This window comes from Primulina huaijiensis, chromosome 4 (assembly GCF_012295235.1).
Source record: "Primulina huaijiensis isolate GDHJ02 chromosome 4, ASM1229523v2, whole genome shotgun sequence".
In the NCBI taxonomy this organism is placed as follows: Eukaryota; Viridiplantae; Streptophyta; class Magnoliopsida; order Lamiales; family Gesneriaceae; genus Primulina; species Primulina huaijiensis.
In genome coordinates, this window is record NC_133309.1 from 2,241,559 (window position 1) to 2,302,602 (window position 61,044).

At 31.9% G+C, this 61,044-nt stretch overlaps 4 protein-coding genes and 1 pseudogene across 5 annotated transcripts; 3 read left to right on the plus strand and 2 right to left on the minus strand.

Annotated features, from left to right (window-relative positions):
* Positions 1-5,982: 5,982 nt before the first annotated feature.
* Positions 5,983-9,388, plus strand: LOC140975188 (probable prolyl 4-hydroxylase 3). Its single transcript, XM_073438762.1, has 8 exons — positions 5,983-6,385; positions 6,458-6,554; positions 7,249-7,346; positions 7,489-7,586; positions 8,446-8,575; positions 8,706-8,893; positions 9,020-9,105; positions 9,238-9,388. Exons 1-7 carry the CDS (start codon positions 6,183-6,185, stop codon positions 9,091-9,093), a joined length of 888 nt encoding a protein of 295 aa, XP_073294863.1. The 5' UTR covers positions 5,983-6,182; the 3' UTR covers positions 9,094-9,105; positions 9,238-9,388.
* A 1,264-nt stretch (positions 9,389-10,652) lies between these two features.
* Positions 10,653-15,107, minus strand: LOC140975190 (uncharacterized). Of its 2 annotated transcripts, XM_073438764.1 has the most exons (10): positions 15,032-15,107; positions 14,955-15,000; positions 14,576-14,702; positions 13,730-13,810; positions 13,546-13,634; positions 13,012-13,086; positions 12,630-12,691; positions 12,486-12,554; positions 11,475-11,654; positions 10,653-11,004 (listed from the first exon to the last, which is right to left on the minus strand). In XM_073438764.1, the coding sequence occupies exons 3-10, from the start codon at positions 14,696-14,698 to the stop codon at positions 10,925-10,927; spliced, it is 759 nt and encodes a 252-aa protein (XP_073294865.1). In that variant the 5' UTR covers positions 14,699-14,702; positions 14,955-15,000; positions 15,032-15,107; the 3' UTR covers positions 10,653-10,924. The 2 variants fall into 2 exon arrangements, with proteins under 2 accessions (XP_073294865.1, XP_073294864.1); XM_073438763.1 differs by lacking the exon at positions 15,032-15,107 and having other exon boundaries at positions 14,935-14,957.
* Positions 15,108-36,409: 21,302 nt separating this feature from the next.
* Positions 36,410-39,005, plus strand: LOC140975897 (protein DETOXIFICATION 21-like). Its single transcript, XM_073439824.1, has 8 exons — positions 36,410-36,671; positions 36,813-37,354; positions 37,432-37,518; positions 37,600-37,656; positions 37,761-37,999; positions 38,177-38,295; positions 38,389-38,475; positions 38,648-39,005. The coding sequence occupies exons 1-8, from the start codon at positions 36,420-36,422 to the stop codon at positions 38,699-38,701; spliced, it is 1,437 nt and encodes a 478-aa protein (XP_073295925.1). The 5' UTR covers positions 36,410-36,419; the 3' UTR covers positions 38,702-39,005.
* Positions 39,006-47,600: 8,595 nt separating this feature from the next.
* LOC140975870 (protein ANTAGONIST OF LIKE HETEROCHROMATIN PROTEIN 1-like) lies at positions 47,601-48,880 on the minus strand (annotated as a pseudogene).
* Positions 48,881-53,163: 4,283 nt separating this feature from the next.
* LOC140975192 (expansin-A11-like) lies at positions 53,164-54,948 on the plus strand. Its single transcript, XM_073438767.1, has 3 exons — positions 53,164-53,375; positions 53,521-53,842; positions 54,271-54,948. The coding sequence occupies exons 1-3, from the start codon at positions 53,234-53,236 to the stop codon at positions 54,578-54,580; spliced, it is 774 nt and encodes a 257-aa protein (XP_073294868.1). The 5' UTR covers positions 53,164-53,233; the 3' UTR covers positions 54,581-54,948.
* Positions 54,949-61,044: the final 6,096 nt, after the last annotated feature.

Below are 61,044 nucleotides of genomic sequence, written 5' to 3' on the forward strand. Positions count from 1 at the left end.
ATAGTGTTTTAGAATATTTTACTTTCGTATATATAACGAGTCCGACTATTCCAGATTTAAGAGAAGATAGTCTTTGTTGTAAATTTCTACGAACGGATCTTTCTTCTTCGTCAACCGTTTAATCAGATCCATCTTCAGAAACTTGATTTCTTTTATAGATCGCAGTAGAAATCTAAACAAAATTTACGTCGAGGGGTGATCGCGGGAATTTCAGAAATCTAATGAGATGGCAGCGACGATGTGGTGGAAGGCGGTTGGTCGAATCCCTTGGAAGAGGTGGTCGAATTTTGTGAGGGGCTAGATAGAAAAAAATTGGTGGATAAAAAGTTGTGCATAAAAGTTTTGCGTATAACTGAACTATTGATTACACATATATAAAAATATTTTCTTGATCTAATCAATACTCTTCTTTTATTAGGATATTGTCTTGAAAATACCATGCATAATTAAATTACTATTAACTTTTGATAATACAATACACACACACATGCATATATATACACATATATATTTATTTAATTACTCATTTAATTATTAATTATTTAATTTATTCTAGGATTTTTTAGAATGTTTCATGAGTATTTTGCACTTAGTATTTATTACTAATAATTTATTATTTAATCATTATATTCTAAATTTACAAAATAAATAATTGTGAACTCATTATAAATCCGATCAATGATCAGACAGCGTCGATGTATCGATGATATAAATCTCGTTCGTTGTTGCCCATTTTTCGCTCGCAAGCGCACGATTGTCAAGTTTTAATATATGAGAGTAAAGTATCGTTCCCACGAGTAGTGTATATATAAAAGTATATTAGTGTTTGTAATTAAAATAGTCACGACTTTATCTAAAAGAATCAATTAATGGTTTGGTCTGCTTAAAACAAATTAATTGCAAATAAATATTAATTAATCACCGAATTGAGAAATATCAATGAGAAAAAATATATAAAAGAGTGATTTCACTTAGTTTCCGCAATAACCATTTCCCGGTTGCAGTTATATTCAATTGAATTCCAAACGTTTAACATCCAAGGACACTTAATTATTTTATTCTCCCTTTCCTAAGCGACGAATAAATTGTATTATTCAAACTTTGATTCAAACATTCCTAATAAAAATCTAAGTTCAAACGATATATTCAAACGATGATCTTTTCTAGGCCTCGCTAAAGTTATGCGCTTTTCGAACAACATAAACATTTAACGCTGTGTCTCAAATGATCTATAATTCTAGTCTCTCTCCCGAGTTGTAGAATTAATCAGATAACAGACAATTTATGGTCAGTAAATTGAAAACGATAAGAACTAGAAAACACAATTAAACCAAAATGAATCCAATCATATACACAACTGAGTCAGAACTATCGTGTCAACAAAACTACGTCATCCTCTAGAATGTAAAAATTATTTCATAGCGAAATCTAAACAAAAACCACGTATGTTTGATAGTCTAGACATCGCACACACAAGAAATTAAAGGCGAAAAAATTAGATAACAAATCAGAAGTGGCGCATATGTCCCCAAATTCTTCGTTCTTCGTCGTTGCGATAAAGTCTTGCGCTCCAATTCTTCGTCTCGTGCGTGTGCTCAGTGTTTCTCTCACGTTTTTTCTTTAGAAAACGGCCATCCTTTTGCTCTAGGTTTTGGCCCTTTTATTCACGCGCGTTGGCTCCAAATTTGTTTTTGCATGCCTCTTACGCGCAGGTGCGCATATTCTGGCGCAGTCCCACGCAAGCTGCTGGTGTACGCTCTTCTGTTTTTCCTTGCATCAATTTCGCTTCATGTACATCTTTTTCTCCATTCCTGTATGGACATTCAAAACAACCCAATATCGCACAATTCCGTTCGAAACTAACACAATTCAAATAGATTCTTGTATAAATTAGGTGCAATTCTCGCACTTATAATTCACATAATGAAAAATAAAAATTTCAAATGACAAAATTTTCTACTGATCCATTTTTTGGAGCTGCGAGATTTGTGAACTCATTCACTAAAATAGACAGTTCCACTCTCTTCACTTAATTAACAGTTAAGCTAAATTTTACTACTTTCATTATATGAAATCAAATTATAAATTCTTTTATAAGCAGTATGTTTGATATCTATCAAACTACAGTCACCAAATTCAACTTCTTGAATTTGACTATCTCAAAGGAAACACATAATCCAATACTTTTTTGACCTTCAATAGCTCAGAGATATAACTAGTCGTGGGTTCACAATATCATGTGATTCAAAACAACGATTGTTCCTATTAAGGCTTACTCTAATCAACCTCATTCTTTTTCATCAACCATTTGATCAAGAACGTGAGAACTCAAGCCTGATTGCACCCATCAGATCATAGTGAGAGAGTCTAATAGCATCGCTCCATGATCTGCTAGGTATAACTGATAGTGCATGTAAGAACCTGAAGTTATGATTAGCGTATAATATGGTCCATTCAATTCATATATCCTGATCAATATGCAACCATTGATATCTCGAGAGTTGCAAATGAATTCGATAACGATGTAATATATCTTTGAATAATAAAAGTGACATGGTATGTATAATTAAGGAAACATCTTTCCAAAATGCACATGTCTTACTCTGGCAAGAGATTTCTAGCACTATTAAGTCATCAAATCTCATAGGATATCTTCACTTATAGGTGAGTGGTGAATTTCCGATTATAATGCATTGACTCATATGTATTTTGAAACTACACCCAACCTTGTCACCTAATGACCTTCAATAGAGTTGGTAAACATATCAAAGTACATGCTAGTACGCAGAGCCTCCATGTTGTCTCGAATCAAAGGACTGATGATATACAACCACAACTGCGGATTATTCAACTCGATAAATGATAACTACTTAGAAAGTACAAGTTGGAGTTATTCAGTGCATCATCAAATGATAATTCGTATTTATGAATGGACATCTTCACGGCCTTATCAATGAAACATGACGTTTATATCACATATGCTAGTTTCAAACTCAAGTGATCTTTATCCTTATTTTACGAAGCTGAATCGACTAAGAATAAATTCAGAATATACGATACATTTGTTAATGAGTTTCATGATCTTATGTTAGGAGATAGACTTCATGGTACTTGTTGTATATTTTAGGGTTTTATCTATTCAGCTTGCATGAATATACAGATAAAGTAAATGTCATAATTGGATAAAATCATAAAATATTATTAAAATAAAGATTACATTTACATAAACGTCAATAAAACTCAAGTAACAAGTTTGTTTGCTGGACTGACCCACTCTAACAAAAAGTACCTAGAAAATATATTTTTGGGCTTTCAAATACTATTCCATTTTGAAAAAAATAGCATATTAATGTGGGCATCTCGTCAATATTAATTTTGGGTCTCCAAAATGACCAAACTCAATTAAAGTCTCATAATTAATAATAATAATATCCCGAAAATTTCCCTAATTTTACGCACATTTTGGCATTAAGATGGTGTTTCTATAAATTTATTTAAAACAATTTAATGTATTTTATAAATTCTTTTAAAAATGGCAAATTATCAAATATTTTTTGAGAGCTTATAATAAACTGTTTCAAAGTGTGTGTATATATATATATATATATAAAGCTATCCCAAACAAAAATATTATTAAAAGGACACATAACTATTTACTAAAACAGTCAGATTTACAGTCTAAATTCTCTGTTTTGAGATTTGGTCATTCGAGTAATAAAATGATTCTTAGTATTTTTTTTTACTTTACATCATATTTCATCGAATATTGACGAGACGTCATATATTCGATGAAATATACACTAGAAAATATTGACATGCCATCAAAAACACCACTATGATGAAATAAGACCAAAAGAAAAATAAGAACCAATTTACAGTATCAAGATCTAATTTAATTATCCGAAGAATTAAAACCGGAAATATTAATAAATATTGGCATACCGTAAAATATCTATAAATTTATACTCTATAAATTAATAGTCCTTTTAAAACAATATTTTCTGGCCTTGACTTGGACCAATGTACTAAGATAATAATTTTGATAAATTAATAAAATAATAATTTTCAAAATACTCTTTTATAAACCTATGATCTCATCATTATTATAAATTAATAATTGTTTATAATTACATATCTCTACTATTTTATAATATTTGAGAGATCTGTAAAAACTGCTCAACGAAGGACACCAACTTTTTTTTTCCCCTTTTTTACCCCTTAATTTACGATTAATGTTATGATGATGATGATTAATGTTATACCCTTCACTTCTCGCTCTACGTCCTCCACCTGCTCAGTACTCACTCCACGTCTCAAAGGAAATGCTTAAAAGAAAACTGATTTATACTTTGCTTCTTTGTAAAAATTTTGAGCCCTTGAAAAACATGTATTTCCATAACTCCCACTCCCAAACACAAGAACACCACGTTCCCACTCTCTCGGCTCTAGCTTCCATTAATAATTTCTTCTTCCGCTTCCTTTTCCATCCCACCTTTCGTCGTGTAAAAATCAATTGTAGGCATAAAAAAGGAGAAAATAGAACAAAATATCTTGAAGATCGGTTGCATGTATGTCATACGCCGCCGGAAAAGCCATTAAGTTTTCATTCTCTTGAAAATTCTTCCTTTATTTGACCTATTCTTTTCAAAGTAAAAAAATAGCTTCCAATGGATTATTTCCACCGATTTATTTTCTCTTTTACCTTTCTCAATTAAAAATCATCTTCTTTCAATTCAAGGATCGAGTGTGCAGTTATCAGGAAGAGCGGTTCGATCCCCAATTATGAATATGCTGTTATGTTATCTTGCAATTCTTTCGTCGTTGTACGTTGCTCACATGTAAATAAATCCTTAAATCTACATTCATTTTTCTTCTTGGAATTTTTTAATCATTTAATGATTGATCAAGCAACATTTCAAATGTANAATTTAGAACAATATAATTTTATTATTGTATATTTTTTTCTTTAAATTTAAATATAATCAGATTTCATCTCTAACTAGTCATTCTAAAGATTTGGTGTTTCATGATTGAATTGGAAAAAAATATATATGAATATTAGTTGTCCCTATGGAGCTTCATCTCGTATAATCGGTTCCAAATGATTTTTAGTCACAATATATGATGAATTTTATTTGATTATGCAACATAATTAATATTATTTAATTATAAAAAGCCACGTGTTTTACCTAAATTCGGTAAAGTCCATCAACTACAAAGCCGACAATTCTCATTGTGGATGATCGTAGAAGGTGGCTAGAACTGGTCGGTGGAGTTGAGAACAATAAGCAAACAGAAAAAATCACAAAAAACGCTCGCAAACTCATTAGCAAAAAGCTATAACAAATCTATGTAAATTTTCTCAATTATTCATTCACTTATTACAATTTTCATTAGCATAATTTTTTCAGTTTCATGCTGTTTATCAAATTTTCTTTTAAAAATATTGCTCAAGTTAGTAGCAACATAATTAAATTCGATGTTGTTCATAGAATTTTCATGTAATTTTCATCATATATCTCAACCAAATTCTTAGCTTTAAAGTCATACTGAGAAAATTATAACGAACGGTCGAATCGAGACATATAACCCCTGATCGTAGAAGTCGGATAGATCACAAATTAGCACGATCACGTGCCTGATACATCCCACATTTTTATGTGCAGATGAATCACTTACGTGTGTGTGTGTGTGTATATATATATATATTCTGCACACGCGATGCGTGTGTACAGTCTTTTTTATCATTATCGATGGACTAAAGTGAAATTTGACAAATTGTGGAGGGGCTAAATTGATATTTGAATTGTTGAAATAAAAAAAAAGTGTGTGTTGAAATTTAAAACAAAAAACAATAAAGTAATATTAGTATGAAAAAAAAATTTATGTCTTTCCTAGATGGTTCTTATGATGTCCGCAATTTTAATAAAATAGAATAATATATATATAATAAAAAAATTGCACCGGTTTCTTAAAACCAGCATTTACTCACAAAACCTCGTTCTACTTTTACAAATCCCTTGTTCCTCACTGAATCAATCTCCGTTCAATCCAAACCCAAACTCCATCGTTCCTGTTCCATCGAAATTTTCCCCTGTTTCTTTTTCATCAGATCAAAATCAAGATTTTCCTTAGGTTGGATCAAATTCATACACCGAGAATTCAATCAAAATTTGATCTAAATGGCCAAGGTGAGGGGCAGTCGGCAGCAGGGGAAGCGATCATCGACGGTGGTTTTGGTGCTTTCTATGCTTTTAATGCTGTCTGTGGTGCTATTAATTCTGCTGGGCCTCGGAATTTTATCTCTACCTATCGGTTCCGACGGAGACTCCCACTCCCCGCTTGTCGCCGATCGTATCAAATTTAAGCGCGTGACGATAGAAATGTAGTTTATTTTGTATTTTGGGTGAATTTTTCTCGTCAATGTCTGGTGTTGAATTTTGTTTTTTTGTTGTAGGGGTAAAGATGAGTGGGGAGGATTAGGGAAGAGAGGAGAACAGTGGACGGAGATTCTTTCTTGGGAGCCCAGGGCTTCCATCTATCATAATTTCTTGGTCAGTTTTGGTTGTGTGCATGTTGTTTGTTTGGATTATTGCCTGTTTATTTTTCTTTTGGATAATGAGAATTAACTATCCGCTTCAATTGTGATGTTGCCATTTTTTTCAAATGTTTATTTCTTGATTAGAACTATTTGGTCCTCTTTCTGAATTTTTTTGTCGGTTCTATGCGTATTGACTCGACTATAAGATTTGGTGAAAGGATAGGAGAACCGAACTATCAAATGGTTGTGGTTCTTGCTACATTATAATCTAAGCTTGAGCTGAATTGTCATACCAGCAGTATTTAGCCTGGATTTCTCTGTTAATGTGAACTGATTCTTTTATTTGAAGAATAATGAATCATGGGCTTGTCCACCAGTGTAGCAGTTTTGTTTTAAAATACTGATGAGCGAAGTGAAAGTGCAGCTTCTGTTTCAAGTAATCTAATGTCTATGTCGTGTGCACCTATGGTGGTGTACTGGCATTAAATTTTTTTCCACATAATTTGGAAATAGTGTGTATGAATTCAGACATGGTTATGTCGGCGAATGACGTAAAATCGGAGCTTTTGTATTGTTTCGTAAGATAATTTGGTAGACTTATTAATTTTGCCAAAAATTTGAGATTCGATTATCTGCTGTGATGCTGTGTGTAATTTAGTTTAATTAATAAGATAACTGTATGTGGTTACTTACTCGTGTTTTGGCAGAGTAAAGAGGAATGTGAGTACCTGATAAATCTTGCAAGACCTCACATGAAAAAGTCAGCAGTTGTTGATAGCAAGACTGGCCAGAGTAAAGATAGCAGGTATGTTTCTTTGTGCCCTTTCTTTTATTCATCTTGAATTCTTCTATTTATTGAAATCGATATTAGTCTAATCTTGAGAACTTTTGTTTTCTGTCTTATTCTTATCTTGAATATCTAAAGCTGTAATCGTCTTGTCTTTCAGAGTTCGTACAAGTTCTGGAATGTTTTTGAGGAGAGGGCAAGATAAAATCATCAGAACTATTGAAAAAAGAATAGCAGACTACACATTTATCCCTGCAGGTATGCAAATTTTAAATATTTTCGCTGCATCATTTCAATGTTTTCATTTTCCAAGGTTTGTTATGACAAAGTTCCACTCGCCTGATGTCACACAAATTTCTATGAAAATACTTGAGAAATTTGAATTAAGAAGCCTCAATTTGATTGGATGTACTCTTATCCTCCCCCAGGTCCTGTATTTCTGTTTTTTTTAATAATATATTTTTTTATTGTGGAAAAAATAGATGGATGTCTATAATATTTAAGATGCTTGAACTTAGACGATCAAATACGCAGTTCGTCCTTTATTTTCATTCTCTCTTGCTTCAATACTATGGATCCAAATGAAGGCAAATACTANTTTTTTTTTTTTTTTTTTTTTTTTTTTTCATATTTCAAACTCAGACTTGATTTTCTAAAGCCGGTTCATAGCTCAAAAAATGAACTATTTTGGACTCAAGTTCGACTCGACTTAAATTTCAAATTTGAGTTTGATTTGTTTGGTTAGAACTTACTTATCGAGCTCTATCAAACAAATGCTCAAGTTCAGGGTTAAACTTGTGAGCTTGTTTGAATTTCAGTTATTAAACTCACGAGTGAGTAGCTAGCCATTGAAAAAAAGTAATTCTTGTTCAAATTTGGGTCATAAAATATTTGAAGATCGAGTTTGTATCTCCAATACAATGGACTAGTATTTGAGTTGACTTGATTTGTTTGCATCTCTAGTCAATACTTGCAAGACAAGATTTGGGATGTTGTCTAGTCCAGGGTTCATCTTTTCTACATGAGATGCTGGTCTGCTATTGCTTTCTATCATGTGAAAGTGTTTAAAATACTTCCTAGAAATGGTTAGTTGATTATGCTTAGACTGTCGTTGCAGAACATGGAGAAGGTCTACAAGTGCTGCACTACGAAGTTGGACAAAAATATGAACCTCATTATGATTACTTTATTGATGAATTTAATACAAAAAACGGGGGTCAGCGGATAGCAACTGTTCTTATGTATTTGTAAGGTTTTTTTTTTTTTTAATTTGTAAGGGTTTTACTCCCTTTATAAAATATTTTCACTCATATTAACTTTCACCGAGGCAAGATAATGTTGACTTCCGATCTCTCTCTGTCTTTTCATCAAATGCAGGTCAGATGTTGAAGATGGGGGCGAGACAATTTTTCCTGCTGCAAAGGGCAATTTTAGTGGTGTACCAGGATGGAATGAGATGTCAGAATGTGCTCGGAGAGGCCTTGCCGTGAAACCAAAAATGGGCGATGCATTGCTTTTCTGGAGTATGCGCCCCGATGCCACTTTAGATCCATCAAGCTTGCATGGCAAGTGTCATTTATCTCCACTTGGAAATATACATCACTTTTTTCATTTCGTTAATCTTCCACCATCATCATCTTCCTCTCCGGCAACTTGAGAACAAATATTTTTTACATTTCTAATTATCCCAGGAGGTTGCCCTGTTATCAAGGGGAACAAGTGGTCGTCTACGAAGTGGATGCATGTTGATGAATACAAGGCCTAGCGAATTTCATCGGTAAGAGTTGTAAAACCATAATGACTTCCGACTTTCTTCTTAACATACATGACAACGGTCTTTCAGATGTGGTAGCATCAGAAATTACTTGATGCAACCTGCATGATGTATCGCTTGATGAAATATTTTCAGGAGCTGAAGATACCGAGGCTTATTTCTGGTCGAATCGTACGACTGTTTGCAATTGTTAACTGGTATAACATTAGAGGTATGCATTTGTTATTTTCTGGCTAGATAGTCCATAGGATGGGAATTTTGTTTGAGGAACAAATAAAAGTTTGGCACGACCAATTCAATAGGCTCATCCCCAAGTTAGTCCGATTGAGGAAAAAGAGATTGAAATATGTAATTAGGTATTATAATATAATGTAAATTGTTTTGTAATCGGTATGATGTTTAGAATACCTTCAATTTTTTCTTCTTCTGATTCTAACAAATCTTTCATAGTCCCGTATATACCTGCGTGTTTGTTCAGTCGATTTTTTTTTAAAGTTCAGAATATTTTTATATAAAATTACGAAAAATAAAAAAAAATGTCGATTTATCGATTCTAATTAAAAGTAGGTGACGCATGCATGCCGGGCCATGCANAAAGTGTTTGGATGAATTTATTTTAAATAACTTAAATATGTTAGTGTGTTTGATAATATATTATTTTTTTGTTGTCAAAATTTAAAAAAAGTATAATATTATGAGTTAATGTATGTATATATATATATGAAAATAGTTTTATAATTTTAATATTAAAAAATAAATCTATTTTATGTTTATATTTAGAAAGATTGATGTTTTTTGGGAAAAATACTTAATATTATTTATAATGTGTGCTAGCAAAATGTTGATTAAAAAATTATTGTTATTAATTTAATTAATGAAATTTTAAAAATTTTGTTTTTTATATCCTAATAAAAAAATAGAACAAAATCATATTTTAAATTAGACAAAAGAAAAGTGATAAAATTGAGATGTTAAAACTGATGATAAAGTGGGGATTTAAAATGATATTTAAGTATATTTGGAAAAGAAACATATCAAAATAAAAATTTTTGAAAAAAAAGATTTTAACTCTGCCAAAAACACCTTAATCGAATTAACTCACGAGTCATAGCAATCGAGTCATACCATTATTTTTTCTTAAAATTTAAATAATTAAACTTCAACGTGAATAAATTTAAAATATTTTTCTGAATTCCAATTTAGTTTTATCTTTTACCAAAATCAGAACCGTTGATTTCGAAAATAAAATCATAGACTTTTAGATAGAAGAAAATGTGAGATTTTACTGTACCACGAACGTATTGACTGTCAATAGAGGTGTAAACAAATAGTGTCATCTAACGAATTTAAATGCCAACTGAATTAGTTTGAACTTTTTTTAGCCAAATATGTTTCAATAGTTTACAAAAATCTCCTTAGCTTTTAAAAAATATTTTTTTATGTTCAAATATTGTAACACAAACTCGAACAATGATTTGAATCGAATTCAAGCAATTGTTTTTAATCTTTTGAGCTTCGAATCGAACTCGAATATATATTTTTGAACCTAATGAATGAAATATATAATCTCTTTCCTAAAAATGATAAATATGAGTTGAACAAAAAAGAAATCTATGAAATATTTAAAGAATGTCCTGCCTCATTTAAATAACTTACCATATTATGAAACTAACCTAACAATAAAATGAAAGGAAAATTGAAAAACAAATGGAAATAAAACAAAAAAAGCTCCCCATTCAATCCGTAGTGAATAAAGTCATATCCTACATCCTTCAACCCTTTGCACGGCATATTTTATTTCACATAAGCCACAAACTCCACCTCAGGCAGTTGTACGAACCGGTGGCCTATTAGATCGGAATCCGCCGCCCCTGCCACGAGTACCCCTTCCCCAGCCACGGCCTGATGAGAAAATTAACAAAATTAAGTTGGTATGAAGTCATTAAGAACATAATAACTCAGGCAGGTTGTTCGTTTAAATTCAAATAACGCGCAATGATGTGAGATAGCAATATGTGAAATAACATGTTGGATGACAATGATCCATCATAGCAATAAAAAAAAAACTCAGATCTTTTGGATGGCCTGCTTTTTTTCCCCTTCATGAGGGTTTGTCCTAATTCTTTGTTCTGAATTTTTCCAAACAAAATAGTTTAGATTGGCCAGAATGGCACAAGAAAGCAATTAAAACAGGGAATGCAGCCAAACAATAGCCCGAGAATTTTGGTACAACAGTATCGATAAGCCAGGTGGTGGCGCTGATAAGAAACAAATATGAAACCCTCCAAACACCGATCAAGACAGAAATAACTGAAGGCATTGTCTAACAGAATTATATTCAGTTCAAATTGAAGATAAGAAATGCATAATACCGCGATGTGCATCTTGATAGTAGTCTCCAGAATCATACTGGGTATCCACATGCGGACTACTGTACCCTCCTCTTCCACGACCACGGAAATTGCGAGCTCTTCCGCGACCCCTGGCCATGGAATACCCATGATTTTGCTCGTAGCCTCCATCATTGTACTCAACAAATGCAAAACCATTCCCTAGTAAGCAATAAAATAACCACATCAAAGGTATATTAAAAGTTCCACTCAATCTGTCTACCGTAAGTTTACTGCCAAAACAAAGGTGGCATTTGTTTTTATTAAGATAGGAACTTAGATCTAGCCGATGTGGAACATTTAACACACCTTCTCACACCCATAAATGAACTCGAGCGTGAGCCGTAAAGTTTACAAGATATTATTGAGTGGCCCATAGACAGACTAATACACAACGGAGGGTCTGGACTCTGAATCTAATGTTAAGATTGATATTTGGGCATAAATCAACCCCAAAAGCTACTCAAGGAGGGAGGATTGTCCAAGTCCATATATACAACTCCCAAAGACTTAATCCATTCGATATGAGACATTTAACACACCCTCTCAGGCTCAGAAATGAACAACTGGAGTGTGAAGTTATAAGACATCATCGGATAGCTCATAGGACAGTACAACATATAACGGTAGGCCTTGACTTACCATATTAAGATTAAGACTTAGGCCTAACTCAACCCTAAAACCTAGCTCAAGGGGAGAAAATTTTCCAAATCCATATATACAAATCCCATCGACTTAATCCAACCAAGTGAGATATTTAACAGTTTTACGCTAAATTTTGGAGAAATTGTTTTCCATATCCAAAAAGTAAAATTTTCAACTCTTTCAAAACCAAAATAAATTAAAAAAAGAAAACAAAAGTAAAAAAAACTAGACGTTGCAAAATCCATTTTGAAATTTTGGAGGAAGAAAATAACTTCTTTAAGAAATAATAAGATCACGAAACAATTTGGGGCAATCCACGGTTATTAAAAAGATCAATCAGGATAAAACCATGTGGAGGTCTAGGCCTTCCCCTCCCTCTAGCAATTTGACCTCTTCCTCGAGCATGTGGTGATCCATCTGCAAATGTATAACCTGTTAATCAGAAGTAATGAAGGAATTATCAAAAACAAGTACGGGTAAAATGGTGATCACCTCCATCATAGTCGAGTTCTGTAGACACCTTCACCTGATCAATTGGTATGGGTTGTTGGTACCTGCAGCAAACTAAGGCCAATCAGTAACCCCACTTAAAAAAAAACAATTACATAAGGAGCACAAATAATGCAAGGTGCCAACAGATCAAAAAATAAATTGTAAACCAACAGGATCAGAAATTTCTTAAATACAATCACAAATAGGGAGTGACAAAAAGAAAAAAAAAAAAAATACAAATAAAAGAAGAATTAGGCTTTTTAACTTGTATCCACCATATTATTTGTTCTACAAGATAATCAACTGGCTAAACGGTGATTATAATTTGACAGATGGACAAAACATAGGATTAAAACAGTCATAAAAATCAGAAATCACTTGCCCGATATTTTCATTGTCCAACTGCTTCTTTGAGAGAGTAATAGTAACCATAGAGACTTTCCTTGTCGTTTCCAGACTGTAGCATACACAAGAATGTCACACAGATCAGTAGTATTGACGCACTCAGAGCAATATCGACTGGAAAATTCAATTTAGAAGTTTAAAAATATGAAATGTATCGGTATATCTGAATACAATTTCCAGGGGTTTTTCAAACATTATGCTATCAATTTCGTTTTCTATCTCAAAAAGTCAAGACTCACAAAATCTCCAACAATATCATCAAATTTAAATCTACCATATTTCAATAGAGTAGTACATGTTAAATTCTAAAATACTGTAAAATTAAAACAAATATATATGCTATAATATCACTAAAACGATGCATTTCATGCAATGTGACATCCACAGTAAACATTGTTTCTTTCAGGAGAAGAAATGAATATTCTTCAATATACTTTCCATTTCCCAAAAGCACCTTACAGAGAATTATTTTTCAAAAAATGCTGAAAACAAAAGAAAATATAGTCCTTACGTCTGGAGGCCTTCTTCCAATGGTTCCCATGTGTCGATTATGTCAATAGATTGAATTGCTATAATTTGGTGAAGACCAACTATTCTCCTCTATATTGCAGGAAACACACGTTTAATATCTCCAGTAAAAGAAGAAATTGATGGTTAGTTAGACTTAAACACTACAATAATCATCATAAAGAAACCTTGATTAACTCCACAATTGTTACACTTTTGTTGATGGCTCTGCCCATTGCCTTGAAAACTATTTCATCTGAACCCTTTTCCTACAATAAGTATAATTACACATCAGAAACAGTACGCCCTATACATGCACTTATGGAAGCTTAAAAAACATTCATACTCATTGAACACACAAATGAGTAATATAAATTCCATGAAACACCAAATATCTTGCACTCAGATAATCCTTGAACATATATCTGTCCTTAAAGAGAGATGAAAAAATCTTGCTCATCTACACACCACACAAAATTCAACAGCCCACAAACTCCAATGAAAAATGAAGTACCATGATACATTCCTCATGTTACACTCACACCATCTCAGCCTCATCACTACAGGATTTGAATTTAACATAAACAGTCAAACATCAACAAGGATTACTTCTAAGATGTGTATGAACAGTGAATTTTCTAAAAGACTTGTCACTTTCCCCCTAAATTAGGAACACAATTCCTTAATGAGGAACTACAGGCAATTCACGTAGCTGGGCAAGTTCCAAGTTATCATCACCTTGTCATATTATCAAACCACATTTATGTCCAAAAAATCAACTCAATCAAGCATTCCCTTCCCTAGAATAAATTCCTAAACTGCCAAAATATGTGTCAACTACTTTCACTCAACACAATGCTATAAATAGAAAACCAAGCCACAAAATAAAACCGAGTATAATCATCTCATTCAATCATATATAAATAAACTCTACCTACTATTTCCAAATGCTGTTTATCGGCCATTCATCAAATCTAAAAACAGAAAACAAGAACAAGAGATAATGATTACATAAATACGAGCAAAAATTGAACCTGAAGCAAGTTCATGGCGTAAGAGATGTAGTTTCTCATCCTGCCTTGACTAGTAATCCGAATCTCATTCTCTCCAATTGATGTTTCCTCCCTCGGTTTCTGCACCTTATGGTACCGATCCATGCCCCTACAAAAAAATCAAAACTTAAGCAAAAATCTACAAATAAATGAAAATAAAACGAGAATTCATTAAAAAAAACAGTAACCTACAAAAAATCAAAACTTAAGCAAAAATCTACAAATAAATGAAAATAAAACGAGAATTCGTTGGAAAAACAGTAACAGCAGGTGAAAATAAGAGCAAAAAAGAAAGATATTAATTACAAAAACAATTTCTTCCCCAAATAAAAGATACACACATTAATTCAAATCAAATTACCCGAATATGTCTGCAAGATAAGATATTGAAATCCACAAAGAAAAACCTTGCAGATATTGAAATCCACAAAGAAAAACCCTCTTCTTGCCTTACGCCCTAATTAGGTCACTGCAAGCTCGAGGTATTTATATCCTCGTGCCCTACTTCGTCGGGAAGCCAAATTTTTTTAAAATATTATAATAAAATATAAAAATAAAAATAATAATTTATTATCTTATTATTTAAATAATTTTACAATAAATAATAAATAATTGGAGTTTTTTTTTATGTCGGAACCCTTGTAGAATATAAAAATATATATTTTACTCCAGTGAAAATAAAATTGACATTTCAGTAATTGAATTTTATTAAAAATGCATGATTTATGTTATAGATAAAGTATTTTAGATGATTTTTGAGATAAAATTTATATTTAATCGTGTTATCAACTATTTAAACTCTGTAAATATACTTTATTTATACTATATTATTAAATTTGTGCCTCTCAGAGTAACTACCTTAGATGACATCAAAATATTTAATTTCATAATCACATTTTTTACTTTACTAAAAACCTTCTCAAGTCACTCCATATTTTAAATACAAAAATATAAATAAATCTTCCCTTTTAAATCGAACAACTCTTCTAAATTGAAAATAATTTCGCATTAATTGTTTAATATTATTTCATCAAATTAAAAATAATAATAACACATGCAACACGTGTTCATCTTTTACTAGTAAATAAAAGTCTCCAAGAACGAATAAAATATTTCAAGTTATTTTCTCTTCTCTACCTTCTTTACTATTTACAACAAATTATCAGCACGAACGTTATTTATTCTTATTATTTATGCTCTTGAAGTACTACAAATTCAAAGTTACGTTGATGTTCCTGAATAGCACAAATTTAATTTTATATTAATGTTTTTTAAGAGTACGACTTCATATTTTATGTTGATGTTCTTGAAGCAGCATAACAACTTTTATTTTATATGAATGCTTTTAAGTAGCGTTTCTTTAGTTTTATATTGATGTCCCTGAAGTGACACAATAATATTTTTAATTTACAAGATCTATGATTTAAAATATTAAATTTGTTAATATTCTTGAAGAAATATCGGTAAAAACTTGTATTTGTTTGAAATATATGTATAATATATTAATTTGTTAAAGTTGGTTGTTACGATGACAATATAATCTTTAGAATTAATTGATCTAAAAATTTGATATTAAATTGATAACTCATTCTCGTATTAATAGGGAAATCATTTTAACAAAAACAAAAACTCTTGTAAGACGGTTTCATGGGTCGATTTTGTGAAACAAATACTCTATATGCGTCATCCACGAAAAAGTATTACTTTTTGGCAAAAACTTGTGTGAGACGGTCTCATGTGTCGTATTTTGTGAGACGGATCTAATTTGGGTTATCCATGAAAAAGTATTACTTTTTATGCTAAGAATATTACTTTTTATTATGAATATCGGTACGATTGACCCGTCTCACATATAAAGATTCGTGAAACTGTCACACAAGAAACCTGCTCTTACTTTTTATGTCAAATTTATTAATTTTTATTGTAAATATGGAATGAGTAATCCGTCTCACGAATAAAGATCTGTGAGATCGTCTTATGAAAGACCTATTCTTTAACTATTATTTACATAGCGTGAGTTTATAATAACAATTTCCATTGATCGCTCCCTTAAGTTTTATTCTACAAATATGTTTGTGTCAGATTGTAATATTATGGGTTTAGAACTGCCAAAATTTTTTCTTCCTTTACGGCTTTTATGATCTACTAAATTTATAGTATGTACCGTATTAACTTAAGAGTATAAATTAAAATTTATTAAATTTTCTTGTTTTTCATCGTCATGTTTATAATATTTCAAAAATATTGTCACTCTAATTAGATTTTGGTTTCTTCTTATAATAGTTGTAATGACGAACATCACCAAACTTGAATTTGAAACACTCGACTTGACTGGGAAAAATATTTATCATGGATTTTAGATTTTGAGGTCCACCCTGTCTCAATGAATTTAGGTGGGAGATACAATCAAAGAAGAAAATGAAATGTCTCAGTAGGAGCGTGCAAAACACTCATTTTCCTTCGTCATCAACTTAATGATGAGTTGAAAGTTAAGCATTTCACTGTGAAAGAGCCATGAGAGCTTTGGAAAAATCTAAAAAAAAGATTTCACTATCAGAGAATTGTAGTACTCCCAAGAGCCCGATATGAATGGATGCGTCTATTCTTACAAGATTTTAAGTCTGTAAATGATTATAAGTCTGCAGTATTCAAGATTAGTTCCCTACTAATATTTTGTGGAGAGAAAGTCGTTGATCAAGACATGTTAGAAAAGACACTCTCCATTTTTCATGAATCAAATGTGCTCATGCATCAGCAATATCGTGAACGTGAATTTCAAAGGTACTCTGAACTCATCTCGTTCATATTAGTTGCTGAACAAAACAATGACCTGCTAATAAAAATCATCAAATGCGCTTAACTGGATCCACACAATTTCTTGAAGCAAATAGAACTATATTTCCTGAAGAATATGGAATTCCATTTCCTGAAGCAAATGCTAATTCAACTCAAAATCATACGTAACAAAGAAAGCAAACGTGGATGTTGGCATGGGCATGGGCGTGGACGTAGCCAAAGAAGATATTATTAGCAACAAAATGGAAAGAAACATAAAACAAGACAAGCCACCAGCAGTGTATTTCCAATAATGAAGAAGTAAAGTTCAAAAGTGTGTAAAGAAATTTTTTATAGATGTAGAGTGAAAGGGAATTGGTCTTGTACGACAAAACATCTTGTGGATCTCTACCAAAACTCAATCAAGAAAAAAGGAAAAATGGAGACAAATTTTGTGGACAATGATGATCCAATTGATATAGCTCATTTGGACGTCTCTGATTTCTTCTCTTATCCAGATGGAAATATAAATAATTTGATTTGTGGTAGTATGTTAGAAAACTATGAATAATTTTTTTATTGGTCTTGCTTCTACTTTGGATTTCAATTGATTTTTAAGTTATTGTGGTCTTGTTTTTATTTTGAAGTTCAATTCATGTTTAGGATTTTTCGTGGAAGTGTATTTTATTGTTCAATAAATGTTTTTATTATTATTTAATAAAATATTTCATTTGAAAGTCTTACATATTATTTATCATATTTTTCTTATTGAGTTATATTATATTTTAAATTAATGATGAAATGTCACGATGAATGCTTAGCGGATAATGGTATAACACATACCGTTCTTCAAAATAAAAGGTATTTTTTAGAGTTAACATTAGCTGAACAATATCGGGTGCATCAAAGATTATTGAAGGCTATGGAAATGCAAAAATCATTTTACGAAATGATACAATCCTATACATTGAAAATGCTCTGTATACTAGCAAATCCAATAGAAATTTGCTTAGCTTTAAAGATATCCATCGAAATAGATACTATATTGAAACACTTGCTGAGAATAATGTTGAATACGTTTGCATAACATCTATTATATATGGGTAGAAGCAGATAAAAGAAAAATTATATGCACTCCCTTGTTCACAAGACAAACTAATTATAAGACCTTATCCTACAAAGGTCAATGTTGAAATCCCAACCTCATTGGGATATTTGTGGGCTTATACACCCACCATGTGGATCATTTCGATATAATGCATCTACTGGATGGTCACATATTAGTTTGCTTCAATTCAAAATATAGCTCTTGCTAGATTACTTGCAAAAATTATTAAATTACGAGCTCAATTCCCAGATCATTCAATCAAGACAATTCGTCTTGATAATGTTGCTGAATTTAAACCGCATACATTTAATAACTATTGTATGTCAATAAGAATTTCAGTTGAGCATTTGGTTGCCCATGTTCACACACAAAATGCCTTAGCAGAGTTTTTTTATCAAGCGCTTGCAATTAATTATTATACCATTACTGATGAGAACAAAACTTCCATCATCTGCGTGAGGCCATGCCATAATACATGCTGCATCATTGATTCATATAAGGCCAACTTATTATTACCAATACTCACTCTTACAACTTGCTTATGGTCTAGAACCTGATGTTTCTAACCTTTGAGTATTTGGTTGTGTATTACAAGTCCCTCTCCCACCTACACAACGAACCAAAATGGGTCCACAATGTAGACTTAGGATTTATGTGGGATATGATTCACCACCGTCCAAGTCATCGGGAAATTGCCGGAACAGAAGCAAAACATCACCATAGCTGAATCTGAGTAACTGAAACAAGAAAGACTGCTTCTTTCTACAGGCCTCGAGAGGTTACAAGATCCTAAACTTTTGTTACTCTATTTTTTAATTAATTCTTTATTTACAGTTTTGAAATCGAATTTTGCATGATAAAAACATCTTGACCAAATAGATTGTTGATGATTTATCACGTATGAAAATCAACCATAATTAGTTGTATTAGGTCGGTAATGAAAGTCTGATTACTGATACCGATTTTGCAGTCTCTGTGAATTTTAAGAAGGTGTGGTTATCCGAAAAGGCTGAGTTAGTTTCTTGGGTTTACATCCTAATTTCTTAGCAAATCTCTTAGACATAAAAGAATGAGTAGCACCACAGTTAAACAACACATAAGCAGATACTTTTTGAATTAGGATGGTACATGACGTCACTTCATTGGCGTCATCTGCCTCTTCTTGTGTCATGGAAAAAACCCCGGCATTTGGTTTGTTCTCCTTCGGCTTGTTGGGGTTAGCTCCCACATTTGGCCCAGTTCCTTTGTTGGGCCCAGCTGCTTGGTTGGCGGTGTTTGGACACTTTGAAATTCGATGGCCCGGTTTCCCACATCCGAAGCACACGCCGCTGGCTCTTCGACACTTCTCGGTGTGTCTGTAATGGCATATTAGGCACGACATGGGTCCTTGATAGTTCGTAGCGGAGGAATGCCCTGTGGAGGGTCCGCCCAACTGGTTGGGCTTCTTGAACTTCTGTCCTCCCTGAGAAGACTGGCCGATAAGAGGACGTTTATTCTTTTTTTCCTTCTCTTCGACGGATGTCGATTTCATCTCGGATAGCTGAGCCCATTAGATCTGCAAAATTGGCTGGCTGGTAGACAGCTAAAGCTGATTAGATTTGGCTGTTCAATCCTTTCTTGAAGCGAATCAATTTCAAGACTTCATCTGTCATGATTTTCGAGACATATGATCCAAGGGCATTGAACTGGGAGGTATATTCAACCACGAACATATATGGGGCTTGAGTGAAAATTTTCAAACTCACTCAATTTATGTAATTTAACATCGACCGGATAGTACTGCTTCAGGAAGGCATCTCGGAAGTGCTGCCATGTGACTGGTCCAGCAGTGGTCATGGTTGGGGAGATTGCTTCCTACCACTTGCATGTTCTGTCTTCAAGGAAAGGCACGATCACATCAAATTTAAGTGCCTCGGGGACTTCTAGCAGTCGCAGCTGAGTTTCTATACTTTTCAGCCAACTCTAGCTAACTTCAGGGTCGACGTTCCCTTTGAATGTTGGGCACCTGTTCCTGCGGAGAGACTCATAGTGTAATTTGATCTCATTCGACTGTGGGGGTGGAGGTGGCTTATTTGGTGTTCAGGTTTACCAACCCTTGCAGTGTCATTGCCACAATAGTGACTATGACATGTTTCATTTTTTCTGATTTGATATGTTCTTATAAGCTCTGTTTCACATTTCGATTCTGATTCTGTTAATGTTCTGATATGATAAGTCGATATACTAAGTTTTGAAAATATGTTTAGGATATGTATTTTAAATATATCTCTATATGTATTTGTTGTAATCGATCGACCCCCACTTGTTGAGTGTTTTCCAAAACGCTCACCCCTTACATCAATCCCCATATAATACTGAGGAACAACTGAATGATGAAGAACAAGAAATGTTCTGGGGCTGGTGAAAGGATCGAAAACTGAAGATCACAACTTTGTTTACTCTTAGTATTGCATTCTTTTTTATTTCGCTTCCGCAAAACTGTTGATGTAATTTCTATTCCATTGTCATTGTAAAAGACAATATTTATTTATGAAAAAGACTGGTTTTGGCTACGAGGCTTATTGTTATATAATAATACCGAATGTCATCTACGTCTCGGCCCCCGGGGCATGACAAAGGCAGTTAGAATTTTGATGACTCTCATGTTAGAGTAGATGCCCTATAAGCCAACTGTTGGTTGGGGAATTTATTGACTCAAGTGTAATAAACAATCTTTATTTTAATATAATTTACTTTTTAATGGTTTCGTTATACTTTATCTGTATACACATGCAAGCAGCATAGATAAAGTCCTTGATTATGATTTAATACAAATGAATCGTAATTCGACGTTGAAACTCATTTGTAAACATTGCATATTCTAAATTCGTTCCTAGTCAATTCATCCGCCTAAAACATGGATAAAGGTCGCTTGAGCTCGAGACTAGCATCTGTGATGTTGTGTACTGCGTTTCTTGGTAAGGGCATAGAGATGTCCAAACATGCAGATGGGTAGTCATATGATGATTATACCGAACAACCCTCCCTCGGACTTACCAAGTGGTTATCATTCATCGAGAGGATAAGTCCGTGGTTATGATTGTACACCATTAGTCCTTACAACGCGGGACAGCACTAAGGCTCTATATGCTAGGGCTGTGCTTTGACTCGTTTACCGGCTCCAGGAGAGTCATCAGGTGGCGAGTTTGAGTACAGTTGCGACACATGCAGGAGCCAGTGCATTGTAGTCGAGGATTCACCGCTCACCTACGGGTGTGGATATCCTATGTGATCTAATGTAATAATAGTGCATGGAATCTCTGGCCAGAGTATGAAGTGTACGTTGGAAAAGGAGTTCTCCAATAGTACACGCGATGCCACTATTATATGTATCACATAGTTATCGAATTAATATGCAACTCTCGATGAACCAATGGTTGCAGATCCGATCGGGATATATGAGATGAAGGGACCGTACTGTGCGTTAATCATAATCGACTGGTTTTTGTAGGCACCATCAGTGATACCTAGGGGACCATGGGGCGATGCTACTAGACGCTCTTACCATGATCCGAAGGGTGTAATCAGAAATGAGTTCTGACATTCTTAATCAAGGTGTTGATGAAAAGAATGGGGCTAACTAGAGTAAGCCCGGATAAGAATGAATGTTATTCTGAATCACAAGGAGTTGTGAACCTTCGGCTAGCTGTATCCCTGAACCATTGAAGGTCACACAAGCACTGGTTTATTTGTTCCCGTTGATATAATAAATTCAATGAGTTGAATTTATAATAAATAAGTTTCATATGATCAATCGATAAGCTTATAAATAAAGTTTATAAAAGTTTATAGAAATTTTGAGAGCATGACTGCTAAAACAGTCAAAGGGAGTGCACTGCTTTATTTAGACATTGTAATCTCGAAATTAAAGTGTGCATCATAATAACAAATAAGTTGAAATTGTCACATCGATGATGTTGGATCATCGATCAGGATTATGATGATGTTAATACAATGAGAGCATGAATCATGGGCTTGTAGGAGTATAAGCTCATCATGCTAATTTATTAAAGTTTAAATGAGCTTTAATAATTTAATTATATTTTAATTGAGTTAAAATATATCACATTAAGTTTTTATAAAATATGGTATCGATTTATGTAATATGAAAATATTCATGATACTATAGTTTTAAAAACTTGCACACAAAGCTAATTAATATATATATGCGTATTTTCGAAATATGCATGATAATGGTGTGCAATTTTCGAGAATCTAATAGATTTGTTGAAATCTAATTACTTAATTAATGTGATTAATTAAGGTAACAACCATTAGTTATAATAATAAAATATTTATCACTTTTGTTGTGATTTTGGGGAATGACCGAAGCTTTTTGTAGAAAATAAAAAGAGGAGAAAGTCTCCAAATCTGATCGGCCACCCGTGCTCTCAAAAGTTTTTAAAAACAAAATTGTGTTCTATCTCTAGGAAAAAAATCTTCTATACTTTATAGGGCAAGTTAGAAAAGGAACAAATAATCCGGTCGTGGATCTGATTCGAAGATTAAAGAAGGAGATCGAAGAAAGTTCATAGAGAATTTCAACAAGAGCTACGTCCGTTGATACCGGAGTAGTTGGAGCCAAGTAAAAATTTCACTAAAGGTTAAATTTTCTAACTCCCTATGAATGTTATTTAATTAAAATCATACGAGTGTCCAAAAAAAATTTTGAATGTCAAAATAAAATTTTTTAAACTTCCGTTGTTTTTGGGCACGAGAAAACCGAAATCCAACCTCTCAATAGAGCAAGAACAACAATCAATGTTGCTTTCTCATAGGGCTATTCAATAGCCTTGGCCTCAACTGGGTTGACAGTCACAACAACAACAATATTTGATCCTTGGAGCTGAGTGAAGGCACTGCCAAAATTGGCATAGGAATCAGAGAAAAAATTGCTTGTTTGGTTTTGATAGGTTCAGCAGATGCTGAAAACTTAGTCTTCATCTCATCAATAATCGACCGAGAAACCTCAGAGAAATAAGTTAGTCACTCGGAGGGTAACTGAAACAGAGAGGAAAGGAACTCCTGGTCAATCAACGTATTGTGATCGCCTAAGGGCATGAGAATCTTGTCATAATCAATAATCGTTCCTCGAGCATACGAAAATTTGAGAGTTCAAAAAATATGGTGAGCTGAAAATGCAAAAAGGGTAACTGATATTTAATATATGTGACCTTTGAGCTGGCAGACATACATGACACGTGTCAATCTGCCCGCTGGCGCTAATATTTTTTGAAAATTTAAAAAGATAGTACAATGTACGAATTTTTTTTTATAAAAAATAACTGCATTAAATAATTTAAACAATCAGATTGCCCTTAATGATTAATACGAGAATTGATAATTTATTAAAGCCAATACTAGGTGATAAGATCAGTTAGGCTTGAAGTAATGTCCATCAATTAAGTTTTAAATCTAACTGGCAGTCAGCGAGGCTCTAAGACTAAATGACAACTGTCTTATCAGTTGGGCTTTCAAGAATCAATATTCCCCTTAAACAAATGCATTTTAAGATATATAATAAGGATTAAAATATTTCTAAAATAAGAAAATTTAGTCTCTGCGAGTGGTTTGGTGAAAATGTCAGCGGTCTATTATTTAGTGGAGACATATTCCAGTTTAATGTTCTTTTTCAATACCCGATCTCAGATAAAATGGTGTCAAATATTAATATGTTTGGTCCGAGAGTACAAAACTGGATTGTATCTGATCATGATTGCACTTGTGTTGTCACAAAATATTGGTGACTTTGTTTAATTAAATTCATAGTCTTTAAGTTGTTGAATCCAGAGCAGTTGGGTAAAATGTGTTTAACAATTAAGATTAAGATGAGCACATAGGAGTTGCTGCAGCAGAGCACTTCTCTATTCTGAATCATTTCAGCAACTCTTTAGTGTATTTGAATTGGTTGATAAAGATACCAAAGTCTAGCTTCTTTACTTTCAAACCCAGAAAGAAAGTCAATTTGTCCATCATGCTCATTTCGAAATTATCTCACATTAATTTGGGGAAGTCGGAATAGGAGAGCACTCATCTAAACTTCTTACACTATTTTGAATAATTAATTGATTAAAAATGATGTCATCAATTTAAATACGGACTAATAATGTATGATCATTTTTAACTGATGTAATAAGGTCTTATCCACATAACCAATTCCAAAGTCATGATCAAGTGAGAAATGTGATAAGGCGTCATACCAGGCTCATGATATTTGTTTTAATCCATACAGTGTTTTATTTAATCTAAACACATTATCAAAAAAGACATGATTAATAAAACATGGAGATTGTTACACACAAACTTTTTCTTGCAATAATTCATTCAAAAATGCGCACTTGACATCCATCAGAAATACTTTGAAGTTATTATAAGAAGCATGAACAAGAAAAATTCTAATAGCCTTTAGTCTGGCTACTGGAGCAAAAGTCTCATCAAATCTATGCCTTCTTCCTGCCTATAATCTTGTGCAGTTAATCTTGCTTTATTCCTAATTAAAGTTCCATCTTCATCCAATTTATTTATATAAACCCATCGGGTTCCTATAACTAAATGATAAGGTCTAGAAACTAAGTATCACACCTGGTTTTTATCAAACTGATTCAGTTCATCATGCATAGTTTCTATCCAACTACTGTCTAATAGAGCTTCATTTATCTTCTTAGGTTCTAATTGTGAAATGAATGTAGCATGAAAGAATTCATTAATAATTTGTTGTATAATTCTAAAGGGAGCTGAAGGGTTGCCAATCACTAGTGAAGGTGGATGCGCCTTACTACACTGTAGTTAGGTCTAAGTGGATTCCTTTCAACATTGTTTGGATTAGGATCAGTTTGGTTCTCAAAGATTTAAATCTCATCAGCTTGATTATCAGCGGCATGGATATCAACATCCTAGTTCAAGTCAGCATGGTTTAGATCAGTCTGGTTGTCAGCCTATTTATCCTTTTTTTCATTTCTTTGTCTGTATGACTGATCTGATATATCTCGGGTGACTGGTGAGTTCTTTTGTTCACAGTGATTTCATCTTCACTGTCATCTGTCAAGTCAATAACTTTTATCTGATTTCTCAAATCAGGTAGGTTAGTCTTATCGTCAATCAGTTCGGTTTCATCAAACACAAGTTGAATTATTTTTAACATTTAGTATTTTCTTATTAAATACACGATAAACTTTTCCGGCTACTGAGTAGCCAAGAATTATAACAACATCTGATTTAGCATCAAATGCAGAAAATTGAGTATTTTTTTATTACTGTGAATATATAATTTATAGCCAAATATATGAAAATACAAAAGATTAGGCTTACTTTCATTCCATATTTCATATAGAGTTTTATCAGTCTTCTTATTGATCATAGATTGGTTTTGTGTGTAGCAAGCAGTGTTAATTGTTTCTGCCCAAAATCTCTGGGAAACATCAGCATGAGCAAAGCATGGTCCGAGCAACTTCATTCAGAGTTTTATTTCTTCGTTCAGCAACTCAATTCCATTAAGGTGTTCTAACTGCATAATACTCATGTTGAATCCCCTGTTATGATAGATATGCATCCAAAGTCTTGTTAGTAAATTTAATACTGTGATCACTTGTGATCCGGATTACTGATCTGGAATTTTCATTTTGAATGAGTTTAAGAAATCTAATTAGTTGGGCATAGATATGATCTTTACCACTTAATAAAATAACCCATGTAAATCTAAAAAAATCATCAACACTTACAAGAGTATACTTCATTTCACCTAAGTTGATTACAGCTATAGGTCCAAACAAATCCAAGTGAATAATTCTAAACATCTACTTTCCAGTTATCTAATCTGTTTTACCTAATTGACAAGCAGATCATACATGATTCTTAACGAATTCTATAACAGGCAATCCATCAGCTAAGTTTAGTTTATGCAATTTATTAATTGATCTAAAGTTATGATGATTCAATCTTTTATGCCACCACCACGATATATCATTATCAATAACAACAAAAAATTAGGTGATGCTAGATAGTTAATGTTCCAAACAATCTTATAAGTATTACTCTTTCTAATTCCAGTTGACGAAGTATTATTATCAATATCTTTAATTAAACTATTACTCTTATGAAATTCAACTAAGTAACCATTGTCACAAAGCTGACTGATACTGATCAAGTTATAACACATATTTTCAACAAGTAACATATCATTAGTAGTAATGTTTTCGTCAGTAATCTTACCACTACCCACAGTTTTACCCTTGACATTGTCACCAAAAGTTAGTTTGGGTCCTTCTTATTTGATTAATTAAGTCAACAGTTGGGCTTAGCCTGTCATGTGTCTCAAACAGTCACTGTCCAAGTGCCATACGTACTGAATTCTTCAGTCCTTCTTAATTATTGATCTGTATACACAAATTAAATCTAATAGTACCCAATCTTACTTAAGTCTAAATAGGATTAGTCCCTTAGGAACCCACACTTGGATCAACCTGACTAGGCTGACCATTTTGTTGGTTCATAAAAGGTTGTGCAGAAACATGTGTGTGCATTGCTATGTGTGCATTGGAATAAATATTATGCAATGTTATGAAAATTTTATTAATCTTAATTAATTCAATTAACTCTTAATTAAATATGGGGTATTACACAATTAAACCTGAGTAAGGATATGACTTGAGCTCCCCCTCATCTCTTCTGGATCACTCCCAATAGGAAAATACATCAAAATTAAATCTTGGAGTCCTTGGGTTTACCAAGGGCTCTGAGTTAGGAAGTAGCCTAAGCATTCCATCACTTTTGTTAGATAAACTTTGCAACGAGGAACGAGCTTGGCTCCTAAAGTTCAAACTTCCCACCCCTAACTTCTTCTTTCCCCTATCTTTAAGTCTTTATTTGAGGGCATTAGGAATGATGCCAGTAATTGGGGTTTGAATGTCTAGATAGTGTTGTTAAAATCATGTACATTTTCTTAGTGACTCATGCCCTCTAGTTGAAGAGGTGCTCAAGGTTGAGCTCAAACTGAAGATTTGAAGGTGGTCAAAGCGAAGGATGAGCTCGAACTGAGAAGCTAAGCGTGAGTTCGATCAGAGTAGCCATTGGCGACCTCCATCTATAGAGCTGACTATATATGGTCTCGAGCTTTGGATATGTGGATGACCTCCATCTATAGAGCTGAGTATGATCTCGAGCTCAAGAGATTGAGTATCATATGGGCCCTAGCAGCATGCGCCATTGTTGGTTAGACAAGGGATGGATGATATGAAGAGTTCGAAGGCAGCAGCAACTACGACGATCAGGAAGAAAAATGTGAAGAGCTCAAATAGCTAGCCCTCCAAATTATCACCCGAGGAAGACTTGAAAACATGAACAAGACCGTTAGAAAAGAATGGAGCCCCGACATATCCCCTCTGACCATAGCTCATTATGCTTCTAGCTTAGGCTAAGACACTCCATGAGCAAGAAGAAATGGTAGAATAGTACGTTGACCAAATTTCTTTGCACCTTTTAAAGACTTTCATTGAAAATTATTAAAGTGGGCTTTATTATTATTATTTTTGTATATTTAATATCTTTCTTTTGAATGTATTTTTATTTTTGTTTATGAAATGCTGAAATGTCGTGATACAATAAAATCTGATTCCGATTCTTGATTTGGCGACGAAATTATGAACTAACTGTTAGATATACATATTCTGACTACTCCAAATTTATGATTTCTGGTTTCGTCCATTGGAAGAGTAACCTATAGGAGACTAGTATTAGTTTATCCATGAGGAAAATAATTATTTCAATGCTCATATGATTGTTTTTTGTTTTAAATTTTTGGCACTGAATAATTATGAATTAAATGATACAGATGCATATATTCTGACTAATCCAGATACATGATCTCTGGTCTTACCCTTTGAGAAATAACATATAGGGTACTCGATAGCAATGAAGCCACGAGTAACATAATCTAGTTTAGTATACTTGATATTTGATATAAATTCTGATGGATGTTTATTATTTAGGTTACTGTTTATTGAAAAAATATTTATTCTTACTATTAAAAAAAATTAATACTGAAAATTGTTATTTTTCTCCGAACTTGCCGAGTGATGACCAATTTAACTTAATGCATAAAATTTGTTAATAAAAAATAGTATTTTTTTGAGTAGAAATGTTAATATATTTAACATGAAATAAATTTAAATAGTCTTTTATGGGATTTTCTTTAAACATAATCCTATGTAATTAATTAATCTCCTTTTCTTCTTCACCCTAAACTTTTGGCTCTAATGCCATTTCCAATCTTACATCAAAATGGTGTTTTACACCATTTTCGTGCAAGAATTTAAAACACCATTTTGGTGCAAGAAATTGCCATCCAATGGGGGCTGCGCTATTTTGCTAAAATAGTGCAGCCCCTTCCTCTGCGCCAAATTTGGCACAGAGGAAGGCCCCTGCGCCAAATTGGGGCAGAGTGTTGTATTTTTTTTATTTTTTTTGTTTTTTTATTATAAGTTTTTTTTTTATTTATGTTAGTTTTTAATAATTAAGGAATAATTTGATTTAATAATTTATAAATAATATAATTAAATACAAATGCAAAAAATTAATATAACAATACAATTCATAACTAAATTGAAACACATAATTGAAATATAAATGCAACTTGAAACACATAATTCAAATACAATAAATTAATATATGTAATATAAACATTATTTATAATTAAAAATATATCAAATAAAATATATTAATTAATATATGTAAAATAAAAGGAATATTTCGAGAATATTCTTTTTGGTGTAAGATTTGAATTAAATGGGTTGGAGATGGATGTTGTATTTGATGTAGAAATCGCACTATTTTAGTATAAAATTTACACAAAAATAGATTTTGTGGTTGGAGATAGCCTAAATCCTGTCTACGAAGTTCCTTCTCTTCAAACACAAGCGTTGAGAATAGGTTTGTATCAATCTCCCCTACTATTTCTCATTTCTCATCTGATTAATGCAAAGATGAAACTCCGTGACGAAAATCAGATTGATGTTATTGCAATATTGAAAAATCAAATTTTCTCAAAAAAAGAGTATTTTATAATTACTATTTTTCCCCCAAGAATCAATTGATGGAGAGTTCATTATTGACAAGTTTTATATTTTATAGTTTCAACAATCAAAGTAGGTCTCTTGTGAGACTAACGAATCTTTATCTGTGAGACGTGTCAAGCCTACCGATATTCACAATAAAAAGTAATACTTTTTCATGTATGACCCAAATAAGAGATTCGTCTCACAAAATACGACCCGTGAGACCGTCTTACACAAGTTTTTGCCCAACAATCACATGCTACCACTTAAATAAACTTTAAACTATTTTTAATACCTTTTATTTTTGACCATTTTAAATTAATATAATGTTTTATATTATATATATTTATGCATATAAAAAAATTTGACCATTATTTTTAAATCCTGGTTATCTGTTTATTTATTAAAACGATAATCTTTCTGCGACTGGAGGCATGATCTTTTGGTGTGTGTTTAGATAAAGAGCTTGCAAATTGATGAATATTTTCAATTCATAACCGGCTTTTCATTTGAGTTTCTTGATATTTTCTTTTTCAAGTAAAGATTCAATTTTTATATGCTGTGAATTTGTAATCTCTAAATTGCGCTCAAGCCATTCTTTTTTCTTGATTTTGCTGCTTTTACTATTTTATGCATGTGAATTATGAAAAAAGTTTACCTTTTTTAGTTGTAGGAGTTGATGGAATTATACGTTTTCATATTTGGATCGGTAAAAAAATAACATTTTATGCTTTTTAATTGATATATTATGCAAGTGTATTTAAAGTTAAATTTTATTTTCAAAAAGAGGAACAAAAGGAAAGATCAATGACGAGAAAAATGTGAATTATAATCGACATCCGATTTAAAGATTATGTTTTATCAGCTTATGAATTTTTATTTCTGTTTATTACAGCTTCAATCGAAGATATAATTTTCACCATTCGCCATTTGCATCCTCTTGGTATTTATATATTCATGTCATATATCTTCGGTCGCGTGTGAGTCGAAGAGAAGTTGTTCTGCTACTAGTGGCCGATCAACAAACCAGTGTGCCTACTGCAAGGTACGTACAAATGAGGTTAATCATATGTTGGAGTCAATTTCTTCTGTTAATGGTATGGAATGTCCACATTCATTTCCAATTATTAAATCATGAAAGTTCTGCCTCAAAGGAAAGTTTTGAAAAGATTAATGACCAATTAGTAATTACAATACTTTGGTATTTTTCATGATCCAAGGAAGGTGTTGAATAACCCCCAAGATTTTGAAGATAGGTTTCATCTTCGTTCATGGATTGTACCGAAAAACTGTTTGTTTTCTATGGAAATTTTGATTTTTAGTGCATGATTTTCACTTCATATATTAAACCATATGAGATTTGTAAATATTCACCGGAGTTCACTTGTTATTTTTTCTTGAAAATATAAAATGTTATGTGTTTTGTATGATACTGTTTATTTATAGGGTTTGAGATTGTATTCATGAATTGATTCCTAATTCTTAATGGTATGTTTGTCCTCCAAAGAGGGTGCATTGCCCCTTATGATCTTTGTAATAAATTTGATGCAAAGATAATTTTTTCACAAATCTCATATCAAACAGTTTCACGTATCAATTTTGTGAAACGGATTTCCGACCTGACACGAATGACGAAAAAATATTTTTTTTTATGTGAAAAGTATTTTTTTTGCTGTAGATATGAATCGGGTTAACTAGTGTCAAAGATAAAGATATATTAAGAGACAATCTCATAAGAAATCTACTCATTTTTTATAATTTATGTTTTGATTTTTAATTCAAGTTTTTAATGATTATAAATAATTCATAAATTGATTAGTTTGATAAATAAATTTACTGCATCAAGGCAGATACACTTGAGATAGAAAATAATACAAATTCATGGCAAGGAGCATGTAACAAATATTTTATATTCATTAAACTTTTTCTATATATAAAAATAATTTTTATTTTGCATACACATCGTGTGCACTTAAGTGCTAGTAATAAATTGAATTTCTACCAACACAAAACAATAATTTGCTTTCCCAACATGCAAATGTTTTAACAATTCACCTGAATTTGCTTATACATTATTGATATGAAACATTGTTACATGCTCCTTACCATGCATTTGCATTATTTTCTATCTCAAGTGTATATGCCTTGATGCATTAAATTTATTTATCAAAATATGAATTATTTATAATCATTAAAAATTGATTTAAAAAATCAAATATAAATTATAAAAAAATGAATAGATATCTGAAAGGATTGTTGCGTGTAAATATACAGAAAATAATTATTTAAAACTAGTATATCAGAATTCAGTGTTGTGCTCGGTGTTGTCAACACGGCACACAACACGTCAGCGGAAATTAATTGTTTAGCACACTAAGATAACTTTAACAAGTAGACACTTGGGTTAAATTAAGCACAAGTACTAATACTTCGATGCCTCACGACAAAAAAATTCACTAGAAAACATGTAAATCGTTTACACCAAAATCAATACTAGTGAAATAAAACTAAACTAAATTCCTTAAAACTCCAAGGAATTAAAATGCATCAAAAACACAAATCAAATATAGATGCATAAAACAAACACGTATTGCTTAAAACCAAATGAAACCACTCTTCGATCAGCAATCTGCGTCAGTGTTGTTCTTCGAGTGTTGGCAATACCAATCAGCAACACGGTAAATCTGTGAATCAATCACACAAACTCTTCACACGAAAATCTTCAATACTGAACTTTTGCAAGTTCAGAAAATCTCCAGCAGCTCTCTGCACTGCAAAGTGATCAATCGATCACACAAAACTGTAGAGCAAATATATGTTGGGCTCTTATGATTTTCTCTATGTGGAAAGCTATCTAGTCCAACTCTCTCTCTAAAAACACTCTGTCTACCAACTCTCTGAAAAGTCTATGGAAGCACCTCTCTCCAAAACCTTCTCTCTCCACAAAGCCTCTTTTTTCTCTCACTCCAAAGCTTCATCTCTCACCAAAAAAACCCCATGAAAATCTTTTCTCTCTCAAAACTTCTTTTCTCTCAAAAGCCCATTCTCTCTCCAAGAACCCTAGTGTATGGCTGCAAGGCTATACATACTTATATCCATGGCTTGACCTAAAAGTTATTTCATAAAAAAGTCCTACAAAATAAAGAAACAAGATTTTCATTAGATATAAAATTCTTTTTAACAACGATAAAATATCTTGGAGATAAAAATCATATTAAAAATAAATCATATAATATCTAGATATAAATCAATCAAGATCTTATCAACTATAAATAAATCAAGTAAGATTTCATAATCTAGAAATAAATCAAACAATATTTTATAATCTAGAAAGGCAAAATCATAAATTGATAATATCAATTTATCAAAATAATAAAGGAATAAAATATTCATTTCAATATCTTATGAGACGGTCTCTAAAGATATCTTTATCCGTGGTACGACTTGACCTGATTCATATCTACAGTAAAAATTCACACAAAATAATATTTTTTTCATTATTCAGGTCAAGTCGTATATCGATTTCACAAAATTGACTAATAAAACCGTTTCATATTAATTTTGGTGGAAAAAATTATCTTCTTTGCACCAAATTTATTGCAAAGACAAGGGGCAATGCACCCACCACATTTGAAAGACGAACCTTGCTTTAAAGATGGCGTGGATCCGATTTTTATCGAAACGATTGAGATGGCCTAAAGCACATTGCTACTGTGATTGGAATGAGAATGTTTTTAACTTTTTTTTAAAAAAAAAAAGACTAAGAAGAAAAATTAAATTTAGATGGGAAAAAAATTGTATTTATATGGAAGAGATATCAATGAAACTTGTATTTTATTACTCAAAATTTTCTTGAATTTTACTTGATACAAAATGGGAGGCAAATACCCTATATATAATAACACAAAAACTCTTGTGAGACGGTTTCAGGATCAATTTCGTGAGTCGAATCTCTTATTTGGGTCATCCATGAAAAAGTATTACTTTTTATGCTAAGAGTATTATTTTTTATTGTGAATATCGATAGGGTTGACCCGTCTCACAGATAAAGATTCGTGAGACCGTCTCACAAGAGACATACTCATATAAGAATTCCAACTCCTTAAGCTATGTCAATTAAAATCTTTGTAGAATTCTCTAAACATTCCACAAAAGTCTATCCTACATATTTCCTAAATACTCTCTCTAGGATATTCTTAGTCATTATAGAACTTGGACTAACTATTTCCAGTCCAAATAATTTCTCTAGCTGTTCACCTAATTGTAATGGATGAAAAATCAAGTTTACTTTTCTGCAACTATAAACCAAAAAAGATATGTATTACAATTTCCAATCTGGTTTCCCTAAAAATAATTCGTAGGACGAACCACAATCTGAAACCAGTTTAATCCCTAATATTGTGCAAAGACATAGCCAAAAGCCCAAAATCCTAGCTGTCACATACGAGAAGTTACTGGAAGAATATACCAATCCACTTAATACAAAGTCTGCATTACATTATTTTGGCTTGAAAAAAAATTAATTAAAAGTAAATTATCGGAAAAAAATTATAAATAAAATAAAAGAGAAAATTTCGATTCTAGTCCCATAAGTTGACACTTTTTGGATTTTAGTTATAAAATTTATCAAAGTTTTGGTTCGGATTTTTTTTCGTTTTGGTGTTTTTTTGGCGGAGATCGCTATATCCTACAAATATTATTGTTCATGTGGAGAGAATAAAACTTATATTAGATTTATTAAAATCTACCTCAGAAAAATAAAGGAAAACAACAAGCTTGAAATTTTGGGTGTCGTTTTGATTTATTTTTCTACTTTGTTTTACTTGGATGATATTAAATATTTGTAAAATATGTTTTATTCGTGCCATATAAGCCTTATAGAAGAGAATCAGATCCAAATAAGCAATATAATTCGATGAGTTTAATGACTTTTAGTGAAAAAAAACGAAAACAAAAAACAATCTGAGTTATTTGATGAAAACCAAACTTTGACAAAGTACATCACTAAAATCCAAAACAAACCAACTCGTAAAACTAAAATTGCAATTTTCCTTGAAATATAATGAACAAACTATTTGTGTTCTAAATAGGCTCTATATATATTAGTTGAGTTTAGTAAGCATGTCTATATTGTCAAAGATACGTCTGGATGCATTATAATGACAAGTGACAGTGTGGAAACACATACAAAACCAGATGAACTACTCAACCTAATAAACAGTGTGCTTCATTGCTTCCAACTTACCAAGAAATTGGTTATGACATAAGAGGTTAAGTCATTTAAAGTTCAGAGCTATTGTATTGTAGATATGAGCAAGAATGATTTGGTTACTGGTCTGCCCAAAATTGAATTTTCTAAAGATAAAGTCTGTTCAGCTTGTAAGTTTGAGAAGCAAATTAGGTCGTCTATTAAAAACAAAAGGTGTAATTCATCAACCAGAAGCTTAGAACTGCTACACATGGACTTGTTTGGTCCTATTCTAGTTATGAGTTTAGGAGGAATGCAATACACTCTAGTCATTGTTGATGATTTCACAACGTTCGCTAGGGTAATTTTTTTTAAATTACAAGACCAAACTGCTGTCAACTGATCAATTTTTCAAAAGACGTTTAAATGGGAAAAAAAATAATTGAAAAAATCAGATCTGACAGAGGAATTGAATTTTTCAACAAAACTTTGTCTACTTTTCTAGAAAATCATGGAATCGGGCATGAGTTCTCAGCAGTTAGAACGCCTCAGCAAAATGGAGTTATTGAGATAAGGAATAAGACCCTTAAAGAGGCTGCTAGAACATTGCTTCTTGATTATGGAATTTCTCAGAGATTTTGAACTAAAGCAATAAACAATACATACTATACTCAAAACAGATCAATGATTAACAATAAACATGACATAACACCTTATGAGATTTGGCATTGTAAGTAACCCATTTTATTTCACTTCAAAAATTTTGGTTGCAAATGTTTTATCCACGACAATGGTAAAAATCATTTGACTGCTTTTGATACTAAGTCAGACGAGGGTATATTTCTTTGATATTCTTCAATTAGTAAAGCTTATCGAGTATTTAAAAAAGAACTCTGAATGTTGAAGAATCTGTGCACATTATATATGATGAAATAGTGTCGATTGACTAGCCAACTGATCCAACCAAACAGATTAACCGATTTGAAGGAATAAATCTGGAGGATGAAATTGAAGATGAAGTCTATAAAAGAATTCCTCAAATTCCAGAACCAGAGCTGATTGATCAATCAGTTCAAAAAGATGGTACTCCAGTTGACCAGTTTGCTAATGCACAAAGATCTAATAGAATCCCAATTGATGACGAACAAACTAATATCAACTTAACTGAGAAGAACCAAAATGAACTCAATCCAATTGATTCAGTTTAAATAACATTATTGTTGAACCAATTATAGATGGAACAAGAATTGTGCACCTAGCTCCGTAATAGGTAATCCAACTGCGAGCGCTGATGATCAATCAATTTTTACGTGTTTCATTTATTGCTAATATTGAACCTAAATATAATGACGGAGCTCTAACTGATAGTAACTGGATTGATGCTGTGCAAGAAGAGCTCAATAATAGGTCAAAAGCTATAGTTTTTAGTAAAACGAAAAGCGCTCGATCTTACACTAGCTTAGTTCTATAAGGAAATTTCGACAATGTCACTTTGTTTGGGCAGATTACACTATAATTTTTTCTTGGCTTTTCAATTTTTACAGTATGGAAGTTTGTCGTGTCAAGAATTAGGTGTGCATTTTATGTGATAACCTGCTTACTATCATGTAATGATATTTCTATCTTTCTGCTGATTGTCGCAGAAGAAAAACGGGAAGGACACAGTTAATGGAAAACAATATTAGCGAAACTTTGTCGAATGAGGTAGCGGCCAAAAACCAAGATGAGAGTCTTAAACATAAGACATGGAATGAAAGCAAAAAAATATGGGTTGTGGCTGGCCCTGCTATATTCACTCGGTGCTCTACATTTGGGGTGATCGTCATCAGCCAGACATTTGTTGGACACATTGGTGCAACTGAGCTTGCTGCCTTTGCTCTCGTTATTAGTGTCCTTATGAGATTTTCTAATGGATTGTTGGTAAGTTGTTCAAACTTTTGTTTTGAACGAACTTGATACAAAAACCGGAGGCGAAAACGCTTGTTCCTTTGAGACTAGATATGCAAACTATATATGTATTATCTTTCAACTTTTGGTTAGTTTTTCAATTCAAATTTGCAGTTAGGCATGGCTAGCGGATTGGAAACTTTATGTGGGCAAGCATATGGTGCTAGACAGTATCACATGCTTGGGATATTCCTTCAACGATCATGGGTCGTCTTGGTTCTAGCATCAATATTATTGCTGCCTATTTTTGTTTTTGCTGCCCCGATATTTAAAGTTTTGGGACAGGATGAAAGTATTGCGGACATGGCGGGAACTATTTCCCTTTGGTTCATTCCTGTGATATATTCCTATATCACATCCTTTAGCTGTCAAATGTTCCTACAAGCACAGAGCAAGAACAAGATTATCTCTTATTTGGCAGCATTTTCGTTGTGCATCCACATTCTTCTCTCATGGCTTTTGACAGTCAAATACAAGTTTGGAATTGTTGGTGCCGCCATATCCACTATTTTGGCATACTGGATCCCCAATATTGGTCAACTGGCATTCATATTCTCCGGACAGTGTAAAGAAACATGGAAAGGTTTTTCAATGTTAGCTTTCAAAGATCTTTGGCCTGTAATCAAGCTTTCTTTGTCGGCTGGTGCCATGCTCTGGTTAGGCTCTTTTTCTACAACAACGTTGTGTCTGTGCCGTTAATATTAGATTAACTTTTTGTTTGATTTGGTTTCAGCCTTGAACTCTGGTACATTTCCATATTGATTCTCCTGACAGGGAGATTGAAAAATGCAGAGGTTGAAATTGGCGCACTATCCATATGGTAGCTCTCTTTCTCTATTCTGCTCAATCTCATTTTTGTTCGGTTGGGAATTGAACATTAGAACTGTGTTCTTTCTTGCAGCCTGAACATCAACGGGTGGGAAATGATGATATCTTTTGGTTTCTTGGCTGCAGCGAGGTGATATGGTCGTTCTTAATAGCCCGCGATTTGTTTTATATCGACTTTACAAAAAATAGTAAAAACTGATTATAGCTAACCACATGTGTGCACTTCAATCCTAGTGTTCGTATCTCGAACGAGCTTGGAAGTGGAGATCCTAGAGCTGCGAAATTCTCGATCGCGGTGATAGTCATAACATCGTTTTCCATCGGGCTCGTTCTCTTCGTATTTTCTCTCTTCTTGAGGGATCATATAGGTTACATGTTCACAAAAAGTCCTCACGTTGCAGCAGAAGTGTCTCACTTGTCTCCTCTTCTAGCTTTTTCCATGCTCATGAATAGCGTTCAACCCGTTCTTTCTGGTAAAGACTTATTTCCATCTCCATCGGCTTGTCGATGTTCTTGAATCCAACCCGAAGTTACACTTTCTACATTAACAAAAACTCATATGTTTTAGGAATTGGAGGCCAACAATTTGTTCCTCGATCAAAACTAACTAAACAAACGTCGATGATATTGTGTGTTTTTCGTTTTCTCAGGTGTTGCCATTGGCGCCGGATGGCAAACCACTGTAGTCTATGTTAACATAGGATCCTATTACCTTATAGGAATCCCTTTTGGAGCCATTCTTGGTTATGTAATCAAATTACAACTCAAGGTTCGCAACCACTCGTTTCATATAGACTTTTTGTTTTTCAATTACATATATTATTATCATCAATAATTAGAGTCTAAACACAATATATCACAGGGAGTTTGGATAGGAATGCTAACAGGCACACTCATCCAAACTATTATACTCATCACACTAACTTGTAAAACTGATTGGGAGGAACAGGTAATTGTTTCTTTTCACATGATTTCTGTTTGTTTGTTTTTTGCATACGCGATCCACAGAAGCGAAAGATAAGCCGAGCTTAATTCTTTCTAAAGCCCTCGAAATTTTTTTAGAAGCTTAGCTTGTTCATGATTCTGACTTCCTCAATTAATTAATGATTCTCATTTTGTAGGTTTCAATATCTCGAAAGAGAGTTAACAGATGGTTGGTGGAAGCTGAAGAGTAGATAAAGGAGTACTAGATGCCTGAATAATCTCACTCACATGATAAAATCTTATTTATTTTCTATACATGCTATTAGATTAGATTAAAGATCCAAAAATATAAATGCCCTACAATCATTTATACCGCGATACTATATCGGTTAAGCTCAAGGGACTCTTCCATGATCTAGAGTGCTAGTCGTTTTCATTTGGGTTTTCTGTTATGGATCATCAACATTGGTGCTATCTTTGACAGTCGAAAAAATAGATGGAGCCATGACCACATTATAAAGGTTTACCATCTGTTCAGTATCTGTAGTGTGGTCACATTCATATTAATAGAGCTTTTTTACTGTCATGCAATGTAGTGATCACTAAATCTTTTCTGTATCTTGACATTATTACTCAGGTTGTGCAGCTATCTTTTCCGCAGGATGTTATGAAGTAGCTGCCAATGCTTTTTGTTTGATCTTCTGTTTTGGTTCCCCAATCAAATTCATAAGCTTTCAAGTAGCAAATAAGATATGCAAGCTGCAACTCCATCTTGTTCAGATCCTTGGATTCTAGCATAACAATAATCTTAACATCTAATTTCTCGGCAGACCTCTCATAACCTTCAATGCTAACTCTTAGCCAATGTACTCTTTTACTAGTTATGTTAGTTCAATGACTTTGTTGCTAATTTTTCCATCGAATTCATTCATTTTTCCCCCCGAATTCATCTTGATAATTTCAGTTTTTTGCAAACTCAAATAAAGTTTATTTTTTACTTTGGTCTGGTCATTCCTTCATAATGTTGGGTCAACTGCAATACCCTAGATTCGACAATTATCCTCAATATATCAACACGGATCTTTCTAGGGTTCTTATGTACTCATCCACATGCTTTCTAAGAAACTTTCCATGTGGTCACTTATCCCCGAATCAAGCACGAACTTAGGAGATTTTAAGTGGTGAGCTCCCAAAAAAAATATGCACTTTAATGATATGAGTAGTGCATAACAAATCTTTTTAAGCACCTCATTCTGATACGGGTCACACACACAAATCTTTTTAAGCACCTCATTCTGATACGGGTCACATACACACACACACATACACATATATATATATATAATATGTTGCACACCTACCGTGCCCACTTATGTGAGCAACAATGAGGTATCACTCACCTATTAGACGTGATAAAACATAAAAAAATTGTAAATCCAATAAGTGAGTGACACATCATAGGTGTTTATAGTGCAAAATATCAAAATTATATATATATTCCAATTAAAAAGTAATTTGAAAACAATTGAAAGAGAAATTCTACCTACAAGTACTTGAAAAAGGACATGTCTATTTTTCTACGTCTTGTCTCTTTTTTCTTGGTCTTTTATTAAGACAAGTCGGCCATGTTTTAGGTCATGTAATCTTTTTAGTCAAAAAAATTGATGGGATAAAATGAAAAAAATAATTAATGGTGACATCAAATCTTGTATTTTCATTTAATTTTATATTATACCGACAATAATGATGACACATACTGCCTGTCTGAAAGTAAAATGTTCGTTTCTTGAGATTTGTTAATATTTGTCGAATGTCTTCGTTAAATGTTCCGAAAACTTCACATCTTTGATTTTTAAATATACTAGTATTTCACCGGTGAGATTTATAAAATATTATTTCATATAATTAATGATTAAATTTGTAATTATTAATGTTTGAATAAGTATTTAAAATTATTGATATAAAATAATGAATATATTAAAATTATTATATCAAAATATTTATGTCATTTGATATAACACTCAAACGATGATAACAATATTTTGTCATTTAATTGATTTATTTATTTTGGTTAAATGAAACTATTATTAATAAAAAGAATATAAAAAATATTTTAAAAATCATATATTATTTTATTTATCAAAATTTTAAACAATAAATAAACATTTTTCAAAAATTCAAATTTTTTTATAATTTATTAGATGAATAAATTATGATTAAAAATATAATTATTTTTTGGATATGGTAAAAATATTTATATTAAATTTCTATTAAGATAAATATTTTAAATTTATATTAAGGTACATAATAATAATAATAATAATAATAATAATAATAATAATAATAGTTTATAGACACTCTTTTAAAAGTTGACAAACATTTTATATTTTATTTAGTATGATAGAGAGTAGCAAATAAAAAATACATAAAAATAACACACAACTTAAAATCATAATCGAAATTAAATAGAATGATATAATCAATGCATATAATTAAATGTAGTTTATATTTTGAAAGAACATCAAATTTAAATTTGAATTTTAAAAAATAAATTGAAAATAATTCATATTTAATTACGTATTTATTTTCTATGCAGATAGATCGTATCAACGAACTAATCAGAGTTCAAGCGCCAAATATATTTTTGAATGATTTACCTTACTGGTGATGCTGAACATTGTACTCATTTTTTTATTTTTATTCTATTCGAAAATTGATTGTCTGAAAGTGATTCAAAAATCAGACTGAATTATTTATACAGTTTATAATAATAACTAAATATATCTTAGTAATACAAAGTCATATCCTAAATTAAATAAATTGATATAATAAATGTAAATTTTTAAAAGTAGTTTATGTTTTCAATGAAATTCAGTTTCATTTTGAATAAATAAAATAGAAAACATATAATTCATAAATTACATGTAAATTGATATAAAAATAAATTAAATTCAAATTTGAATGAATTGATATAATCAATATAAGCAATAATTGAAGTTTATGTTTTCAAATGTCTTCAATTCTCATTTGAATTTTAAAAAAAAATAAAATAAAATAAAGAAAAAACTAAATGTTTTCAATTATTTAATTCAGTACACCTATTTCAAGATTTATGATATATCTTTCTTTTTTTAGATTTCTTATTCTGGCCGGAACTTATTATTTAAGACAAAAACTCACCTTTTATATATCTCGAAATCGTTTTTTCCATATATTCATAGAAGTCGTTTTATGCTTCCTCTGTCTCATTTATATAAGTTTCTTTGATTTATTTAACAAAAATTAGGAATATCATTAGAACAACAAATTATACAAATAAAAATCATATTTTATCCTTGTTAATTTTATACATAATTTTTTAAATTTTAATATTTTTTTAAAAAATCGGTTAATTCGATTACTGAACAAAATAATCAATTTTAATTCGGCTCGACTAACCTCCAACAAGTTCAGTTAAATTAGTTTTCGGTTAATTCGGTTATGTTTTTTTTTTTTTTTCGAATTAACCGAATGCATACCAAAAAAAAGTATAAAATTTAAATTTTTGGCCCATTACGGCAGAAAAATGAAGTACAAAATGAGCCTTAAAAGTCACAAAGAGTTGTGACGTCTGTGTTTTGGATTAATTTTGTATTATTTTCTATTTATTATTTAGGTATTTGCTATTTTGTTTGCCAACAACCTTGATTGTCCTATTGTTATATGCTATCTTTGTGTTGGTTAATGTTAGAATGAGACACCAAAAAGGACCACATAGATTACACTTATTATATTGTTTATTTATATTCAGTTTTACTATAATTTAAATGGGAAAATTGTTTTGACTTTCTCTTCATTTATATTATCAAAATTGAGTTTTAATCATGTATCTTTTATTATTTTACGATTTTGATCGTTTATTTTGTAATGTTTGTTTTTTTACATGATGTGCTTGCATGACATCTAAACATGTGGAAAAATGAATAAAATTTCAATACACAAAAACTCCTATAAAACCGTTTTACATGTCAATTTCGTGAGACAAATCTCCTAATCCACCTAAACCACACAAAAATTATTATTTTTATGTCAATATAATTACTTTGAATCTATTATGGAACGAGTCAACCCATCTAACAGATATAGATATGTGGGATCGTTTCAAAGAAAACCTACTCATTCAAAGAAAATTTTATATATTATTACAAATCAAAGTTAGTTCATCTAAGGTCTCTGCTTGAATTTATTAGTTTGTCATTGATATGTGAAACCATATCTATCTATTAATACACATAAAACAGAAAAATGAATTATTTATGATACTTGTCCATTTTGTGATACGGATTTTCGACCTAACTCGAATTATGAAAAAAATTATTTTTTATATCAAAAATATTATTTTTCACTACAAATATGAATCGAGTCCACTTGTCACGAGTTTCATAATAGATCTTATTCTTAATTTTTTTTTTTTTGCGTAAACTAAATAGTAAACTATTCAAATTCAATATTTAAATTTATGATATCGAATTTTTTATATCTAAAGTCACATTATTTCTATAATTTTTAACTTTTAGTCATTGTTTTCAATTTAAAAAAAAAAAGTAAATAATATTTTAAAACATTAAAAATATATACTCCATTGACCGTAAATGTGGGATATGGCCAAAAGATGGCAGTTGAGATTAAAGCTCAATTGGCTCATGCATTTCTTCATTTCAGCCAATTTCAAATGTTTGTTGAGCAACTCGAACCATAAGGTTTATCTATTTATTAAGAGTAGGTCTTTTGTGAGATGATCTCACGAATTTTTATCTGTGAGACGGGTCAACCCTACCGATATTCACAATAAAAAGTAATACTTTTAGCATAAAAGTAATATTTTTTCATGGATGATCCAAATAAGATATCCGTCTCACAAAATACGACCCGTGTGACCGTCTCACACAAGTTTTTGTCATTTATTAATTATTATTCTAAAATATTATTAATTATTTTATATTATTATTATTATTATTTCCCCATATTTTGATCACTCAATTGAACCAAAGGTTTGATTTTGATATTACGAAAATGACAAAATTGTGAATCAAACTCAATTTCACGATATACTATATAATAGACTTCGAGTCGTCTTCGAGGTTGATCAAGTAGTCCACTAATTTTATTTTTAAATAAAAAAGTTTGACTCGAAAAAAATCATAAAAACACAAAGAATGTACATGAGATTCATTGTGACTATCTCAATATAGAACTCGTTCATTTGCCATCGTTTTAATTTGTATCATGAAGAATCAAGATTATAAACGCGAAGTTTAAGAATACATCATTTACTAATCTTACTTTCTCTAATTTCCGACAGAAATATACATATGAAATATTCAAATAAAATATCTTTACATTTCATTCTGCTTAGTGGTTTTGAGTAATTTGAAGTTGCATTATATCACGATATATAACTTTTGATAAAACGACAAACAAATTTTTATCCGAACTCCTTAATCATTATTACCAAAGTGAGTGCACCAACATTTAGTTTGAAACTAAACTCATGACTTTCCACGTGCTAATATTGTTATAAAAATTTTATAATAATGTAATAATTAATCTATGTTCAATTTAATTAGCCATAAATTAGCTAATATTATTATAATTTTTTATAATAATGTAATAATTAATCTATATTCAATTTATTTAGCCATAAAATATCAAATCAAGAAAACAAAATTTAATTTACCTTTTAAAAAAGATTGAGTGGCCTGCAATAAACCAAGGGTCGCTGACTTTTGATTTCTGGAAATTAAACAATCTTTTTTCTTGATATATTAAGTTTGACTTTTGAAAATAATGGATTTATATTTTGTTCCGATAAAAATTAAGAAAAAATTAACAAAACAAATATATAATCCATATTTATTGACTTTGCAAGTTTATGTCGACTTACGAAAAATAAAATTTTATATATTAACGGTCTCAAGTCTGTTACGAAGTCTGAGATTCATTACTCGTTTATAACAAACTCATCTCACTAACTGTTAAAATGGTTGAATAAATATGTTATTCATGTAATCCCCGGATCCCAACTTTTTCCCCTTTGTTTTCCGAGTAGATCTCTTGTGAGACGGTCTCATTAATCTTTATCTGTGAGACGGGTCAACCCTACCGATATTCACAATAAAATCAATATTTTTAGCATAAAAAGTAATATTTTTTCATGGATGACCCAAATAAGAGATCCGTCTCACAAAATACGACCTATGAGATCGTCTCACATAAGTTTTTGTCATGTTTTCCACACCATTTTGGTGTCTGAAAGCTGAATGGATCTCGATTTTTAATGAGATGCTACATTGTGTGGGTATTATTTGCGCCTTCTATAGATCCAATGGTTAACATTTAACCTCAATACATGGGGCCACACTTGACTCCACATAAAAATAAAATTTTAGGACAATGGTGACCATTGATTCACATGAAGATAGGATAGTCTGAACTAAGTTGAGGTGTCCATTCGGATGGGTTTGATGAGTTCGGGTCGGGTTGATGCATAATAGTTTTAAAAAGCTGTTCAACCTGAACCCGAACCCGACTAACCCGACTCAACTCAATTTTGATTTTCTTAAAATAATTATATAAAAATTAAATAATAATAATAATATTTTAATTCAAATACATAATAACAAAATCAAATGAACAATTGTTTAAAAAATTATATAAAATAAATATTAAATGATGAAAATTTATGATATAACTACATAATAAACTTTTTTCAGACATACAACATATAAAAATATAGACAATATTTATTAATTAATTATATTTATATATATATATATATGTATATTTAAAAAAATTAAAATTTTCAGTTCAACTCAGGTTGACCAGAATCTGATTACTTTTTAGGGTCAGATATCAGGTCCAACCTGGTCTAACCCGAAACCAAAAACCTACAACCTAAAACCTGATTTTTTCCAGGTCGAACATAGTCAGGTTGTCGAGTCGTGTTAGGTTTTGACACCCTAACTCAGTCATAGCAAGGAATTATGCTCGTACATTTCAGGTATGGCATTGTAATTACATCAATATTGAATCAATTTCTTCATTTTTTTATTTTCTTATGTTTATTTTTTTGTCCTGAATTATTTACTTTTAGAATGTTAATATCGTGCCCCGGGTCCTAAGCTTGCACTTGTGCAACCGTACAATGGATTCCTATAGAAATTAATGCATATTCGTCTTCGTTTTACAAAAATGGTTATGTGAAGACCACGAAAATCAGATCTGGCTTGGACTAAAATTTCGAAAATCAAACCTGGTGCCCAAGGCTTTTCTAGTATATGCTGATAGTCACATAATAAGGAAAATCCAAACCCTCGAGTATATGCTGAGATCATGTGCCCTAGATTTTAGTGACAATTGGATTGAACACCTGCCTTTAATTGAGTTCGGTTATAACACAAGCGAGCTTATCAAATTACATGTTAAGTTCGGTGATTAGGACAATTTATTATAATAAAAAGGCATATATTTCTAATGTAGAGAATATGTTAAAATCACATACAAAATAAAATCTAAAATAAGTGAGTGTGTTTGGCAGAATTGATTATATGAAAGTGTATAAACGAACACACAGATTTATTTCTGTAAGTTTGAAAACAAAATCTCTCTACGTCTCAATTCCTTCGTTTCAAAAAAATTCCAATATAAGACTTCGATTTCTAAAAGTTTGTTGTACAAACTCATCTTAGTTGATGTCACACTCTCAACTAAGACTTGTAGCATAATCAGTAGTTGATAACTGATTATGTGATATCGAAATTGAAGTCGGTCATGCTTTGATAATGGTGATAATCTTTCTTGATAAAAACTTGTGCGAGACGGTCTCACGGGTCATATTTTGTGAGACGGATCTCTTATTTGGGTCATCCATGAAAAAGTATTAATTTTTATGCTAAGATTATTACTTTTTATTGTAAATATCGGTAGGATTGACCCGTCTCACAGATAAAGATTCGTGAAACCGTCTCACAAGAGACCTACTCATCTTTCTTTGTGTTCTCAATCACCCCATTGTCTAAAAAAAGCTTATTGTAATTCGTCCTTGATTATAGTCAAATTAATTGTTTGTTTACATTTGTTCCAACAGTTATATGTTTAATGATGATTAATCAGATCTAGATAGATTGGTGTTGGCTTGGAAGTTGGAACCGATTTAAGTCCAATTTTTATGATCATATGAACATCAAATTGTCTTTTAAATTTTAAAGGACCATTCCAAGAGAAACATTTAATTTTCTAATCTATTGTAGAATTTAATTATAAAATGGTTTTGACAACATCAATCCAATCATTTTTTCCGCAGAATAATCGTGTTGCATGCGTTCTTTACCTAATAATTATTTTAACAGCTATGCAAAAACTAGAAAAAAAAGTTAATTAATAATATATATAGTTAATTAATTAATTAATTATATATATATCATTAATTATATATATATATATATGTATATGTCATTTTTATTTTTCAAAGAAAACCAGAGCATGATAAATGCAAAATGTCAAATGATTTTTTTTTTAAAAAATATTCCTTTTGGAGTATCAGATAATTTAAAAATAATATTCTACTCGGCTACTCATATCATTATTATTTTTCATATGTAAAAATTATTATATTTCATTTCAACGCAATAAAATTTAATTAATTAAAAAAATATCAATATTTATAAATATTCCTTATTTATTAGAGCATCCACAATGGGTGGGTGTTATAACATCCACCAACTCATCAAAAATCCTGGGGTCTACTGTCACATACTCATTATAACAACATATCTCTTTTACCCACATTCTTTTTAACATTCAAACTCATTATTTATGGGTCTCACGGTCCACTCAATCATCTTAAATTTTTTTCATATTAAATAAATATGTTTTACATTATTTAAATCATTATTCTAATTTTTAAAACCATCTTGTTTTTAATAAAATAATTTTATTAATTTTAAAATATAATATCAATTTTTTTAAAAATATATTTATTAAATAAAGTAGGTGTTCGAAAAAAATAATTATGAAATTGAAATGAAACAATAACTTAGAAATAAACCACACTTTGATGAAATTAAAACTAACATATGAAATAATAATTCACGGGTTGTTGTTGTATTGACCTCAGATATGCTCTACTAAGTCTGCACGAAGTTGGTGATGAACTTGAGTGTCACGTAGCTCAGAATTTGTCCGAAGATAATCCTGAAATCCTCGGTTTGAGCCATGGATAGGTTGTGTGGGTTCGTCACCTTCATCATTGTACCAATTTGTCACGTGACCTCTCTCATCCTCAACGATCATGTTATGCAAAATGATGCATGCTAACATGATTTGTTTTAACTTTTTCCTATACCAATAACGAGCTGGACCTCTGACAATCGCCCATCGAGATTGACGCACCCCAAATGCCCGTTCGACATCTTTTCTTGCGGACTCCTGTCTTTCCTTAAACAACTTCCTCTTGGGATCCTCCGGCCAAGGAAAAGCCTTAACGAAAGTAGCCCACTCAGGATATATTCCATCTGTTAGATAATAACCTTTCGTATATGCAGTTCCGTTCACCGTGAAATTAATCTCTGGCGCATTTCCTTGCAAGACATTGTTGAATATGAGATATTCATATAACACGTTAATATCGTTACGTGAACCGGAGACCCGAAAGAATGCATGCCATATCCACAAGTCATGAGACGCGACCGCTTCAAGTACGATTGTTGGTGACCCATGTCCCCTTGTAAATTGACCTTTCCAAGCAACTGGACAATTTCTCCATTTCCAGTGCATACAATCAACGCTACCCAACATGCCAGGGAAGCCGTGGCTCTCGTCATGCATTTGAAGAAGACGCTGAACATCATCATCATTTGGTCTTCTCAAGTACCTATCACCAAATATTTCAACCACGTATTCGCAGAAATTGAAAAGACACTTGATGACAGTTGATTCACCCATACGTAGGTACTCGTCAACGGGACTCCGTAAGCAAGTTGACGAATCACAGTTGTGCATTTTTGTAGTGGTGAGAACCCTTTTCTTCGCACAGCATCGTCTCTCTGTTGAAAAAACGTTGAATGATTCTCTAATGCATTCACTATGCTGAGGAATAACTCTCTTCGCATTCGAAATCGTATTCGAAATATTTCATCGTGATACACTGGGTTTGTAGAGAAATAATCATTGACGAGACTCTCATTCCCGGCCTCACGATTTCTTTGGATGAACCTTCTTCTTCTGCGTGTTTCCCTCCTCTGATATGATTCCATAAGTTGTTGGTGTTGTTGAAATACCAATGACATCATTTCTTCAACCAGATCATAAGCTTGCGCATCGATTTCGACATAGATTTCGTCTTCGCTTGTCGAGCTAGAATTTGAGCCAGAGCTGCCTATAGAATGAGACATTTTTGGAGGAATGAAAATATGTGTACACATTAGTGGGTATTTATAGAAAATAATTGAAACTAGCCGTTACATGACCGTTACAAAATTTTTTTAATTTAATCCGAATTTAATTAAAAATTTAAAATAAAAGATAAAAAATAAAAAATAAAAATAAAATATATACAAAAACCCATCTTACTGTTGAAGGGAAAGTCAAAATTTAAAAATTTAAAAGCAAAATTAAAATAATTCAAAACATGTGGGGCTCACGTGTCAGCGACGGTTTGTTGAAAACTGTCGCAAATTAGCGACGGTATTTAAGAAACTGTCGCTAATGGTCGAATTTTTTTTAAAACTAAACTGACAGAGGAACGCCCCTCACTCTCTCACCTGTGGAGGGGTGTTAACACCCCATTGTGGGTGCCCTTATGATAATATCTATACATTGAATAAAAAAAATTTGATTCAACAAAAAAAAAAACATTCCAAATGATTTTTATATATGCAAATTTATTCGACTACTCAGTTTAAATAAAAAAATAACTTCATCGGTTGCTAACTCAACCGTGAAAATATTTTTTTGCAGAATCTAAACCCGATCCTAAAATATTTCAATGTTCTAATAAAGGTTTCATAGATGACACTTAGAGTTAAATCTCATTTAGTTTTTATCACATTAAGATATAAACTTATAACTCTTACATTATTCTCCAAATGTTTTACTGTTATTCTATATATGTAGAGAGAATGATGAAACGATATTAAATATACTTTTAAATTTATATAAATAACATTAAATTTTTTTAATGTTGGAACGAAGAAAATGAATTTTTCGATCCATTATTTTGTGAAATTTCGAGTTTTACGTCATTAAATTTTAAAGTTTAGTCTTGATAGGCTAACTTTTAATAATGTAAAACTACTTCATTTTCATTAATGCATCATTTATCAAATTTTTGTTAAATTATTTTCTGAAACAAGATTTAAATTTTTGGCAAAAACTTGTATGAGACAGTCTCATGTCTCGTATTTTGTGAGACGAATCTCTTATTTGGGTCATCCATTAAAAAATATTACTTTTTATTATGAATATCGGTAAAGTTGACCCATCTCACAGATAAAGATTCGTAAGACCGTCTCACAAAAGACCTCGTCTAATTTTTTTTACTTGGCTGTGAATTTCCTACAGTGATCACAATTATATTTAGTTGTGAACTATACGAGTGTATGTCTGTAATATGTTTTTGTATATATGCATGTATCATGGTACCGTAGTACGAACTTGGTTGACTTTTCACCTCAATAATTCAAAATATTCCTTGTAAGAATATTTTTCCAATATTTCTCTGAAAGTTCATATGATTGGTCGAGATTAGATTATAATTTTAAAAAGATAATAAAGTTATAAAAATTGGTCATACAAGTTATTTTGTGATCTATAATTTTGGTCCTTTAATTAGTCTAAACAATTGGTCTTTGTGAAGTAAATTGATTTTGATAAATTTAGTTTAATTTGATTTTCGTGGGAATCTAAATTTCATTTATATTCGGCTCTAGTCTCTATAAGATTTTTGTCTTGTATGTTGTCGAATTTCAATGTTTAAATTTTTCAGTAACTTGGGTCATTTTTCCAACGTAATATCGACATGGTGTTGACTTGACACCGACATGTTGTTCACGTGGCGCGTGNATAGTAGGTCTCTTTTGAGACGATTTCAAGAATCTATATCCGTGAGATGGATCGACCCGGTCTATATTCGTTTTGAAAAATAATACTTTTGACATAAAAAAGATATACTTTTTAATAGGTCGGGTCTGGTCAGATATATGTATCACAAATTTGAGCAGTGAGACGGTCTTATGAAAAACAGTGGTTATTTTAATAATATTTTACGATATATCTAACGGTGGTATTTGTATACCATACAAGCTGCATAAATAAAGTCATTGAATATGCATAGGTACCATGAGTTTGTCTCTCAATGTAAGATCATGAAGTCCATTAGGAAACATACTATATATTTTAAACTGGTTCTTAGTCGAATCAGCAGTCTAAAATAAAGAGAAAAGTCGCTCGAACTTGAGACTGACATTTCTGATTTAAATGTCATGTTTAATTGGTAAGGACATAGAGATGTCAATTCATACAAATAAATCAAAGTACTGAACAAATTTCTTTCGAACTTTCCAAGTGGTTATCGCTTATAGAGTAGAATCATATGCGTTTATGATTGTACACCATTAATTCTTTGATCAACATGGAGGCTCTACGTACTAGTATGTACTTTGATCTATTTACCGTATCCATTAAGGGTCATAAGTAGGAGTTAATGTATTGAAGTTGGGGATTCACTGCTCACCTACATGTGAAAATATCATATATGATATGATGAGTTAATATTGCAAGAAATCTATAGCCAGAGTAATACATATGTATTTTGGAAAGACGTTTCCTCAATTGCACATATCATGTCATTATTATCACTCAAAGATAAATCAGATCGTTATCGAATTCGTTTGCAACTCTCGATATATAATTGTTTGGATATTCGATAAGGATATATAAGTTGAAGAGACTGTACTGTATAAATCCTCATATATACCAAATGAGAATTTTAAATAATGAAAATAAAAAATCCTGATAAAGTTAGAATTCTAGAAAAATTGATAAATTATATTTTTATATATGTCATCAAAAATTGATAAAAAAAAAAACATAACAACAAAATATATACAATATACATATCAAGAAAATCAAGTTAAAATTTTTTCTCACCCCACATTGGAAGATAAAAATCGTTCACTACCCATCAAGGAAGCTCACGGCCGAGTTCCTCCACTCCACCACCGTGCACAGTTGCCGAGCCACTGCGAAACCTCCCCACCGTCGTCAGATTTTTGAAATTCTGGTGATCAAATTTCGACGCAAATTTCGTTTAGATTTTTAGTGCGATCTATACAAAGAATCCAGTTTCTGATCATAGACTTGATTAGACGATTGAAGAAGGAACAATAAATGTTCATAGGGATTTATAAGAAAGGTTATCTCAATTTAAAATCTGTAATAATGAGAACTGACGTTATATACGCGAAGGTAAAGTGTTCAAAAAAAACCATATGAATGAATTAAATCATACGACGCTCGAGGAACGTTTTGAACGTCAAAATAAAAATTTTAAATTTCTGCTCAACTTTAGATGCGAGAAAGCGATACACCACCATAATGTACATTAAAAAAAATACAACGCACATTCCAAACTCCATTCCTTAGAAGTTGAACTTGGGTATAATCACATGGCATAAGATTATAAAAAATGGGATCAACTTGTAAAGTCTTCCCTTAATTCTCATTTGGAACATTCTTTTTTTTTCCCTCTTAATTAATTAACTACCTAACTAACTCGTCGCGAAAATTGCGGAACAATTAAGGGAGCAACTTCTCCCAAATCTTCATCCCTTTTCAGTCAATCATCGAAAAATCATTTACCCTTTTTAGAACACTTAATTAATTGGATAAATTTTCTCAATAATCCGTTTCCCAAAATTGAAATTTACTCGAGAAAAAAAATTGAACTTAGAAAATGATTCCATAATATTGTTCAAGAAACTAATCATACCAATGATTGCGCCATTTTGGGTCATCTTCTTTGTTGTCATATTGGGCAAAAATAATTAGTCTCTTATAATAATATGATGAGTAGGTCTCTTGTGAGACGATCTTACGAATCTTTATCTGTGAGACATGTCAACCCTATCGATATTCACAATAAAAAATAATATTCTTAACATAAAAAGTAATACTTTTTCATGGATGATCCAAATAAGATATCTGTCTCACAAAATACGACCTATGAGACCGTCTCACACAAGTTTTTGTCAAATATAATTGTACTCCTCAAAAATGAGAATATAATGGAGATTATGCAAATAATGTCAAATATTTAGCACATGCAAAAGTCACATCAACGGAGATTTATATGTATATTTTTTGCCAAATTTTCTATAACAAGAAACTGAAATTTATTTATTTATCTTTCGTAGTTGCAATCAATCTCTTTAAAATATATGCAATCGACTAATTTATTAATGCAAATTTGATCCTTCCAAATATAGATCCCATGTGGGGTTGAAGCCATTGGAGAAAAGAGTATGAAAATTGATAAAATATTGGCTTAAATTCAGTATTCTCTGAGATAATATTTCAATTTTAAAAAGTTGGGTTTTTTTTATTTAAAAAAAATCAACTCTTGAGTTCTCTCACCTATAAAAAGGCACAAGATTGTGTGAATTTTCAATAACCAATTAACCATCACATAGCTTCATCTTTCTTGCCATTTTCCTACAAGTAAACAGAAGGGGAAAAAGGTGGAAAAAATGGCGAAAAGTGTCATTCTAGCATTAGCGATTATGGTTCAATTGGGTTGTTTAACGGCGCCTACAAATGCTATAAAAGCTTCCGGATGGACTAAAGCTCATGCGACTTTCTATGGTGGCAGTGATGCCTCAGGAACAATGGGTATACATTTCTTCGATTTTTTCGTTCCATTTTATGTTACATGCACGTAAAGGATTATACATATAATCTTTGGAAAATTTGAATCGAACTCGAATTCGAACTAAAAATTTCGTAATATTATATAATTTGTGTCATATGTACATAGGGGGTGCTTGTGGATATGGCAACTTGTATTCCGATGGCTATGGGACTAACACTGCAGCATTGAGCACCGCGCTGTTCAACGACGGGGAATCTTGCGGTCAATGCTTCCGACTCGTCTGCGACGTAAAAAGTGAGCCCCGATGGTGCATCAAGGGGGCGTCCGTGACCATCACGGCCACTAACTTCTGCCCTCCGAATAACAATCTTCCCAGTGACAACGGGGGTTGGTGCAACCCGCCCCGCCAGCACTTCGACATGGCTCAGCCGGCTTTCGAGAAGATCGGCATCTACAAGCGTGGAATCGTGCCTATTCTCTACCAACGGTTTGCCCCTTTTTTTATAAAAAAAAAAAATCAAACTTTTATATACTTTTTTTTTTCAAAAAAAAAAATTATTAATTAGGTTCTTCCGTCTCCAAAATTATATAATATGGTTTTTGTTAAAATCCTTGAATCTGACTTAAAATGCCATTTGGATCCGTTCCCTTTGAAAGAAACTATTTTCTAAATAAAATGAAAGTTTTTCTAATGGTTAATTTTTTAATGTCAAATACATAATAGTGCCAAGAAGTCAAACTAAAAGAAATTAATATGTGAGTGAAGGCATTGTAACATAGCCTATGATTTTAACTTAATTAAATTTTTTATTGAGTTTAATATTGGCTCTACGAAAGACGCAAGAAACTCGAGCTCGAATCAAGTTTTGACTGAGTGGTTGATCTTATTAAGATATATACTTAATTTGAATGCAGGGTCCCATGCATAAAGAGAGGTGGAGTTAGATTCACCATCAATGGAAGAGATTACTTTGAACTTGTGCTACTCACCAATATTGCCAATGCTGGATCCATTAAATCTATGCAAATAATGGGATCAAAATCAAAGACTTGGATGTCTATGTCAAGAAATTGGGGGGCTAATTGGCAATCTAATGCATATCTCAATGGACAAACCCTATCTTTTAGGGTTACAACAACTGATGGCTCGGTCAGGACTTTCTTGAACATCGCCCCCTCGAACTGGGCCTTCGGACAGACTTTTTCGAGCTCTATCAACTTCTAGCTAGGACGGGTTCCGAGGCTTTCGTGTCCAAGGTTGTCTTGGGTTTTTATAGCTAACAGGCCGTGGTGTGCTTTGCTGTTTTTTAAATCGTGAAAGCTGCCCGCTAGACCTTCCACTCGAATCTCAAAATAATAGCATACATAATAAGATGTGTGCTTTCTATTATTGTGTTTCCTTACCATTATATTGTTTTATTTTATTTTATTTCATCGTAAAAATAGAGACTTTCACACTAAATTTTAATAAGAGACAACCACTAGCTTTTGGCTGATCAAGCTGCATGTTGTCTCAAATATTGAGATGTCTCGGGTTTGCAATAAAAAAAACATGTTCCATGTGTGAGTTCATATTTTGATTTTTTTCATTTATTTGAGTTTGTAATTTGTCAAATCTCTCAAAAAACTATTCAGAGATTGTCTCACATATCAATTTTGTGAGACGAATCTCCGATCCGACTAAACTCATGAAAAATATTATTTTTTACGTCAAAAATATTAATTTTCATAATAATTATTGATTGAGTCAACTCGTCTCACAGATATCTACTCAAATCATAATGTGTTCAGATCAAACTGATGTAACAAAGTTGAATAGACTGGATATTTTTAAATTGATACATACATCTTGTAATTTGGCCACTTTGCTCACTAACGAATTATACATGATATAGCATCAAATTAAATAACCGAGCTAAAACTAATTATTTCAATTTGAATGAGATAAATTACGAAATCTTTTCATATTCAAGATAAAAATTTCATATAAGCCTAAATTTTAGGGTACTTTATATAAAATATTTTTTTTAAACCTTAATAAAAATTTCAATTAAACCATTCATATGTTATAGTTTTTCTTCAAAGTTTATTTCACACGAGTCCATTAAACCCATTGATGTTCAATGAAAATTGATATTATTTATCAACGCAACCAATTCCTTCAAATTTATTCAAGCAACCAATCAAGCAGGCTGCGTGTCACGCACGGCCTATAGAAATCAATAAGTTTGCTCCTATATATTTATTTATCTTTTTTAAATTTTAGTTTTCTATATTAATCTAGAATAAATATCATTAAGGTTAATAAAATAATTTGAAATATAATATAATATAAGGCAAAAACTTGTGTGAGACGGTCTCACGTGTCGTATTTTGTGAGACGAATATCTTATTTGAGTCATCCATGAAAAAAATATTATTTTTTATGCTAAGAATATTACTTTTTATTGTAAATATATGTAGGTTTGACCCGTCTCACAGATAAAAATTCGTGAGACCGTCTCACAAGAAACCTACTCATAATATAAACCTAACAATCACCCACATATTTCAAAGAAATCTGATATGAATTATAGGAACTCCTGTGACAAGACAAGATATAAAATGCACAAGTGATGATGCCTTTAGGGCTATGAACCAACACACTGGGAGAACAAGTGTTGATTCACAAAAGTTCAGTGAAATTAGATTTCTATGAACCTGACTTCCTGATGTGAATAAAGTGACTTATCCCCCCACATTTCATTCTCTATACGAAGTTGTCCTATGCGGTTGGGCTCATTTTGGCCTTGTGACGTATGATTTTCATAAAAGCTCTAGAGAACCTGCCTAAGTTCCCATAAGAGGCAGTCACACCTCTTCACTCACATAGGTGACACATCCATCAAGTGTACACTACAGTTAAACACACCACCCGAAGCCGGGCTGTGGACTCACTTAGATCAAAGGCTCAACCTCAATCACTGTAGTTATGTATTGTTCTACACCATATGGATGAACCAGTTATAAATTGAACAATGCCTCCACCAGTTGACAAGTAACTTTTATTACATATATATATAAACCCACTTTGATGGGTCTGCCACTTCCATAGGTTGGATTCTTTTCACTCTCAACTCCTGATATATTCATTAGTCTCATCCCCCTCGATGTTATCATCCACGAGTCTTTTGCTTAGTGTTTTGTTAAGTGGATTCGCAAGATTTCTTTCTGACCTCACAAAATCAAGGGATATAACCCCAGTATTTAGCAGCTACTTCGATCACAATATTATGTGGCAATCTGATGTGTCTACTCTGGCTATGGCAGTCTGGCAATCACGGTGCATAGACACATGTGACACATCAAAGAAATATCTGCCAATAAATTATGAAGTCATTCAGCTTCTTTCCTTGCCTTTTCCAATGCTATGAATTCAGATTCCATGGTAGATCGTGCAGTGCAAGTTTGCTTAGATGATTTCCAAGATATTTGCACCTCCTCCAAGAGTAAATACGTACATAACCGCTTGTCAATTTAGTTTCATCACTAGCTGAAATCCAATTAGCATCAGAATATCCTTCCGAAACAGCAAAATAACCACAAAAATATAAACCAACATCAATAATGACACTTAAATATCTTAGAACTATACGAAGTTCAGTCCAATGATCCTTATTAGGATTGTGACTGCATCTTCTCAATCTATTCACAACATATGTAATGTCCGGTCTTGTGCAATTTATAATACAAATGAGACTACAAATTATTTGAGCATATTTATTTTGAGATACACTATCACCCAAGTTCCTAATTTTTAGATGTACACTAGAATCATAAGTGTCACAACTGATATTGAATCAAATAAATTAAGTTTTTTGAGTAAATTTTCAATAACATGCTCTTGTTAAATGCATAAACATCACACTCTTGCTCAGTTTCAAACCTAGAATAACACTAGCCTCTCCAAGGTATTTCATATCAATCTGAGAGCATAAGAATTTTTTAGTTTCAATAATAATATGCAAATCTGTTCCAAATAAAAGCATGTCATCAACTCATAAGAATATTATTATGACACCAATTGTGATACCCTTGTCCCACATCTTAAAAATTGAAGATTTAAAATGAGTTTATAATTGCTTACAATGGATTTCTATAGCAACTTGGGTTAATCATTTTCGTAAAGCGAGGACGAATACGAAGTAGTTGCTATAGGGGTCCATTGTGCAGTCACGCAGGCGCGGGCCCGAGCTCGGGGCGTGACACCAATCATGTCATTATTGAAGTTAGAGTAAAAGCATATTAGGAAACCACTGTTTAGATGCTTGTTTAAGACCATACAATGATTTAACAAGTTTACACACTTTATGCTCATTATCAGCCACAATGAAACCTTCAGGTTGAAGCATTTATATTTCTTCATCTAAGTCGCCATTTAAAAGTGCAGTTTTTACTTTCATTTGATGAATGTGTAATTTATAAATTGATGCTAATGCAATAAGAACTCGAATAACAGTAATTCTAACAACTGGAGCATAAATGTCAAAATAATCAAGATCTTTATTTTGTTTAAATACCTCAGCTACAAGTCTAGCTTTAAACTTCTCTATTGTGTCATTTGGTTTTAATTTTTTTCTTGAAAATCCATTTACAACCTATAGGTTTAGCACCAAGGGGAAGATATACTAGTTTTCATGTATTATTAGACATAATTGATTCTATCTCATTATCTACAGCTTCTTTCCAGATTTGTTCATCATGGGAACGACATGACCTCAACGTAAGTTTTTTTTATCATTATCTAATAAAAACATGTAAAAAGCATCTCCAAAGTTCTTTTCTTTTCTAGGCCTCTTACTCCTTCTATGTTCAGTTTCTAAATCTTCTGCTTGTTTAATCTCAATAGTGTATTCAGAAGGAGGTCTGACTATTTTAGATTTTAAACGGAAAATATTCTCAAAGAACTCCACATTTTTAGATTCAATAATAGTATTAACATCCATGAAATCACTTCTAATGATAAGAAAACGATAAGCAACAACACTATTACAAGAAAAACCAACAAAGATGCAATAACAAGTTTTTGAACCAATTTTTCGTATTTTTGGTTATGGTAACAAAACCTTAGCTAGACATCCCTACAATCTGACATATATGAGATTAGGGATATGATTTATGAGTAGTGATACCCCCATAAGAGCTTGGGTCATGGATGACCCGTGATATTAAATGGATACCCAAATCAGGGTAAGTCTGCAGGAAAGATTCATCAGAAGCCGAGCAAGTGTGTGCCCAGGACATTTTCTCCCCAGGTAATCATATATAAGCCTGGGCTCTCATTCAAGTTCCCGGTCATTGACTCACTACCCGGATTGCCTCGGGAACGGTACCACAATCGAGAGAGTAGGAAGGTGAGATCTTATCTTGATAAGCGTTCCTGACAGAATTTTACTGATGTGACTTGATGGAAAAGGTAGGTCGGCGTGACAGGAAGTCAACATCAAATGCTATAATTAGTAGGTATACACAAAAAACGAGGTAATCATCGACTTTCTTTCTATAAATAGCAAGTCGATTTTACATTAAAGAGAGGAACATATGTTAACACACACATATTGAAACCAATAGCATTTATTTCTCTTCCAAGCTACGCTGGTTATTTTCATCATCTTCACCTGCTGACTTAAGCATCGGAGTGGTCACGCCGGACACCCCTCCGACGCCCATTCACGAGTTCATCTTCTTGTTTGCAGGTTGTGTGTGAATCAATATCCTTTGCTCAGTTTCCTAAAATACAAATCATCTTCATCATCCGGTGGATTGCCCCGACCCAGTTCACCCGATTCACCCGGATAACATCAAGTAGTTAGACCTAAGAACACCTTTGCTATTTCAAGCACAAGTTTAAAGTTTTCACAAGAGAATGTTTCGATGCGAGAGACGTCTGTGGCAGAAACAATGGCTGGATTTGACTCCATATCATAACCAAACAAAATACTCTTTAGATTGTTGGAAATCTGATAAGGATGATACTAGAATCGAATCGTCAAAGCAAGAAGTCCACCAAACAATATTATATCGAGACATGCCAAAACACTAAACTAAAGAGTATTTTCATCTCCTCGAAGATAATACCTTGATGCAATATTACCAATGGTCAAACACTTCCCAAAATACAACGATCTTGTCTTGTTCACGAATTCTACAGTTCGGAACAAGGCTTCTCTGAACAATCTCGTATTATGTCACAATAACGTACAGTAGAATATGAACTACTAGAATTAAGAATTGAGAGTTTGGCTTGAATATTTGAATAAAATATATGCACTAAGTTTTATATACACTCATGAATTGCTACAGCATTAAGAGAAAATTATGACCATCATTTAAAAGAATTTTTTTACCACCATTTAAAGGAATTAAAATATAAATGGTAAAAACATCTTATTTAGAAAATGAATTGCCATCAGTTTTAAATCAAGAAAATTAAACTAGAACAAAATATCATTAAGATTAATGATGATAATTTGAAAATTTTATTCTTTGAAATATAAAATTAAATATATCTAATAACGTCAGTACTCCCAAGGGCGTACCTACATCTATGACAAGAGTAAGGCTCTTTTGCCTGACAGATATTTTCTAGAAGTTCATTAATATATATGTTTTTTGAATAGGTCTCTTGTGATACGGTTTTACGAATCTTTGTATGTGAGACGGGTCAACACTACCGATATTCACAATAAAAAGTAATACTCTTAGCATAAAAAGTAATGTTTTTTTATGGATGACCCAAATAAGAGACCCGTCTGACAAAATACGACCCGTGAAACCATCTCACACAAGTTTTTGTCATGTTTTTATAAGCTGATTTAAAGGTTGTACCATGTTAATGTGAAATAAATATATATATATATATATATATATATATGGAAGTACACATTCTTATTTTTCTAATTAATAATAAAAATATATATATTGCTCAATACATAAAAAAATATTGAGTAATATATCATGTCATTTTGAATAAATAAAATCAGCTCTAGGTTGAATAAATATATGTTATTTTTTTTAAAAAAAATATATACTTTTTTTATCATATAATATTTCAAAGTAAAATAATATATATTATGAAATTTTGGCTCAAAATTTAATGATTTTTTTTTATAAATATAAATTCTTAAAAAAGTATTTGTATTTTAAATCGATTGAGATAATCAGATTTTATGTATTATATATCTCCCATAATTTTGTATATCAAGTGAAGGGATTGTTGCAAAATCAAGAAAACAAGATAAGTATTAAGAGATTTTTACTCAAGAGAAAACTCCATATATAATAAGCCGCATTCTTTTACGTTTATATTTTTACTTCAAAAAAATTATGCTCACCGGATTTAAAATCTCTTTTTACGTTTCTGATCAGTACTCCGATTAAAAAAGAGAAAATTGTTAAAAATTGAGAAAAATAAGATTAAAATTTAGTTTCCACAATATAAAATATCAAAATTATAGAAAAAAACAAACAAACACGAATGACGAAATTTACGTTTTGTCGTAAAATGGATTTGACTTCAATCCAATAATTTTAACCACCGAATAATCGCGTTGCATACATTGTTTGCCAAATGATTATTTGAACAGATATACAAAAATTTAAAATTTTAATTATCCGTTGACATACATATATATATATACATACATACAT

What these genes read in the sequence shown, in the direction of transcription:
- LOC140975190 (XM_073438763.1), bottom strand. An exon ending in TTGGACAATGAAAATATCGG is followed by an intron (nt 12,692 to 13,011) that starts GCAAGTGATTTC and finishes AGTTTGCTGCAG; the next exon opens with GTACCAACAACCCATACCAA. An exon ending in CTATCAAGATGCACATCGCG is followed by an intron (nt 11,005 to 11,474) that starts GTATTATGCATT and finishes TTTTCTCATCAG; the next exon opens with GCCGTGGCTGGGGAAGGGGT.
- LOC140975188 (XM_073438762.1), top strand. Translation starts at nt 6,183, where the DNA reads ATGGCCAAGGTGAGGGGCAGTCGGCAGCAGGGGAAGCGATCATCGACG. An exon ending in CCATCTATCATAATTTCTTG is followed by an intron (nt 6,555 to 7,248) that starts GTCAGTTTTGGT and finishes GTGTTTTGGCAG; the next exon opens with AGTAAAGAGGAATGTGAGTA. An exon ending in GGCCAGAGTAAAGATAGCAG is followed by an intron (nt 7,347 to 7,488) that starts GTATGTTTCTTT and finishes CTTGTCTTTCAG; the next exon opens with AGTTCGTACAAGTTCTGGAA.
- LOC140975192 (XM_073438767.1), top strand. Translation starts at nt 53,234, where the DNA reads ATGGCGAAAAGTGTCATTCTAGCATTAGCGATTATGGTTCAATTGGGT. An exon ending in TGATGCCTCAGGAACAATGG is followed by an intron (nt 53,376 to 53,520) that starts GTATACATTTCT and finishes ATATGTACATAG; the next exon opens with GGGGTGCTTGTGGATATGGC. An exon ending in GTGCCTATTCTCTACCAACG is followed by an intron (nt 53,843 to 54,270) that starts GTTTGCCCCTTT and finishes ATTTGAATGCAG; the next exon opens with GGTCCCATGCATAAAGAGAG.
- LOC140975897 (XM_073439824.1), top strand. Translation starts at nt 36,420, where the DNA reads ATGGAAAACAATATTAGCGAAACTTTGTCGAATGAGGTAGCGGCCAAA. An exon ending in GGTTTCTTGGCTGCAGCGAG is followed by an intron (nt 37,657 to 37,760) that starts GTGATATGGTCG and finishes CTTCAATCCTAG; the next exon opens with TGTTCGTATCTCGAACGAGC. An exon ending in CGTTCAACCCGTTCTTTCTG is followed by an intron (nt 38,000 to 38,176) that starts GTAAAGACTTAT and finishes TCGTTTTCTCAG; the next exon opens with GTGTTGCCATTGGCGCCGGA.